The sequence below is a fragment of the Lycium ferocissimum genome, chromosome 8, assembly GCF_029784015.1.
Source record: "Lycium ferocissimum isolate CSIRO_LF1 chromosome 8, AGI_CSIRO_Lferr_CH_V1, whole genome shotgun sequence".
Classification (NCBI taxonomy): Eukaryota; Viridiplantae; Streptophyta; class Magnoliopsida; order Solanales; family Solanaceae; genus Lycium; species Lycium ferocissimum.
The window spans coordinates 20,862,258-20,931,700 of record NC_081349.1 but is presented as its reverse complement, the minus strand read 5'-3'; the positions used below and the strand labels follow the sequence as shown (position 1 = coordinate 20,931,700).

Here is a 69,443-nt window from a genome sequence, read left to right as displayed (position 1 = left end):
TATTAGTACCAAATTAATTGTTTAGATGTTGGAATTTTGACTAATTAAACTTGATTGAAATGCCCTTTTTGTCTAATTGATTTACGAAGGGGATTGCTTGTGCTTTCTTTTGAATATTTTTACATGTGTAAGGTGTTAGTACGATATTATTGAGACGCTTCTTGAATAGCCGAAGTCATAATTCTCTATGATATGAGTATATAAAAGTCGAAGTCGAACAAATTATGGTTACCGATTTACCGTACCGTAAAATACCAAAACTGAACTTCAAAATACTGAATTAATTTGGTATGGTAATGGTATAGCATTTTTAAAAACTGAAAACCGAAATTACCGTACCGAAGTTTCTAATACCGTACCATGCTCACCCATGTAAAGGGCTTACAATAGAGGTATTGTAAGGGGTAGGGATTAAGAATTTAACCCTTACTTTCTTTTCCAAGCAAAGTAAGAATATAATTGAAATATAAAAACCTAATCACATAACAAACACATTTGGTCCCACAACCTTAGCTAAATGGTTTAGCTACTCATGTTCATTAAATTAAAGACAAGAATAGAAAAGTATTCATCATGCTTACAAAGTTTGATGGAAGATAATGACAAAAAGAGGAAGATTCTCCTTCAAAGCCTTCAACCACCACTATTCAATGCTCTAAATGCTAAAAGACGACAATAAAGTTTGTGTAGAGAATATTCAATGATGTCAACGAAAACCTAGGCACTAGTTTTTATAGAGGGAGAACAAAAAGTACAAAAATGGCCTAAATGACGACATGCGACACCAAGTATGCGGTTACAACAGGAGTATGCGATCGCATCTTCAGCATTGGACGAACTTCGAGATGCGACCGCATATGGAGTTTGCGGTGTCGCATGTGCTCCACAAACTGGTGCACTTTGTCTGATTCACTGGTTGCTCGGAGCTGGCATATGCGATCGTATATCGGAGTTTGCGGTGCCTCATATTACTTCGCATCTTGCTATATTTTGGCAACCTCTCTCTTAATTGTGTACAAACAACTTGCGACCATAACTCTAACTTGCGGTGCCGCATCTTCGCAATATTCTAATCGTTTTTGCTCTTTTTTTCTGCCATTTTGTTCCCTTTATGCCCTCAGACTCACAAAACCTAAAAACACACGAAAACATAATATGAACAGAGAAAAATACTTGAAATTACTCCTAAAAAGCATAAGTAGTGGATGTAGCAAGCCTGAAAATCCACGACTTATCACTGATGGCGTTGAAGTTGCAAAGGAATGGGAAAATGTTGGTGACAAAGAAAATGTTGAGGAAAACCAGGCAATATCAGGTAACCCCACTCAAGCTGATAATAATACAGCTGTAGACGAGTCTTTAAGAAATTTTGGGGGAAATGTCACTATTAGTGAAGTTGAAACTATGGTGGAGTTTGTTGAAACATTAAATGCTGAGGGTAGTGGTAAAGGGAGTCAGGGGGAACAGAATGAAGAAGCTAATCCTTCTCAAGAAAAAGTGGTGAATGTAGTAGAAATGGAGAAATAAAATGAGGGACCTGGTCCCTCAGCCCTAGGAGAATCTGAGTCTTATGGACCCAAGACTATTCCTACCTTGGACGAGACACCAGGTTCCTCAAGGACCACTAAAAATTTATCTAAGTCTCCTATTGCTATACCTCTATAGATCTTTCTTCTGAGGAGGAATCTGATCCCTTCTACTTCCCTAAGGAACTTGATTCTGATGATGATATTGTTTTGAAAACAATAGTCAAACGACCCGTGTTAAAAAATTAGATGAAAGCAAGAGAAAACATATCTCTGTCAGGGCCCCTGTAACCGAGGGAAAGAAAAAGGCAGAAAAAACATCCGCCTTAAAAGCAAATAAAGAAAAATCCTTAAAGAAAAGGAGGAGGTATATGAAAAAAATATTGGTTGATGAGGAAGATGAGCACCTACTGATGTGGTGACTATCAATGATGATGAAGACGAGGTGGAGGAATCCCTTCTTGAGAGGAAAAACTCCAAGAAAGGAGAAACCAAGAAAAGAAAAGCTGATGAGAAGGATGAAACAAATGATGAGGCCATAATATCAGAAAAGTAGAAGGTGGAGTCTTGAAAAAGAAAGGAAAAAGAAAGTGAGGAACCCGGTTCCTCCAAGAAATCAAAAGTTGAGTTGTCAGAATTTGAAAGAAAATAAAATTTGAAGTCTCAAAAGGTCTTTGTGAGGGAGAGTGTTTGACCCAAATATTGCTGAAAAGAATGGCATGAAGGAACTTTTGGAATTTGTTGAGTTCCAAAAATGGACTCACCTTTTTGTGCCCCCAGTGTGTTTAAGGGGAAGTGTCTCAGTTCTATGCCAATTTGTTGTGTATGGATGATGATACCCTGATCCTACAAGTGAATGAGACTGCGTGTGAATTGAATGAAGAAAGTTTGGGTGAGATTCTAAATGTTCCAATTGAGGGGCTGAGGACTGTAAGTGGAAAAGCTTTATCGGGATTCATGGAATTAATTGTGAAGAAAGGAGCGATTGTAACTGGAGCAAGGCTCTTCAAGAAGCAGCTTCAGCCCATGTATCAACTCCTGTTTGAGCTTGTAAATAAAGTGTTGCTTCCAAGAGCTAAGAGAATGTCTATGGATTCTGTCACTGACTTGGTCCTTCTTGAGGCACTAGTGAGCTTTGAACCAATCAATCTGCTTGCTCTCATGATAGAACATATGGAAAAGGTTGCTAATGCGAGAGAGGGCAAGCATGGTCTTCCTTATGGGTTCTTTCTCACAAGAGTTTTTGAGCATTTTTAGGTCAAAATTAGGAGGACAACTATGGGAAACAACAAAAGATGTTCACCATAGGAACTTTGGAGGAATGTGATTGTGTATCAAAAGGGGTGGGGTGTTAGCAATAATTCCACCATCTCGAGTCTAATTGATGCTCAGGAGGAGCTTACTGATGAGATACAAAGACTCAAGGCGAAAAATGCTATCCTGAAGGCTAAACTTATGGGGAAAGCACAGGAACCTGGTCCTAGTAGTGCTACAGAGCAAGCTAATCTTTGCGGTAAGGGTTGAGAATGAGCAATTGAAAAAAAAGCTTGAGGTGCGTCGCGAGCAAATATCCCAGGATCAAAGTTCTGCAAATGAACGCATAGACAAGCTCCTCAAAGCCTTCTCCCCTTAGTATCTGCCTACCCTGTCCCTTATTTCCTTCTCATATCCTCCTCATTCCCTCATAATCATGTTTTATCCCTTTTAATGACATTGGTACTTATGGCTGTTTAAATGTTATATGTTTGTCTTTGTTGAAACTATTTTTTTCTAATTGATCAAATATGGGAAATTGCTCTGTTTTGTATGCCATGATGTTCATGCGTTGTTCCTATTTTTCTTTATGTCGTGTTGCCTCAGTGGCAATGAGTTAATACTTCTGAACTTCTTTTTGCTTGTATTTTTTATTTTTATTTTTTTGTTCTTTTCAATGATGCCAAAAGTGGGAAGTTCAAAGGGAACAAGGGTAAAAAGGTGAATTTGAATTGTGTTCCAGGGGTAATATTGGTCTATGCATAATGACAACATGTTGTTATATTATTGAGAGATTGGTCTAATTCGCAGGGTGAACTAGTGGGAATCTGATTTCTGGGGGAACATCAATTTAGTGCATGTTATGATTGAGAAATAAGTCTGATTCTCAGGAGAAACTAGTGGGAATCTGGTTCTCAGAGGGATTATCAATTTAGGGTTTGTCATCATCAAAAAGAGGGAAATTGATAAGATATGCTATCTTGTGTTTTGATGATTTGTCAAACTCTTGAGAAACCGGATAGGGACAGTGCACTGATCAGGTCCCATTTGTCGTACAAAAACTATACGGTATAAAAGGCTATTGCTTCTTATCTTGGCCGGCAAAGACACGGTACGGATGACCAAAAAGATGTGTTGTCCCTATCCCCTATCACATGATACTCACATGATCTCCAACATATATGCAACATGTTACAAGGTTTCAACCTAACACTTTGAGAATCAAAACAGAAATATTGTGCTCTCAAGAGGTAGCCGCCACTACTCCCAAAGTGCTTATTTAAAGATCAAGCTGCAACAACTAAACGAACCAGTTTCGTATTCAATGACTATATCTTAGGTTCTTTTAGTTGTTAGATCTTTGTCTTTTGTTCTTTATTTGTATTCCTACACGGCTTTTAAGAAGTGTAAAGTAGGACAGATCTACAACCATTGTTAGTCTATGTTCTTGGATAGAGTTAGTCAAGGTTGTTTGGATGCTTCATGCTTGGCTAGAGTTAGTCAAGAGTTGTCTTTAGAATAGAGTCATTGTAAAGGGTTTACAATAGAGGTACTGTAAGGGGTTGGGATTAAGAATTTAATTCCTAGGTTACAATAGGTTGTAATATGAAATTACTTTGTTTTAGTGTAGTTGGAAATCCTCTTTGGTGTAGGTCGTGATTTTTAATCCCTTGAGCAAAGAATTTTCCACGTAAATATCTTGTGCCATTTGCTTTATGTATTGCATCTGAGGGAACAGATAAAGAACTTGGTTCTCTATCCTGTTTGCTGGACTCATAGTTTACATCAAAGTTACAGTGCCTCAGGTATTTTGCAAAATCTTTTGAAATATTATTTTTGTGGCATTTATCTTGAGCCTCTGATGTAGATTTCTTTACCTACAAAACTATGAGTCTACCAACACAGGTAATATTTCTTGAATTACTTTAATGGTAGTCTTTACGTCCTTTTATTGGTTCCTTCTGAATTGCATTAATTTATCCTAACAAAATCATTTTAATTAAAATATTGAAATTTGGTTATCCATCATGTACGAGGATCGCTAGCTAAGTCCATGATTGAATGGTTAAAGCGCATAACTTATTATTGGCGATTCATATGGAACCTCCAATAAGTCTATTGGAATTGGTTCTGTACATCAATTGAATCTCATTATTCATGCATAACAAATTGATGTGTTATATTCATATCATAATGTATATTTATTGGCAAGAAGTCATTTTTGTTGAGGCGAAAAATCAATATACTTCTAGTGCCGAATCAAATCAATTAGAACATAAATAAAATGTTGGGTCGAACTCTTCTTTGATAAAAGTAATAGTTATGAGTAGTCACAAAATCGAATGAAATTAACTTGAAAGAAAACAGAAACGTGAAAATCAATAGTCACTGCATTGATATGGGTTTCAAGTTATAGATTAGGAGAAGACTGGAAGTAACCAACTCATATGCTTAGCGAAAAATTACAATAAACAAAAACGAGGCACGCACTAAATCTTGTGCCTTACAAAGTGAAGGAAGAAAAGAAAAAGCAGTAAAGTTGTACGAATCCCAAACTGCTATGTTACCCACTCCACTTTTCTCTTTTAGAGATAGGGCAAACGAGAAAAACAAATTACTATTTAAAAAGGCAAAGATTAAATCTGCCTCTAAACTATGTGAAATGGTATTTTCGCGTGAAATTACTTCTTTTGCACTTACTTTTAAGTATAATTGGAAAAAGTTTAAATTTGTTCTTGTGGTTAAAAGTCAGTTCAACCGTGTTCCCATTGTTAGTGTCCAAGGGTAATCTAAAGTCAAATAGTAAGGAAAAGTAATGGATGACCAAACTTTTAAATTTTAATGGCGGATAAAATTAGACCATTCGTATAGTTTAGAGGTAAATTTAGCCCATTACCCCAAAAAAATGATTGTAAGAATGATTATATGAAAAATGAAAAAAGAATTAAAATTCGTGGCAAGGAAAGACGAATAAGATGAGAAATCAAATAAGCGAGTAAATGTATCACTTCTTTGCTCACCATTTTTTTTCGTTTAAAGAAAAATACTTGTTCATTTATTCTAGCTTGTTTAATTGCTAAGTTAAGAGAAGTTCAAGAGCTTAAATTATTACATTCATTGCAAATTTAAAAGATTAACACAACATCAATGTTTGAGATGAGATGAATAAGATCTCTCCGTCCTTAATTAGAAGTTTCAGGTTCGAGTTTCGAGAATGAAAAAATTCTTTGTAGGACATTTTATCCTTTAATAGACTTTACGCGAAACAAATTCACATTAATTAATTAAGCTCCAACAATGAATATCAGTCACAGATAAAAAAAATCAAAAAATTTAACACAACAGTGTAAAGATCCAAAGTGGAGTTTGCCTTTTCTTTTTTCACCTTTTTCTTTGGTTCTCACGTGCATGATCATTTATGTTAAGGGTTTGTGTTTACCACAGAGTAATTTTTTATTACCTAGATGTTTGCTAGCTAAAATTCAACTACCTAAGTTTAAGCTGGCCTTTCATTTAATTATATTTAATCAAGGACCGCACGGGTCAATTTCCTTCGATTTTCTGACTTTATTGAAAACCAAGCCATGGATTTCCTCAACTTTCTTGCTTCTTGAAAAACAATTATGTAACTCTACCTACAATAATAATGGGACCATTTGAAAGTTTGAACTTTCTTGCAAAATTTAACCTTTTTAATTAGCAAATTTCAACTTCAACTAATTATTATTTTATCTTAATTCCAGTTTCTCCTACTTGAGTTGCCAACCATGTCTAAGTAGATAGTACGAGGAAATGGTTCAACATAACCCCATGTATTTTGTAACCCCTAATAGCTTGAATTGAAGAAAAGGTTATATTATCTTTTATGTGTAAAGATAAAGATCTATTTACAAATGTGACATAAATTTTTATATAAAAAGTTAATGGGCCACAAACCCAATTAACGGAATAGATAAAAATAAGTATTGCTTTAGCAAAAAAAATTTGTCCCAAAATAAGTGTCGTTTTAGAAATTTAATACAAAAAATAGTAACTGTTTTCAACTATACCCTTATATTAAAAAACTACTTCTTCTTAATATTGATCAATTCTCAAGAAACAACTACTAATAAATAGGAGTACCTTATTAAACTATACCTTGTATTTATTGTTTTTGTTAATAAACATGATATAATATAAGTTTCAAATATTTGTGTGGCTATAAATTATCTCAATATAACATGAGAATTCTAAGATTAAATTGTTTTCAAATATATAAACGTGGCATTCTTCTTAAAATTAACAGACTACAAATAAAAATTATTACGTAAATTAAGACAGATAAAGTATCACAAAAGTATTTACTTAAAAGTATACTATAATCTATTTATATAATAAAAGGTGGAAGTTTCACTGAGTCAAATGGCATACTTTGGGGTCTTCAAATTTAGTGAAAATCCAGAAATCTAACCCCTCGTTTAAAACCCATCTTGTCTGTTCTTTGACCTTGGGCTTCTCTTGCCAAACGTGCATTCAAATTTTAAATTTTTTGTTTGTATAATTCAAAGTATCCAAGCCCCCTCTATCTATGTGAATTCTTAACCTCTTCACATTAATACTTGAGACCTTTTTTTTTTTTTTTTTTTTTTATAAAAATATTTATTAAAAAAAATCTTTTTGTGTGTACTTTTTGAGCAATTAATGAGTCTGCATTGGATATATGAAGTGTATTAGGTGGACTTTAGTTCTACTCTCATTTGTTTAGTGCTGCTTTAGATGTATGAAGTGTATTTAAATATGTTTTATATAATATATGCATGTCCAAACTGAAGCTAATTTACTCGTTTTCACCTTATCGTTTTGGAGGCTAAACACTTTAATACATCAAATTAAAGGAAACAGTACGCCCAAGAGTGAACTTTAACAGATGACATAAAAAGCAGAAAGTTTCTCAAACTAAAAGTTTTGGCATAAAATATTAGCGTAAAAATTTATCCGCACATCGTGTTTTCATCAACCCAATGAATAATATATGATACGTGTCTTCATACACTTGTATTACTAATATTCTCGTTGTAATTATACTTTAATCATGGTAATAAATTAATACTATGATTTAATGTAAATACCACGTAGATAAGTTTTTACTCGATATTAGGGCCTGTACCAACTAAAATTGCCCAACCTACTATGATCAATTTGGGGCAATTCGAGGAATGCCCTCGAAGTGCTACTAAAGTATGAAGTGTATTATATAAAACATTTTTTTTTACTCGACTGGAATTTTGTAAACTTTTACCTTAAGGCTTAACTTTTGCTTAAATAGGCCTACTTTTGCTACGAAAATCTGTCATGCGATTTTTATTTTTTGGGACTGAGTCGGAGTTTGAAAAAACCTCGGGGTATTTTAAGCGAAGGACAAAAATTAAATTAAAGACCAGCAATTTGAGGGACAAAAATTAAAGACCAGCGCCTTTGAAGGTCAAAAAAATGATCAATTTGTCCAGACTTGAATATAGACCAATGGACTTCAGCTGGACCAGCAAATTGGACATATTTGGGCTTGAAAGGGTTGCTCTTTTCTAACATATGCATGGGAACCAAAACGTTTCCTATGATGGTCTAACCCATACATGGACCTGTTCTTTCTCTCTGTCTTTTACATTTCTTCATTTTACCTGTTAAATAATTCGATGATCCCTGAATTAGTTTGCTTGTCTCTATTCTCGATTCTTACCTTTAAGTTTCGGTGTACTTCCATAACTTTTAGACTAAATGGTTGTTGTAGTGCTATATTTAGGACACCGTAGTTTAGTACAAAACGTGTTGTAGTGGCTTTCTTGCATTGTTTTCTTCTGTTCACCTATTGTTTTTCTATTTCCTGACTTATCTTTATTCTCGATTAGTGCCTTTGAAGGTTAATTTTCATTCAGTATTTATTCTCTATCTCTTGAAGAAAGATGTGAACTTTATTTTGGAGAATCAAGAGGAATTAAAAATTTTCTTGAAATCCTAGGTTTTGGTGTTGTGGTAAGCTTCTTGCTCTTTCTACATGTGAATTAGTTTAGCTTTTGCATGGTGAATTTAAGTCATTGAAATTAAAAAAATAATTTCATTTTTGTTGCACAGCTGTTAGTAATTTGATCATAATTTTTTACTTAGAACTTGAAATTAGGTTATTCAAAAGGACATAGAAAGATAAGAAAATTAACCACAACTTTATTGTTTTATAAAAATCTTAATTCTTCTATTTACTATGTCAAAAATGGGGAGCAATGCAGGACAGAGTTCTTTGCTAGGAATAATGGTGAACCATTTAGCCCACTGTATTTTATTCACCATGATTTAGCTTCTATATCTTTAAACTCACCTTAAGTGAGTATGCCACTTGAACAAGCTCAGGAGATTGACATAATTGTTTGATAGTTGCTTTGAGGATTTATAACTTCTTGATGTTTGTTGAGCTTTAGAAGCACTGAAGCTCCAAGTTTTTGCAGATATTTTTGAATTTCACATTTAATTTTGTTGGAATATTTTGAATATCTTAAGCTTTGGTACAACTTGTCTTTACTTTAATTTGTTATACTATTTAGTTGTTGCTATTTAATATCTTATTTCACTACGTTTTATTGAGTATGAATATTTTGAGTCGCTTGAAAAATTTGAATACCATTTGGTATCATGTGAAATACTTTTGTAAGATAAACTAACTCGCACACATATACAGAATTGCTTGAGCATTATTGCATTCTTGTCGGGACTTTGTCCTTCTTGTGAGAGTGACTTTGTCACTTATATTGACATACTTCATGGTATAGTTCAAATCTTGCCCATCTTGACTTTGAATTTACATTTCATCTTGACGATGGACTTTTGTCCATTTTTGAGTATGAGTGGAAAGCCTCTTTCAACATGATTCTTGATTATTGAGTGACAATCCTTCTTGATTTAGGACTTCGGTCCTTCGTGTTATTCGATTATGCTTGATGTGATTGCATGACATTTGTGTTGGGCAAAATTAACTAATTGGTGGAATTTCTTGAATTAGCTTGGGAAGCTTTCTTGAGATATGAATTGTTGGTACTTGATTCTCTTGAAATATTGTACATAGGTTACTTTGACAAGCTTATTTCTTGCACTCATTTTTGATATATAGCGTACTATTAATTTAACTAATTGAATGACTTTCTTGAATTAGCTTTGAAAACTTTCTTGGCACTAGAAATATAAATATTGTTATTTGGAACTACTTCTTGATTTGATATTTGATTCTCTTGAATCATCATACATAGCTTACTTTGACAAGCCTATTTCTTGAATTTACTTTTTGTACTCATTTTTGATACATAGCTTACTTTTAAATTAACTAATTGCATGGCTTTCTTGCACTAGCTTTGGAAGCTTTCTTGAAATGTGAATATTGTTAGTTGGAACTACTTATTCTTGGTTAGATATTTGATTCTCTTGAAACATTGTACATAGCTTACTTTGACATGCTTATTTCTTGAATTTACTTCTTGTACTCATTTTTTATACATAGCTTACTATTAAATTAATTATTTGTGGACTTTCTTGGATTAGTTTTCGAAAGTTTCTTGACACTCACAATTTCAAATATTGGTATCTTGAACTACGTTATGGTTTGATAATTGATTCTCTTATCAATTAAACACTTGATGGTGATTTTGATAAGCTCATTTCTAAAACGTATTTCTTGTACTCCTTACGTAACTTACTTTTTTTTTTAAATATGAAATGTTAGCTAAGTTTACGTGCCACTAAGCTTTATGCTTAGCGATAATTTCTTACTACCATAGGTGATGTATCGGGAGAGACTTGAGGATAGCCATTGAAAGTAGACTCTTGGAAGCATAGATGAAGATCACATTTGCATAAGCATGTATATTTTGTAGACTTTTGGGAATTTGTACATGATCTATGGGATACACTTAGATATGCACTTCTGAATGAAACTTGGGTCACGAAAAGTGTGGATTTTCAAGAACGAGAATCATATGATGTGTTGAGAATCTCTTATCTAATCATCCACGCGTACTTTTCAGCTTCTCCAGGGCTGCGACGATTTTTCGAAACCTATCCTGTTGAATTTTACTGAAGAAGTGCTATCTTCTTCTAGTTGCGGGACAAAATCCGACAGCCAATTGCTGGCGAAAGTTGCCAAGTAGACTCCCTCCTTATGATCCAATGGATACTCAAAACTAAAAATCACAAAAACCTCTTCTTAACTACCCAAACCAACCACTCAAATCGGATAAAACCATAATACCGTAGCCGAACAAAAGAAATCTCATGCTAACCCCGTTTAGCTAGGGATTAATGACCAATTATAAAAAAATCAATTAGCTACAAAACTATTTAGCGACGGATTAGCTGCTAAGCTACACTATGAAAGTTTGGGAGAGGGTGCTATAGATGAGGGTGAGGAGGGGTAGCATCTATTATGCGAGAACCAAATTGGATTCATGTGGAGCATTCAACTACAAAAGCCATTCATCTCGTAAGGAGATTGATGGAGCAGTATAGGAAAGGAAGAGAGACTTACATACGGTGTTCATGATCTAGAAAAAACGTATGACAAAATCCCTGAAGGGGGAGGGGGGGGGGGGTTCTATAAAGATGTTTGGAGGTTAGAAGTGTACATGTATCTTACATTAGAGCGGTTAAGAACATGTACGATGAAGTCAAGACCCGGGTGAGGACAGCAGGAAAAGATCAGAGCACTTCCAGTCATGATGAGGTTGCACCAGGGATCATCCCTTAGCCCATTTTTATTTGCCTTGGTGATGGATGAACTCATACGACATATTCAAGAAGAGATGACATGGTGTATGTTAATTACAGATGAAATAGTATTGATTGAAGAGACACACGAAGGAGTTAACAATAGGCTAGAGGTTTGGAGACAAACCATGAAGTCTAAAGAATTTAGGTTGAGCAGGACTAAGACCAAGTACTCGGAGTGTTAGTTCAGTGACGTAACTCATGAGGTAGATGTGGAAGTGAGGATTGATACACAACTCATCTCTAAAAGAGGAAGTTCCAAATATCTTGGGTTAGTAATCCAACAAAATGGGGAAATTGACAATGATGTTTCACATCGTATTGGAGCCGGATGGATGAAACAGAGGCTTGCATCCAATGTCTTTTGTGATAAGAATGTGCCACCAAGAATTCGCACATCCAGAGATGAAATTAAAGTAGCAGAAATGAAGATATTAAGATGTATGTGTGGGCATACTTAGAGAGATTGCATTAGGAACGAAGATATTCGGGATAAGGTGGGAATGACCGCCGTGGTGGATAAGATGAAGGAGGCGAGGTTGAGATGGTTCATGCAAGTAAATAGGTGATGAACAAATGCCCTAGTGAAGACGTTTAGAGGTTGTCTATGGTAGATCTTAGGAGGGTAGAAGCAAGCCGAAGAAGTATTGGGGAGAGGTGATTAGACAGGACACGACACACCTGTAGCTTACCGAGGACATAACACTAGATAGGAGGGTATGAAGGCCGAGGATTAGGGTAGAAGGTTTGTAGATAGCCTAGTTTGTCTAATTTCTCCTATCCGTAGCATTATTAGCTATCCTACTACTTATGCTTTATTTATTTTTTTATTGCCCGCTGTTTTCTTTACTTCGGGTTTCGTACTATTTATTGTTGCTACTGTTTCTTTTCTCCATGATTTCCTATATGGTTTCTTTCCTTTACTGCTTTTGATATGCTTTACTTGAGCCGAAGGTCTATCAGAAACAACTTTTCTACCTTCACAAGGTAGGGATAAGTATACACTTTCCTCTCGAGACTGCACTTGTAGGATTATACTGGATTTGTTGTTGTTGACATGTGATATCGAGAAAATGCTAAATAGTTGGAAGCCGAAACCATATTGAGTCCTACTTGGAGAGGGATTAAAATGTTCAAATATTGATTTTTTTTTAATTCTGAGCACGTAAAGTCAAACAGAGATTGCATAAAAAGAAAAAAAACACTTCTACTTGGCAATTCTGAGTTGGAAGATACAAAACATTGGAAGCAAAAGGAAATAGGTTGGTGATCAGCCCAAAGACCTCACACCTGGCAATTCTCGTAGTTACTTCTTTATATTTTGAATTTTCTTAGTAAAAATTCTGGCCCCGTACTAATATTTTAAATCCCTTTACTAAAAGTCCTGGCTCAACTGGCAAGAGTGCCAGTCCAAGGACTATTAAGAATGTTGTGCGTGCAGGGTCCTTTCCTTTTTTATTCTGTTTGTTTTGTCTTGAAAATGATATACACTGATGCGGTCAAATACGAACTATCTCTCAGCTGTCCAAGCTCCCCCAAATCCAAGTTTGACCAAACCGAGCTCCAATGTCTTCGCTAAACAAACCACACACAATGGAACCCCGGCAGTAATATTTAAAGCAGAAGACAGCTATGGGGTTATGACCAACGATTGCAAGCTCACCCTGGTCGGAAAATGTACTTACGAGAGACAAAGGAATGAAGAAATTAGGGCAAAATTCTTGAAAAAAACTCCGCTAAAAGGCAAAGTAAAGATTGGGGTCTACGGTTCCAGGCATGTGTTTATCGATTCCTCTCAAGAATGTGACTTTAATTCTATATACTTTCAAAGATTTATTGGCATATCAAATTGCATGATGCGCATGTCTAAATGATCCCCCGATTTTGATCTGAATGAAGAAACCTCTTTGGCGCCCATCTGGATTCTTCTCCCTGAACTCAAATATCATCTTTGCAACTGGACTATTTAAAACAAATTCTGGCCCAAGTAGGAACTCCAATAAAAGAGGACCTCGTTACCAAAGTTAAATCCAGGCCAAATATGGCAAAGGTCAAAGTAGAGGTTGACTTAACCAAGCCCCTCCCTAGTTCAGTATTCATTGGCCAAAACATGCGTTGGGAGAAAAGGATACGACCAAGGACTCTAGTATGAAGGTGTCCTGGCATATTGCGCTACCTGTAAATTTCAAGGGCATGACAATAGTAAATGCAAGGTTAAGCCTAGAAAAGCCAACACATAAAACTTCACTCATGAGGAGACAAAAACAAATTGTGAGAAGCAAGAAACACAATGACACTAGCCATGTGGAGAAAGGAAAAAAAAATCATGATAATCAAGGAAAAAAAAAAGAAAAGGAAAAGGAAGTAGTACATATAGAAAGGACCATCTTATGAAAATCAAATACACGTTATGGACAAAACAGAGACCAAAACAGACCACTGAAACCATTAACCAGGACTCAGAAACATGAATAATCAACAATAAGAAGAACTTGGGAAAGCTGTGGCCAACAACAATGAGGGAAATAACACAAATGAACAATACTAGACATATCTCAGCAACCTTTGACAAAGAAGCCAGCAACTCCAACAATTACAAGTAAGCAAAGAAAAGGAAGTACCTGAACATGTTATCAATGTTCCCGAACATGGAGGGCCTAAAAGGCAATCTGATAATAGTATTGGGTTCCCTTGATGTCATAGATGAAATTGAACCTCACAATAAATATGGATCTGATATTCAAAGTGGGCAGCTAGAGGAAAAAGAAGACCACACTAGTGCTACTAAGGACCAAGAACACTAGTTGGCGAGCCTATTAAACATCTTCTCCCCAACTTTGTCATTTAGTTCTTATTCTTAAATTATATGTATGGTTAAAATTCAACATTTTGTGTTTAAATTTTTTTTATTAATTATGAAATGAGATAAAGTGCAACGCACGTTAAGAGAGACTAGTAACTGTTGGGTGTGCAAACAAAGTCTGCACATTGGTAGCTGGAAAGAAAAAGGATCTACTTATAAGGAGTTTGATACTTTTAATGATGTGAGACCTTTTGGGGAAAACTGTGCGGGCTTGGCCAAATCGGACAATATCACATCATGTTAAGAGTATCTTTGGGCCATTTTAGCCCAACAACTGGTATCAGAGCCAATGGTTTGGCGGGACGAGTATGAAGATGGCGGAGTGTGGCGTGGGGCTCGGTTTAGTGCCTTTGCCTGTCTATGGGCCGGTTTACAACCTTTACTCGTAGCTCTTGGCCCAAAGCGGACAATATCACATCATGTTGAGAGTGTCTTTGGGCCGTTTTAGCCCAACAGTAACAAATATATGGACAAAGATATTGAAAAAAATTACGAGAAGGAAAATATTAAATATTGTTTAGTGTTGCCTCTTTAGGATTATGCTCACTGGCAATGAAAAGTATGTTTTAGAGCATTGATGACGACACTGAAGCTTCTGCTAAGCCAGGTGAAGCACTCAACATGCTTTGTGCCTCACTTCATGGCTTAAGTGGCCTTTGACAACACTGCTAAGAACATACTTTGACAAATGAAATAATCTATCCTTCTTCATGTATGACTAAGGGGAGAATAAATACTAAGTAACAGGTACCTACCGTTTGTGTTTTCTCTATGCCAGACACTACTATGTCAAGCAGAGTCTGATTTTCTTTGTTAAATAACATCTTCTTTGCTCAGGGATGTCCTCTTAATTTTATAGGCACGCGTAACAAATTAGAGGCAGCGAACATGGAAAGGAGTGTTGCTATCATCATCCGCCCCGTAAATAAGGTTATGAGACTCTTTAGAATTCAATAAGATCTGGCTACTCTTCTTTTATTGTTCGATATAGCAACATGCAGAGCATTTTGACCACTGCTGTTAGGCATTTCCTAGCAATCTGGACAATGCTCTGATATCTCATTTATCATGTTTACATAACCTTCACTGGCTGCAATGTGAATTGTTGTTGTCCAGTCATTTCTACTGCCAACTGGAGTGTAGGATAAGGATTTCTTCCACCCCAACATATGGTAAACTACCTCGTCCTTCTTGTTTAACAACATAGTGCAGTGAATTCCAATCCCATTTGTCTGGTTCCTCGTTTAACGATTTATTCGGTTGCCATAGTAATATTATGCAATCTGGATGTGTAAAATGTTATGAATGAGATAAAAATTGGGTAGGACAGGGGAACAGTTAACGGGGCAGAGGCGCAGAGCTAATGAAATAGTAAAACTCTTACCAGTATGTTTCTGAATTATTGCGGCATGCAGAGACGCCAACCTAGATGGACCTGCATCACAATAATTTGGTTTCTTGCAGGAATCAAAGAATTGACGCAACATATCAATAAAACCAGACTCCACAACCAGACACAATGGTGCCTCCCCTGCCTTGTTTGCCGGAAATCGAATTCAGGATCTTTTTTTCACCAAGATCTTGACAACATCCGCTAGTAGAAAGTCTCCATTGAAAGTGCAGGAGGGGGGGGGGGGGGGGGGGTGAATTGTAACTTTTTCGTCCAGATAGTCGACTAACTGATAACACTAGTCGACTATATCGTAATGCAGTAATAAAAATGCAGAAATAAAATTGACACAGATATTTTATACTGGTTCAGATTCAATGTGAATCCTAGTCCAGTCCCCTTGGGTTGCGAGGGTGTTCTCTGCAGCTCTTTGTAAATGTTTTGGTACAATGGTTTGTTTGAATGGAGCTCCTACGTCTACACTCAAACACTCGAATTCTTTTTGATACAATGTCTCACAAACTATTCTATATCTCTCCTTTCTTTTTTTGTTTACACTATATCACTCAAGAATATAATGTTTGTGAAAAGTAAAGCTGAGAACTTGAGAGTATGAGACGACTGTATGATTTTCTTTGTCTTTGGAGCCTCGAATAAATAGTCTTCATATGTTTAGCCGTTAGACTCTTATTTTGCAGAGATATCAACCCAAGAGATTTGATCCTTGAGAATTAGAAATATTTGAGGATCCTAATTTCCAAGAATAAAGCAAGAGCTTATTAAGACTTGTAATGATCCTTTCCTTCTGTGGTATCAGCCTGGTTGGCAGATGCTTGTTTCCTTGTACGGTGTTGATGTGAAATAAAGGTTGTACAGCTGCTTTCCTTATGCGCCATTTGCCTTGTTGGAGTGGTACTTGTTTCCTTGTATAGCAGATCTGATTTGATGCTTGATTCACCCTGATTGTGCTGATTTAAATGCTTGAGTAAAACTGATTTTGTTCCAAAAATACGCAGCCTATCTTGAATTCCTTTCCTTATGCAGCCGACTTGGGCTTGCCCTTCTATTGATTGGTCGAACAAGCTTGTTGTCCATTGGGCTTATTTGTCTGATCCATTTAGTTGATCCTTTGAGTATTAGTACCTACACAACAATTTGTCATCATTAAAATATAACACTAACAGCCATCTCCGGTATTGCCTTTCATTCCAGCATTGTACAAGGTGGGTTTTGTTATTCTTTTTGATTTAGGAAATTATCCAGAAATCCATAGACGATCTTGTATTCCTTTTGCTTTCTTTGGATGAAACATTATATAGGGAATTAAAACTCTTCATGAAGTCTTTGCTGAGTGTTTCTTTTAGTTGTTGGCTTGCAACTCATGTCACGTCGATTTTGACAGAGTTGTCATCAACACCAAACCACTCCATATTATAAGATCTGTTTTCTTACAAGGTATATTCTTTAAACATGTAAAAAGAAAAATTAGTTTCTCACTATTAGACTCCAGATTATAGGAGATCTGTTTTATAACCGAGAAATCCTCGAGCACATTTGGCCATGGCAGGGTTCGAACCCGTCATGCGCGTTCGCTCTTAGCCTCTTACCATTAGACTGACCCTGGGTAAGGCAACAATGTTGCATCAATTTTTCATTTATCTGGACGTACCCAAGAGTTGATAGACTCCATCTTTATCAATCATTAATTTCACAACTAATTCAATCATAGCCAATATCCTTAAAACTATCGTCGTTGAATCGTGGGTGTCTACTATCAAAACTTAATAAATGACTTGTTAATTATTGTGCCGGTCTTAGGTCAAAGGAAACTCTTATATTGCACTTATTCAAATTCACTTATCCTTCAAATCACTTATTTATGCCATGCAGTTTGTTAAGTTATTACAATGGTGTGTGCGAGCAGAGGCGGACCCAGGATTTTAAGACGGCGGGGAACTATTATCTTAACATAAACGCCAACAAATTTTTTAATGACGACCGTGGGATAATACTGTGTCGGACCGGTCGCTAATAGCATAGCAGTGACGAAAATATAAGTACATAGGTTAAATATGTGTAATAAATAAAATTTTAACATAGTGAAGCAAATGAAAGAGATAACTCAGTGACTAAGGCTGTGCAACATGTGGTGACAGTGCAGGTTCGAATCTGGGCGAACTCATTTAGCGCTTGTTGTTTTCCTAAAAATAGGCTCAAAAAAATAATTAAAAGTGACATTTCGGTTCGATCCAGGGTGACATGTAATGGAAGCAGCATTGCAACCAACGTGCCTCAAAGACACTTTCGTTTGTTAGAGTGCACAATTAAATATATACTAATCTCTCAAGGTATATATACACACACATATATATATATAATTTTTTTAGAAGGGTGTGAGTGCACTTCTATCTAGGTCCGCCTCTGTGTGCGAGCACGCTCAACAATAAGCACAAATCAGATCATCACATGATACAAATGGAAAGAGATGTAAAGAGAAAATGATCTGGTTTATTCGTCCAACAAGGGGAAAGTACATGCACAACACCATCAAATACAACTAAATTAGAGCACATAAATTACAGAATATACAACAACTATACTCCTCTAGGCCTTGTCTTACATAAGCTTTTAAATATGATTAACCAGTACAGAAGTAAACAGATGCAACAGATGACACAGACAGTAACAGCGAGACAAACTAAATGTGCTAAAGTAGCATACATACCAGTTATAAATGCAATAACAACTGCGGAGATGGCCAAAAGCTGCAAATAACCTGCGGCAAAATACAGATTCTGCGGGTATGCGAGAATGCAAGCTAAAGCAAATGCGAGGCTGAACATGAAGAATTTGTAAAACAAATGCTGATGAATGCAGTAATATTTCATGCTAACTAAGTTTTTGTGATCGGATACTTTGTAAATGAGCTCATCTCGATGCTCTGAATTTACTATAGATAAAACTTACAGAAATAATCTCTTCATTTAGCTTGTTGAGACTCCCATTTCACCATTCGATTGGCAGCCGCTGCTTCTATTCCCCTACCCATCAAATAATCCTCATAGACAATGACAGAGCTCAGAGGCGAAGCCGGGATTTTTAGTTTATGCATTTTGGACAAATTATTTATACATATTAAATATTCCTAAAACTTTTAACACAAATATAAGGTTTGAGCCTATACAACCGAACCGTGTTCTGCCAAACTCACACTATTAGAAAAAGAGGTTTTTCCCACCGACATTCAGTGGGAAATTTGTGCTACAAAACATGATTTTCCCTCTTTATTCCACCGAAATAGGTACCTGGGAAAACACATGATGGGAAACACGTTCCCATTGAAATGCTGGAAAACTTCTTAATTTTTTTGTTATGAAAATACTATTATTTAGATTTTTTCTACTAACATTCAATGGAAAATAGCCACTGAACATTTTTCAGTGGAAAATCACTTGGAAAATAGAGAACTTTTAGTAGTATTAGTAGCTTTAGTTCAAATTTAATTCGAACCTTGTATTTGTATTAACAAATTCACTAAATATATAAAAACAACAACAACAACTACCTAGTGTAATCCCACAAGTGGGAAAATTCACTAAATATATATATATAAATTAAATTCAAAACAAGTTACTATCCCCTGATCGCTATCCTAGAATTCAGAGCTCAAATCCTCTACAAAATTCAAACCAAAAAACAACAGCAAATTCCAAAAACTTCAGATAGAATTTAAGAACAGAAAACAAAAAAAGAGAGGAATAGAATTCACAGCAAAATGCTCTGAAAAGAGTTCTTCTCTTCTGTTTCTTCAAAACAATTTTTTTTTTTTTTTTGGTTGCTGTCATGGCTTTATCAGTCAGCCATGGTGTTTCTCACCGGAATCTTGTAGAAGGGTCTTCTGATGAGCAGTGTATCAGTATTTATCTCAGGGGCGGATTTATGTTGGTCCGAGGGTGTCACGTGACACTGCTTCGTTGAACTTTTTTACTAAATATACATATACTAGTGTCATTTGAAGCTACATTAAAATTTAAATTTGCAATTCCTTTTTTTTTTTTAATGTTTTTTTCCTACTCTTACTTTTTGTGTTGTTTTTATATCATCATATCAATTCTAAAGGTAGGTTGACAATTTTTCAATATTTCTAAGATATTTAATTATATAAAAAAAAATTGTAAGTTAAGAAACAACATTTTTAAGAATATATTTAGACTTTCTTTTTATTTTCATACAAATTAATGCATGCATCAAAGCTTTTCTCCCTTTTATTTTACTACATTTTTTGAGAAATCTTTATTGATCCAAATTGAGTTTTACCTTACGTTAGATTTCAACTTAATGTTTTTCATTAAACTTATATTGACTAACCCATTTTTTGGAAGAAAAAAATAACTACGATATTCAAGTAATATAAAAAAATATTTAATGGTACAAATTGTTGTATAATGACATCAATGAAGTTAACTTATAAATAAAGAAAGCATTTAAAATTAAATAATTAAAAGTCTTGATACAACGAATTACTTTAGATGTTTCTTCAGATTAAACCTTACAAAAAGGAACTGGAAAGTTAATGAAATTATTTGTTTTTCTTACTTTAATCTTTCCTTTTCTTTAAAAATATTGTAGTTTGTTTTTCTTAATGAACTGTTATAATTTCTTAAACATGTATGTAGTTTTAGTGTTTCATGTTTATCTAGCTATTTGTCCTTAATTATATAAAACATTGATTATCTCATATTTTGTAAAACATTTCAATATTAAAAAATGTGAAAATGATTACTCTCGTTTTCAATTATTCTTTATTATAATAATAATAATAATAATAATAATAATAATAATAATAATAATAATTTGGAGAGCTACAATATTTCTTTAAATGCTTTTTTCAATTTTTTTTAGCTATATATGAAAAATAATTTTAAATTGATAATTAAGCATGTATTAAGGTTTATAACTTTTTTATTACTTGTCCGTAATAAATTTTATAGAAAAAAAAATTGAAACAAATTTAATCATTTCCACATAAAAGAAAGACAATAAACTTTTGGATCAATTTTTAATTTGGTTGAATTAATAATATTTTGTGGTGTCACTATGACCCTTCCACATCATCCCTCCTAGAATTTAATTAGCCCACATAATTATTCAAATTTACCAAAATAGGTGAGAGCTTACAAGGTAATTAAACCTTCAATTAAGGGGAAAATGGATAAAAATTTTTATGTGAGGACTACAAAATTTTGAGATTCTCCCTTATATATAATACTAATAAAATACCGTTCTCGGTCAGTCTACCCATTTTCATTTTCAGTCAGAGCCGAGTATGCCAAATTGAAAAGAAAAGCCACGTAGGCGACACATAGCAATATCAAGGTGGGATATAGGATTTAACCGAGTAGGGATAAATATAATTTTTTTGAGTATATGGTCCTATAGTTAGGTGATAAGGGCAAATATGTTGAAAAAATATAACGAAAGGCAAATATAACTTATTTGTGCAAGTACAAGGGCAAATCTGACCCTTTCCGTATTTATTACACTTTAAAATAGTTTGGAGGAGTGGGGGAGGGTGTGGGAAGGGGTAACAGGACTACCGAAAAGAAAAGGTGTGTACCTCTGACTTCAGCATTAGCGTAGCGGTACTTATGCCTTTTCCTTTAAAAAGACAATATTTTTGTTGGAAAGTCCCTGTTGCTCTAAGTTAAATAGAACTGAAAATACCGTTTATATAGTTATAAACAAGGTAGCATACCAAAAATGTCGCCAATCAATTTAATCATAGAACATTCAAAAAGCCTCATCAAATAAAAAGATTATTACTACTCCTTCTATCCCAATTTATGTGATACACTTTTCTTTGTAGTCTGTCTAAAAAAGAATGATATATTTCTATATTTACAAATAATTTAACTTAAAACTTCTCTGTTTACCCTTAATGAAATTATTTAAAACTACACAGATATCTATGACTTTTTTTAAACCACAAGTTTCAAAAGTCTTCGTTTGTTTCCTAAACTCCGTGTCTAGTCAAATTATATTACATAAATTGGAGCAGAGGGAATAGTATTTTAAAAAAAAAATATCCTAGAACTAATAAGTGAAACAGACGAAATAACGGACCCAAATCCTTGTTGGACACACACTTGACTTAACCTGATACTTGGATTGCGGTCCCCATATTGAGAAAAGAATATTCATTTGGTGTCTGCTCTCTTACAACAATTTCAGAGACATCGGAACTGAAGTCACTTCGGATATTCCTAGGATGTTTACCTTTAGTTCTTTTAGGGATTGGGTTAGTCACTGTATTAACATCATTCTCTCCTACTGTTGTAAATTAAGAATAGTGATGGTAGAAATTTTCTATGTATTGCTTTGATCATCAATGATCATATTTATACAAATATTTTGTATAAGGAATTAAATCTAAATACAAAAATGTAAAAATACTCAGCTGTACACTTGTATTGATCCTATTCATTCTATGCAAAAATATCCTATCTGTGTAACTGAATTTATTCCTTTCTATGTTGAGCATGTGACTTTCACATGCTCTCTTCACAGCTGTCAACTTGCGTCTATCGGACGGTCCACGTTGTATCCATCATAGAATTTGATGGATGGCTTGATCGATGCCACCTGTCTTATTGAATTAAATCTTACATATGTGGAAAACATGGAAGATATAGAAGTACTTCCACTTTCCCTTTCTTTTGTCTGAGAAACCCTAAAATTCAAATTCCTTTTCTTCAATTCTTGCTTCTTCCTTGAGCTGATAGAAGCAGCCATTGTTGATGAAGAAGAAGCTATGACATGCTTCTAATCTATTCAACACCTACACAATCCTTTCATGCTATCACAAGATTTTCACTACAACAAGTGATTCGATAGTCTTTGTTCTTCCCAGTGAAATCATCGCAAAAATCCTATTAAAGCTTCCCCCAAGTCATTGTTGAAATTCATGTGTGTTTCAAAATCATGGCTTCAACTAATCTCTAGCCCTGAATTTGTGAAAACCCATCTGAAATTAAACGAAGGATGCGACCATCATAAAGTTCTATTGCGAGGCCTCGAAAGAAATTTCAAGCTTTGTAGTCTACCTTGTTTTACAAAGAATAAAGCACCGAGCTACTTGACATGAATTCTCCCATTGAAAACCCCTCTTTTTATAATTGTATTGTTGGTTCCGCTAATGGATTGATTTGTCTGGTAAATAAGAAATATGAGACATTTTTATGGAACCCAACATATAGAAAGTTAAAGGAATTACCTAAGTTAGAGTTAAGTTGACATGGGATTCCTCTTCTTTATGTTGCAGATATGGTTTTGGATATGATGAATCATGTGACAATTATAAACTAGTAGTTATTGATTATAAAGGTAAAATTTTCAGTCAAAGGACTATGGTCAACATTTACAGTTTGAGGACTGATTCTTGGAGAACAGTAGATGAGCTTCAGGGCATCTTTCTAGCAAATTATTCGGGTAAATTTATCAATGGGAAGCTTTATTGGGTTTCGTCTATTGATATTGGTAACTACATTGTGTGCAACGTCATTTCTTTTGATTTAGCAGACGAGACATGGGAAAAGTTGGAGCTTCCCAGTTGTGGAGAAGTCGATTCTCATTTCAAACTGGGAGTTGTGGAAAGTGATCTATCTCTGCTTTATACTTGTCGTCTAGGTGCTACTACTTCTAATCTGTGGATTCTGAAAGGATTGTAAAGTAGATGTATCTTGGACAAAATTGTTCAACATTGAATAGCCTCTAAATGTTGCGCTATATGTGTGTTCTCCACCCCTTCAGACATTCTATATACATTTTCGAGAGTCAAATATGGGTGAAATTTTATTTTTGCTTCCCCAAGTTATCATGATATGTGATGGTTCAGCCAGACAACTAGCGGTTGCGGATCGATTTGAGGAATGCACTGCTGTAGAAATCTATGTAGAAAGCCTAGTTGATCCTCTATTGATAGCTGACCAGAGTCGTCGTAACCACGGAACTTCACAATCACTTCGCTGATAGCTTGTAAGAGTTTTGCTTATTTTAGTTGGTACGCTCTTTTTGCACTTCTTTTATTTTTCATCAAATATAGGACAAGAGATTGACTATAATTTAACATAACCTTTAGAGGATATTCAATGGAGAACATCTTTGTCAAATATAGGACTTCGATGGATTATGAAGGATCGTGGAGTGGATTGTGAACATCTTTGTCCAAGATACATTAACTCCACAATCCTTCATAATCCATCGAAGTCTGTTACGGCTATGCAATATGGATCTTGTCACAGGGCGATTCACTGAAAAGTCTGCGCTTAACAGATCCTTTCCCTTGTTTTTATTCCGTGAACGACCTATTTTTCTAAAGGAAACAAATAAGCTCGTTAGAAGGGAGCCTATAACCTTAGGACTCATTAGAGAGAGTCCCAGACCTCTTATTTTTTGATAGAAATTTTCCTCCCTTCTTGTATTCCATCTGCGCCTTTAAATAGAGAACCTTATTACAAGATATTAAGAAATCTAGGAATCTACTAACATAGAGAATCTATTCAGATACAAATTCTAGTAAAACTAAACTACTGCCTATTTATGAGAATTCTAGTAAAACTAAACTACTGCCTATTTTAATGCAAATAAAATCTGCCAGTTGTATCAGATCTCCTTATCCTCTTTGACGTTACTATCTTTCTCAACTTGAGGGCCCCGCCTTGCATAAACCTTACCCACGAATGAGTCTATAACAAAGTACTATATCTGACAAAGGTGTCACTACAAGAAAAATATATCTGGCAACAATTTTTTTTTTGTTGTCATAGATTGATTATTGTTGCAAAAAGTACTTTTGGCAACAAAAAAAAAAATATTTTGTTGCATGAACTTTTCCCAACGGCTGTTATTGCAACAACGTGCAATAACTTTTTTTTTTTTGTTGGTAAAAGTACATTTTGCAACAATAATCAATACTATGGAAACAAAAATAAATTCTTTGGCAACAAAAAAATCATTTGCCAACAATAAAATTAAGTTGTTGCCAAATGTAAAATTTTTTGTTGCGATTTCTATACTTTCTTGTAGTGTGTTTTCCATTGAATATCCTCTAAAGGCTGCGTTAAATTAATATCAATGTCTTGTCCTATATTTGACAAACAATAAAAGAAGTGCAAAAAGAGCATACCAGCTAAAATAAGCAAAACTCTTACAAGTTATCAGCAAAGTGATTGTGAAGTTCCGTGGTTACGACGGCCCTGGTCAGCTATCAATAGAGGATCAACTAGGCTTTCTACATAGATTCTACAGCAGTGCATTCCTCAAATCGATCCGCAACCGCTAGTTGTCTGGTTGAACCATTACATATCATGATAACTTGGGGAAGCAAAAGTAAAATTTCACCCTTATTTGACTCGAGAAAATGTATAAAGAATGTCTGAAGGGGTGGAGGACATAAATATAGCGCAAAATTTAGAGGATATTTAATGGTGAACAATTTTGTCCAAGCTACATTAACTCCACAATCCTTCAGAATCCACACATCAGAAGTAGTAACACCTAGACGACAAGTATAAAGCAGAGAAAAATCACTTCCCACAACTCCCAGTTTGAAATGAGAATCGACTTCTCCACAACTAGGAAGCTCCAACTTTCCCCATGTCTCATATGCTAAATATAAAAAATGACGTTGCACACAATTTTGTTACCAATATCAATAGACAAAACCCAATAAAGCTTCCCATTGATATATTTACCTGAATAATTTGCTAGAAAGATGCCCTGAAGCTCATCTATTGTTCTCCAAGAATTAGTCCTCAAACTATAAATGTTGACCACGATCCTCAGACTGAAAATTTTACCTTTATAATCGATAACTACTAGTCCTCAAACTATAAATGTTGACCACGGTCCTCAGACTGAAAATTTTACCTTTATAATCGATAGCTACTAGTTTGTAATCGTCACATGACTCATCATATCCAAAACCATATCTGCTACAGAAAGAAGAGGAATCCCAAAATTCTAACTTAGGTAATTCCTTTAACTTTCTATATGTTGGGTTCCATAAAAATGTCTCCAATTTCTGATTACCAGACAAATCAATCCATTGGCGGAACCAACAATACAATTATAAAAAGAGAGGTTTTCAATGGGAGAATCCATGTCAAGTAACTCAGTGCTTTGTTCTTTGTAAAACAAGGAAGGTAGACTACAAAGCTTGAAATTAATTTATTTCGAGGCCTTGAAATAGAACTTTATGATGGCTGCATCCTTCGTTTAATTTCAGATGGGTTTTCACAAATTCAGGGCTAGAGATTAGTTGAAGCCATGATTTTGAAACCTACATGAATTTCAACAATGACTTGGGGGGAAGCTTTAAGAGGATTTCTGTGATGATTTCACTGGGAAGAACAGGGATTATCAAATCACTTGTTGTAGTGAGAATCTTGTGATAGCATGAAAGGAGTGTGTAGGAGAGAATGATGATGAACCCAATCCCCAAAAGAACTAAAGGAAAATACCCTCGGAATATCCGAAGTGACTTCAGTTCCGATGTCTCTGATATTGTTGTAAGAAAGCAGACACCGAATAAATATTCTTTCCTCAATATAGGGACCGCAATCCAAGTATTAGGTTAAGTCAAGTGTGTATCCGAGAAGGATTTGGGTCCTTTATTTCGTCTGTTTCACTTATTAATTCTAGGACTAGGATATTGTTTTTAAAATACTACCCCCTCTGTTCCATTTTATGTAATATAGTTTGACTAAGCACGTAGTTTAGGAAAGAAAGGAAGACTTTTGAAACTTGTGGTTTAAAACAAGTCATAGATATTTGTGTGATTTTAAATAATTTCATTAAGGGTAAAAGGAGAAGTTTTAAGTTAGATTATTTTTAAATATAGAAATGTATCATTCTTTTTGGGATAGACTAAATAGAAAAGTGTATCACATAAATTGGGACAGAGGGAGTAGTAATAATTTTTTCATTTGATGAGGCTTTTTGAATGTTCTATGATTAAATTTATTGGCAACATTTTTGGTATGCCACCTTGTTTATAACTATATAAACGGTATTTTCAGTTCTATTTAACTTGGAGCATTGAGGACTTTCCAACAGAAATATCGTCTTTTTAAAGGAAAAGGCATAAGTACTGCTACACTATAGCTGAAGTCAGAGGTACACACCTGATAATCTTGTTCTGTTCGACTATCTGACGGTCCTTCTCACTCACCAAAGTAAGAGTCTCTTCAAGAGCTTTAGCTTACTTTTGGTTCTTAGCTGCTTTGTTCTTGAACCACACGAGGTGTTGCTTATCCTCCGACATCTACATTGCCTGATTCCAAGCAGTTTCATTATACGACTTCGACCTTGATTTCCCATGTGAAAGCCAGTTGAAGTTGTCCATGTCTCATTTGTTTGCCATGTAACCATAAAGCTTACCTATTCCCCCAGGATAAAAGCGAGCTAGATTGCGTCACCACACGTCTCTATCTCTTCCTTTTTCAGAAAAATGCTCACTGAGAAGCAGAGCCTCCATGTATCCCACGACAGTGGCCTCAAAAACCAGTACACTGATGCTATGATGGCCTTGTGGACCATATGAATGTCGAACAGCCTTGACAGCAGCATAATAGCTGAAATAGTCGTGCAACTCCTGATTTCCCATTCCAATCAACTTGTCATTAACATTTTTCTCTTTGTATGTAACCCTTGATCCACCTTTCGTTTTTGTGTGGGACACCAATGAATGCAACCCTGTAAACCACAGAATTGCACCCGGACCACCTTTGCAGGCAGGGCAGTGCCACTGTCTTTCAGGATCATTAATCTCAGTAACAGTCAAATTGTCGAGACATTCAAAAAGTCTCTTGAACCAACAACTTTTCTCTCGCGCCTCGATAACTCATTTCATGTCACATCTGAGTGATCATCAAAGTCGTCATCACTCTGATATTCATCTTCATCACTGTCATCATCAGGCAAATCCAATTCATCAGACTCACATGCGTTAACATCATCATCTGTGACAGGGGAATTAGATGAGCATTGTTGCTCAATCCCAGTTTCCGAACAATATCTTCTAAAATACCCAAGTTACAACACTATTCTTGTTCCAACACCAATTTATCTCATCAAAATGGATTTTCAGAGAATCTTTCTGCTTTGTTGAGCACTGCTGCTTCTATCCCTTTATTGCTGGAACTCATATTTGGATGAAATCAAATTAATCCCCTCAACTACTTCAATTTTAGTTCACAAGACCACAAATAGTAACGGATTAATTATGTAGAATTAAGAAAAGGAAGGTTATAAGATTTTGTAAGTCTAAAAGCCAATGTTCTATGCGAGAGGCAAAAAAAAGAAAACAATGTGTATAATACATTAGAAAGGTTTCCCATAAAAAAATAGCCTTTTAATTGATTTTTTCCTTTCATGATGCACAAATTATGTAAACTTTTTTAAAAATTCTTTTAATTTTTTCACGTATTTGACTCCTATAAAAGTAACCTGTTTTCACCTAATAAAAATTGATATTTTTGTTCAACAACCATATCTGTTAAGAAATATTGTATTATCATATATTCACTTTCCTATTTAGTGTAAATCTATGTGAATTCCATTATCTTTCTTTAGAGTTTTATCTGATGTATTAGTTCACATCTTCCTAATTGATTTACTTCAAGAGACATTAGTGATTACAGTGCCGTGAATACATCAGTGACAATAACAACTTTGATTCAGCTTCAATCTTAAACAATGGTAATTGAAACAAGAAAATTTATACAAAAACAACATATCTAGTGTAATTCCACAAGTGGGATCTGGGAAGGGTAGAATGTATGAAGACCTTACTCCTACCTTTGTGGGGTAGAGAGGTTGTTTTCGATAGACCATCGGCTCAAAAGAAGTGTAGTCAAACAAGATTGAAAGGAAAATAACGATAGCAAAATAGCAAAATAAACACAACAAAAGAAGCAACAAGAGTAGTAAGAATTGAAGAACAAGATAATACACGAATACTAAATAATACTACCAAACACGGGGAAAATGAGAAGAGGAGACTAGCCCCCGCCTCTCCCACTAAAAGTAGGGTAACACTGAAATACCTACTACCCTTCTGCCCTAATCGACCTCCATATTTTCCTATCTAGGGTCATGTCCTCAATAAGCTGAAGATGAGTCATGTCCCGTCTATCTGCTTTTGTCTAGATAGTTGGGCTGATTTGATTGTGACAGTGGTGGAGCCATACCTTTGGTGAATTATTCATGATATACTTTTAACGTATACCCAATTAAAAAGAACAAAATTGTATTTGTATATATGGAAATGTCGGTGAGTTAAGAGTTGATACAGCTAGAGTTTACTCGCCTTATTATGAAAATTCCCCAGATCTAATTATTGAGCAAGAAAAGGAAAGTAACAGAGAGGAAAAACGAATGTAGAGAGATGTTATAAGCAGAATGTTCGAGAGAGAAAATTCTAGGGCAAAACACTTGAGTGGACTTGGCCCACAAATTTAATTTCCTTTTTAAGTCCATCAAATGTATTTGTTGTTGTTCCTTCACTTGCCGGTTATGAAAATCAGACTTAACACTTAGGTGTAAGCCCTTGTTTTGCATTTCATTTGGTTGCTGAATTTTGCATTTCATTCGGGGAATTGAAGATCTGGGAACTTGTTTGAGAAAGTTCCAAATCTTTGTGACTTGATAAAATCCAACTTATTTTATTAATAATGTCAACTCTCTTATATAGAATTACAGTAGCAAGTCCTAACAAATTAGAAATAGCAAAAATCCTATAAAACTGAAATAACAAGAATCCTAATCCACTCAGGGAAGTTTTATTCGACTAACAAAATAATATAGAAAATATTAATCATTATCTATCCTATAAATTCTCACGTCTGGAATATTGTTTCCCATCAAACGCATCAATAACACAACCTATTTATCTATCTTTCTTATATATTTCTATTTTTGATGTTTATTATGATATGTTACTGATCTTTCTTGTTTGCCGAAGTTGAACAATGATCTGTCTTGCTTTCTCCATCGTGTTAGTATCATACTAGTAGTTCTACCGGGTTACTAGATTTTCTATTATCTGCTATAAACTCGACTCCTGATAACAATTGCGCTAAGAACTTGGTTTGGTATAAGCCTTTTTTTGTATAATTAGATATTTGAAAGTCTCTGGAATGTGAAGAGAACCCGATAATGTTGAGTATCCGAATGAACCAGGTCCAAATGAAGCAAAATGGACATCAAGGATTCATTATTCATATAATGATTCCGGCTAACTTTTATATAGAAAGAATGTTAGAGGAAACATTTGCACTCAAGACCAACAAATAGTACATTTGATTCTTCAGAAATGAAGCAGAGGCTTCCTTGTGGATTCTTCCGCTGCTTTTCAGGGGGAAAGAGCATTATTAACAGTAAGCCAAGCAATTTGGCATTGGGAAAAAACAGAAGATAATAACTTCTTACATTCCATACAAGCTCCAACAAGTATTTGTCATAAATTACACAAAATATAAATCAGATTTGTATTGCTACCTCCCAAGGTAGGGGCAAGGTCTACGTACACTCCACCCTCGCCGGACCCCACTTGTTTACACTGGGTATGGTGCTGTTGTTGTATAAATCAGATTTATTGGTAAATTCAGCAACTGCAAACAAGCTAATGAAGACGATAGAGAATTGGTAACTGGCCTTGTCCAGAGAATTACGGCGTGAGATGTTCAAACAGTCTATTGCAAATATGATCATATTCCATCTATTGTTCACCAATGGTACTACCATAGGTTAGACAACTTCAGTACATATTGAATAATAGTTTGGCTTTAAACTATGTCAGCGTGATTTAATATACACAACTTAAATCTTAATTGGTGCAGCACATCCATACATATTTTGAAATTGATGTGTTAAATTGTTTTTGATCAAGAGAAATTTTGCACATGTATTGGTTTACTCTACAACTATGACTTAGACAGATGAGAAGAGATTGCCAAATTTTTTTAATGGATTTGAACTTTCATCTCACTTCGTTAAATATCCTCACTCCTTTGTTTGCATGTTGTAATTTTGTTTTAGCAGGGTTACTATTTATATTGGCTAAATTGTTTTTTTTTTAAACTGGTACCATATATATTGGCTAAATTGTTGGTAACGGGTATAGGATGTGCTTTCAGACGGATGTGGTGTGAGCGGACTACCTTGAAATATTTAGAGTTCTGTTTCCATTATTTTTTTCTTATCTGGAAAAGTTTCCTTTCTTCTATGCCTTTTGTGTAAAAGGAGAATCTTCTTTTCTGTAGATAATTAGGCTAAATTTGATAGTGACAGTGGTTGAGCCATAAGCCCAACCATGCATACTCTTCACAACATCTTGATGAAATATTCATGATATATTCTTATTTTTTTTTTCAAAGGCATCTGGAGGATGAAAACCTGTACACTATTCGAGATATACTTTTGACTTATACCCCAAAAAAAATAAACGGAAAAGGCTGAAATATGTCATTAAACTATCAGAAATAGCTCATTTATGCCTCATCAATATTTTGGCCGTTTATGCTATCGAACTATCAGAAATGGATCATTTATGCCACTCATCAATAGTTTGGCTCATTTATGCCATCGCCCGTTACGAAAATGACTCATCCATGCCATTTTTCATTAACGCCGGTTTTATAATATCAGATATGACACATGGCCTCTCATTAGAGGTCTACGTCGTTTAATTAAACCAGCCCAATTTTAAATCTCAAATTAATAAAAAAATCCGACCCATACACCCTACCCACCCACAATCATAATCTAGTTGGAGGCCACGTGTCATATCTAGTATTGTAAAACCGGTGTTAATGAAAAATGACATGGATGAGTCATTTTGGTAACGGGTGATGGCATAAATGAGCAAACTATTGATGAGTGGCATAAATGAGTCATTTCCGATAGTTCGATGGCATAAATGGGCCAAACTACTGACGAGTGGCATAAATGAGCTACTTCCGATAGTTCGATGGCATATTTGAGCCTTTTCCGAAAAATAAAAAAAGAAGATGGAACTGATGTTTATATATGGTGAGTTAGAGTTGTAGTAGGTCTGAAGTTTCAACATAGTGCTGCTTAGATGTCAGTTAAGGTCTTTAGCTGAATGTATCTGTTCATTTTCATTGCTAACCAGTTGATTGAAATATCCTTTTACATTGAGAAATGATTCGCTTGCGGGTATATTGTTGCTTTTGCTTAAACTAGATGGCTATTTTTTACTAGTCATGTGAAAATTTCTCCGATGCAACCTTAACTTGCTTTGTACTATTGAATTTCAGGAAGTGGAAGCTAGTGTTGAACACTAATCCGTACTTGCAGACTGGATGGATCGAAACGATGAAGCCTTGACATTTCTGTTTTTGATGTTTGTTATGATACATTACTGATCTTTCTTGTTTGCCGAAGTTGAACAATTATCTATTTTGCTTTCTCCATCGTGTCTGTTATATTTAGTATCAGACTTGTAGTTCTATGTTGTTACCAGATTTACAATCATCTGCATAAACCTGAATCCTGATAACAATTGCGTTAAGAACTTGGTTTGGTATAAGTCTTTTTATGTATAATTAGATATGAATATGTCTAGAATGTGAAGACAACTTGATATTGCTGAGTATCAGAATGAAACAGGTCCAGATGAAGTAAAATGTATATCAAGGATTCATATAACTGATTCTGACTAACTTGTACACAAACATCCGCACTCAAGACCAACAAAGAGTATAACCTGATTATTAAGAAATGTTGTTGTTGTTGTTGAATGTCTCTAGAATGGGAAAGAGTATTATTAGCTCTTGTTGAATATAAGCAATTGCATTGGGGAAAAAAAAAAAAATGAATATCTAACATTCCATACAAGCTGTATTGTTTCCCTGATATCATAACTTGTACACAAACATGTGCTATCAGGACCAACAGATAATGATATTTGATTATTGACAATGAATGGAGCTTCCTTTGTCAATTCTTCATGATATACTTTAACGGGGGAAAAGTATTTGTATATATTAGCTATTCGGTGAGTTAAACTGAACAATTTGGGATTGGAAAAAAAACAAATTTGGTATATATATATATATTTGGAACTTGAAAGAGTATGTTTGCACACTTAAATTAGATCTAGAATTTGATACACGAGTTTTTCGTCTAATATGAGATATTGAATGTTTCTAGGTACGGAGATCGAAGTTTCATATAACCAAAGCTAAATAGATATCGAGGATTCATATAACTAATTTCGACTAATGTGTATACGTTAGAAAAAATTTGTGTACTCAAAAACGTATATTAGATTTTTAAGAAATGAGCAAATTTTGATGGCTTCTTTTTACCTTTTTTTTTTTTTTTTGTTTATTTGGTCTATTTAGCAAAACAAAGTTACATTTTAGATATAAGTTTTATTTGCAATTAAAAAGGAACCCAAAAATCAATAAACATAGATATCTTTTCCATAGATAAATATATCAAAAATATAAACAGTCCCATCAAAAGACAAAATCAAAACATAAAAAGAAAAAAAATAACAAAATGACAAAAAATAAATTAAATGAACATAGCTGTTAATTAACAAAGAAAACGGTGAAAGGGGATAATATAAGGAAATAAGATTAGATGGATCATCAATTTGAAAGGGGCATTCGGGTGATTAGTTATTGTCGTGAAAACACTTTTGTTATTATATATGTATAGGGTTAAATTTGAAAATGTAATATTTTAATTTTTGATGGGTATTTTTATCAAAAACTCAAAATACCACAACATATTATTTAATTAGTGCGATACTCCCCATTATACTTCTTTTTTTTTGGAATTATTTTCTTATCTCACAAAAAGTAATGTCTAGAAGGCCCTTTTAAAAATGATATAGAACATATATATTTAACAAGAATGTTAATTTTGGTATTTAATTTGAATTTTAAAATATTTGTTTCTTCATTCTTTATCAAGTCAAACTATGAATTAATGCTTTACAGCTTGTTTGGATAACAAAGTTTACCTATTGTATTGATATTGTGTTGTTAGCTTAAATATAATCTCTTTTAAATCAACATTTTTCATAAATAGTAGGACATTGAAGAAGAACTTATCGACCACAAAAAAAAAAAAAAAAAAAAAAAAAAAGCCGATATATCTATTGAAAGGTCCCTACACTCCAAATTAAATATAATTGGAAATATTGTTTATATAGTTATAAACATAAGGAGGCATACCTAAAATGCCACTAATCAATTTACTTATGGAACATAAATAATCATATTTAAACCTTATTATTCCATTTTAAAATAGTGCTCCGAATCAAAAAAAATTAATCTTATTTTTCCAAATTTACCCTTATTAAGTGTTAAGTGATCAATCACAATACCTATTTAATTAAGGGTAGCTTCATCAAATTATTTATTTTTATTTAGGAGTTAATATTTTTAAATGCAAATAAGCGATATTTATAATAAATATCATTATAAGAAAAGAAGTCCTCGAATTAAGTGAAACAGATGGAGTGCCAAAAATATGATAAAAAGACCCAAATCCTTGTTGGACTTAAGTCCTAGAATCAGTACATTTTTTTGCATGGATCGCCTTCAAAAATTAAAAGCCTCTCAAAAACTTTGGTATTTAATTTAGTTTCGCTTAAAAAAGTCAGAAAATTTTATCCAACTCTAATTGTGTTGTTAAATTTAGTTGTTACTTTCTTCAACTCCAGAAATTAATGGAAGAAAATTCATAATTAATAAGGAAGATGATGAACTTCATTTAAAAAAAAAAATTAAAAAAAAAAAAAAACACTAGCATCCCGGTAGAAAAAAACATCAACATATATTAATGGCTGCTAGCTTGAAAATTGTTGCACTTTGCATTTTTTTTTTTTTTCATAACTTCTTTCTTTGAACCTAGAACTTCGGGGTATTTTAGGTGAAAGGAAAAGATTAAAGGCCAGCAATTTCAGAGGCAAAAATTAAAGACCACCCCCGAATAAGGGCAACCCTGCAAATTACTCACTTTTCGGACATCCTATGATGTTTTGCTTTCATTGTTTTCTGGATTTACATGCTTTTAACATCATTCTCTCCTACACAATTCTTTCATGGTATCACAAGATTTTAAAAAAAATCTTTCTTGATTGAATTTTGTATCAAGTCAAACTATAAACTGAAAAGAGTGCTAGCTTGAAAATTGCCGCATAACGAAGCTTAGCTGTCAATTGAAGCCTGACTGCGCTTTCATAAATTCTCTCTTAAATCAGCATTTCGTATAAATAGTAGGACATTGAAGAAGAACTTATCGACCATAAACAAACGATATTCCCGTTGGAAGGTCCTTGACGCTCCAAATTAAATAGAATTGAAAATACCGTTTATATAGTTATAAACAAGGCGGAATACCAAAAATGCCGCTAATCAATTTAGTCATGGTAGTTCATCAAATATAAATATCACTATTATTTTTTCTAAAATAATGTCCTAGAATTAAGTGAAACAGATGGACTGGTGGAGTAGCAAGAAGTTTGAGAAAAAGACCCAAATCCACTGCGTGTCTGCTATCATTGAGAGTGTCAGCTATCTCTTACAACATATCACAGACATCGGAACTGAACTCAGTTCTGATATTCCTATCTCTCACAACATATCAGGCTTTTAACATCATTCACTCCTACACAATTCTTTCATGCTATCACAAGATTTGCACTCCAAAGTCCTTTACTACATTAATGGCTGATTCGATTTCGATAATCCCTGTTCTTCCCAATGAAATCATCAAAGAGATTCTTTTAAAGCTGCCCCCGAATTCGTTGTTGAAATGCATGTGTGTTTCAAAATCTTGGCTTCAACTAATCTCTAGCCCTCATTTTGTAAAGACCCATCTGAAATTAACAGCTAATGACAAAGGATGCAGCCATCATAGAGTTCTATTTCGAGGCCTCGAAAGAAATTTTAAGTTTTGTTGTCTCCCTCCCTTGTTTTACAAAGAACAAAGCTTTGAGCTACTTGACATGGATTCTCCCGTGGAAAACCCTACTTTTTCTGCTTACATTGTCGGTTCTACTAATGGATTGATTTGTCTGTTCAAGCGGAAGAGGGAGACATTTCTATGGAACCCCACCATTAGAAAGTCAAAGGAATTACCTAAGTTACAAGTTGATTTGACGTTGGGTTGCTCTTACTATTGCAAATATGGTTTTGGATATGATGAGTTACATGACGATTATAAAGTAGTATATATCGATTATTATGGTAATTCTTCCTATATCAACATTTACAGTTTGAGGACTGATTCTTGGAGAACAGTCAATGAGCTTCAAGACATCTTTCTAGTAAATTCTTCGGGTAAATTTGTCAATGGGAAGCTTTATTGGGTTTCATCTACTGGTATTGGTATTAACAATGTGTGCAACATCATTTCTTTTGATTTAGCAGACGAGACATGGGGAAAGTTGGAGCTTCCCAGTTGTGGAGAAGTCGATTCTCATTTCATACTGGGAGTTGTGGGAAGTGATCTTTCTCTGATTTATACTTGTCGTCTAGGTACTACTACTTCTGATGTGTGGATTATGAAGGATTGTGGAGTTAATGTATCTTGGACAAAATTGTTCACCATCAAATATCCTCAAAATGATGGGCTATATATGTGTTCACCCATTTTCACATTTTCTATACATTTTCACGAGTCAAATAAGGGTGAATTTTTACTTTTTCTCCCCCCATTGATCATGATATATGATGGTTCAACCAGACAACTAGAGCACGCTGATGATGTTAAGGGATGCCCTGCAAAAATCTATGTAGAAAGCCTTGTTAATCCCCTAACGATATCTGGCCGGGGACGTCGTAGCCTTGAAACCTCACAATCACTTAGCTGATAACTTGTAAGAGTTCTGCTTAGTTTAGCTGGTATGCTCTTTTTGCACTTCTTTTTTTGTCAACATAGGACAAGACATTGAATATATTTTTTCCTGATAAGATGACAAAACATTGAATATATATGAAAATCCATTCATCATAGTTGCTTGTATAGCTTGTAGTTCTTGTAAGTGTTTCTCCTTTTTATTATATCATAGTTCATGAAACAAAAATTTATTAGAATATAAAAGTTTAACAAAATGAGCATCATCCATGCCATTTTTCAACTTCAAAGCTATACTCATCGCCATCTAAGCTGTTGCAGTTCGTGTATCGAGGTCATTATTTCTCTAAGTGACATTGCACACAGAGCTGATTTTTGTACCTTTTATCCCATGCCTTATCTGTGTCAAATCAATGGCTAAATCCCTTTTTACACAATAAATATTTTAAGTCTCAAAAAATAAAAAGATTTGTGGAGCATCACAACTTTAGCAGAAACTTAAAGCTGTGATGGTGCTGAAATTTGTCCTCCTCAACAGCCTGAACATTGTAAATATTATCCTGAAGGATCCTTGAAAAACTTTGATACTTTCGTTCTGTTCCCTGTGCCTTTATTATATCAGTCCATGATAATCTTGAGTAACATTTGCAAATGCTGTTTGAAACATCTCACTAGAATAAAAGTCTCTTAAAGAGCTTTAGCTTTAATTGGCTCGTATCTTCTTCAATATTGTCCTCCGCCAAATCAACAGTCTCCAAACAGTTAAATTAAATCATTTTGAACTATCCTTGATTTGTGGAGCATCCAAAAATTGCTGTGATTGATACTCCATCTCTTCCTTGTTTGTTGAGATGGACCCTTGTTCTCTTCCGGTGCAGTTTGTTTTCGGCCTGATAATCTTGTTCTCTTCCACTGTCTGATTGTGCTTTTCACTCACCAGAGTAAGAGTCTCTTCAAGAGCTTTAGCTTTCTTTTGGTTCTTAGCTGCTTGGTTCTTGAACCATATGAGCTGTCAATTATCCTCCGACATCTGCATCGCCGGATTCCAAACAGTTTCATTATACGACTTCATCTCGAATTTCAACCTTGATTTCCCATGTAAATGCTGGTTGAAGTTGTCCAGAATTTTCTCTGCCATGTAAGGGCATAAAGCTCAGGATCATGTAATTCAGTAACAGTCCCAGACATAAAAGTTTCTTGAACTGGATTTTTCTTCACGTCTCTATCTCTTATTCATCTTTTCACTGTCAATTCATCAGACTCACAGAATTGCACATCATCCATGCATCCCATTACAGAGCTGTTGCTCAATCAAAAACCAATAACTGATACCACAATTGGCGAGACATTCTCCAAGATTCTGTATGAAAGGAACATTGCCTTTTCCCAGCAGCATGCTGCTTGTCCTGAAATAAAAACATCTGGATTTCAGTCCATTCCAATCCACTTGTCATTAACATATGTCTCAAGCGCCGTGATATTTCATGATCTCCAAATACATTTATCTCATCAACAGTACTGGTTTCAGAGATAGCTTTTTGCTTTGTTGATTTATTGCAAAACTTTCCAATCCCTTTATTGCTGGAACTCATATTTGGATGAAATCAAAATGACTGTACAAATCCTCCTTGCTGGTCTCCACTTTCATAAAGGCAAGAGCTCTTTCAAATTAATTAATCTCCTCAACTACTTCTGTAAACCATTCACAAGACCACGGATTAATTATGTAGAATTAAGAAAAGGAAGGTTATAAGATTTTGTAAGTCTAAAGCCAGCGTTTAGTCTACGCTACATTTTCATAATGGTAATATACAGATTAGAGGTGAAAAAGAAAATAATATTATGTATAATAGAATAGAAAGGATTCCCATAAAACATTAGTCTTTTAATTGATTTTTTCTTTTCATGACGCACAAATTATGTAAACTTTTAAAATTTCCTTTTTATTTTCTCACTTCTTTGACTCCTATAAAAGTAACCTATTTTCACCTAATTAAAATTTATATTTTTGTTCAACAACCATATCTGTTAAGAAATATTGTATTATCATATATTCACTTTCCTATTTAGTGTAAATCTATGTGAATTTCATTATCTTTTCTTTATAGTTTTACCTGATGTATTAGTTCACATTTTCCTAATTGATTTACTTCAAGAGACATTAGTGATTACATGAATACAACAGAGACAATAACAACTTTGACTCAGCTTCATCTTAAACAATGGTAATTCAAATAAGAGACACAACACATAACAACTTTGGAGAGTTCTTGAGTTATTTGCCAACACTCCGCAAAATTAAAATACTGCAAAATAAAAACAAACCAAGGTGTTGATATAATCTTCTCACCTTTAGGGAAAACCTATCCAAGCAGAGGTGTTTAATCCTTTTAAATATTGGGTTCACATTAAAACGCTGAAATGTTACTGTATAGCTGCTAAGGATAGTCAAGTTCTCAATCTCGGAGAAATCATATTAACATACTCAACACCAATACAAATCCCTAACTCCAAAGTCTCAAGCATAGGCAGAATTTGACCCGTACATGGATTGGATCCTTGTTTGAAAGGGTTCATTACTATAAACTAGATAAACAATAACAAGCTCTCATTATAATTTCGAACAAGATGCAAATCTACTTCTCTAGTTATTTTATACTTCTTTCAATAGTGAGACTTGTTAAATTGAGAATATGAGGATAGAAAGATAAGAGGATAAATTACTTAATTTTACATGTGATGTAACGATGGACACAAGAAACAAGAAGAGAGTTTGATTGGATGGAGTATCTTTCAGAGCATTAGTTTGCTTAAATAAGTGCATTTGGAGACTTTTTAGAAACAAGGCACACGGACTTGATTGTTTCACCAGTACGAAATTATGAGTGAAGGGGTGATGAAATGCCTAAAATCATTTTTATCACATTGACTTCTTCATGAAGAGTTTTGTCTTTTGTTTGATTGTGCTTATCTCAAAGAAAGTAAAGTTAGTTTATTAAGGAGTTTAGTCATATTAGCCTAGAGTCGAGGACTTTGAGGTATGTGTTTTATGGTTTGGTTGTATTATGTTTTACTTTGTAGATTCTTCAAGGAAGGAGAGTAATAACATTTATTGGTATGTCCTCACATACATTAAACATTAAACACCGTAACGAGGCAATGGAGGGTTCTTTAGTAGTAGTTTCCTTTTTAAAGAGAGAGCTGAATTAGGTAATTTCAAAAATTATCAGAACTCAAAATTTTCTATTGAAAACAAAGGAGGCGGACACCCCGCATCTTGGAACTATGTCTAAGCTCATATCATTAGAGTTCTAGTGGAAACATTTAAGGTTTGACGTTTTGCGAAAATGGTTCATGGGCCTATTTCGGGCAGCGATAACTCCTTGATCGGTTTGGAATTTGGGAAGGTACTATCAATGAAGTTGTAGTATGCAGAAATACCTTTCTAACGATATAAGGACCAAGCCAATCAGAGATCGGAGCAAGGAGATATGATCGTCTCAATATGGCTAATAGTAAGGCACTTGAAATCCTATAGAATCGGCTAAGTTTTCGATACGTCTGCCTTCCAGTCAACTTTAGTGAAAATCCGTTGGGAATTTGAGAAAACTTCCTCAATGAAAGTTGTAGCCCTTTGAAATAGCTTTCCAACGGTATCTTACGGGGGTCAAACGGACATCTGTGCAAAAAGTTATGCCCATTTTACTGAAGCCTATTCGCTGGAAATTTTGCCCGGCGTAACGGTGACGTTACGGGCCGTAACATGAGTTACGGGACCGTAACAGTGGGCCGTAACACGTCAAAAATTTCCAGAACCTCACTGGAAATTTTCACCAAGATACGGTACCAAGATACGGTCCGTATCTCGTGTTACGGGACCGTAACAGTGACCGTATCTTGGTCCGTATATACGTTTCGGGTCACCGACTTCGGGAGGCCATAACCCTATCATAAATTGGGAATTTGGGAAAACTCAAAGAACGAAAGTTTTAGATAATTGAAAAACCTTTCCAACCATAGGTCGTGGGTTCATAGGCGACGTCGGGATAGGGAGATATAGACGTTTTAAGACAGATAGGTCTCAACCCATTTTCAAGTTGGGTCAACCCATTTTCCCCTTAGTATTTAAGGGAAATGAAAACCCTAGCAGCCTCCATTTCCCTCAAATTTCAGATTTTTAGAGAGAGGAAGTGAGAGAGAGGAGAGCTAGAGAGAGAAAGTAGGAAATCAACCAAGTTTAAGGCCCCAAATCCCGAAGCTCGTGAAGGATAAAGTGTAGTACAAGTTGTTGCCGTCATTTTAAGCTAAAGATCGGACTTGGGGGTGTTGATTTCGTGGTGACTACCCAAAAAGGTAATGTTTCTACTCCCTAATCAATTGTAGTTGTGAATTGATGAACTCTTGGGAGAATAATAATTGGTTTGTTGAAAAGAATCATATGAACTATGCTAGAGTTGTTGGATTGTTGACTTGGAATTGTTATATTCATATGGGTGATGAAGAATGATGTTAATTACATCTAATTGAGATTTTAGAATTTGCTAGAAGTAATAGAATGGGGATTTGGTGAAGAAAACACCATTAATGAGGGTTGTGGAGTTTCATGTCCACCAAGTGTTTGATAAAATGCTTAGATGAACAAAGCATGGATATTGTTGCTAACATAGAATCCCTATGACATGTACTGCTATAGGTTAAAGTTGAAGGGATTGGAGGACATTGTGATACGCTCAAAAGCAGGAAGTTAAGGTATGTAGAACTTCCATCCACATGTGGGAACCTCTACGTTCTTCCCCATGATCCGTTTCGTAAAATCCATGAAGTTCAAATCCTAGGGCATTAAACCTAACATATTGGTAGCCCGTATTTACGTATTTATGTACATGAATTTTGTATCTATATTGGTTATTGTATTCCTAATCTTCCATTTCGGTTATTAGGAATCCTAGCTTAATCCATGAATCATGAATTCTTCCTCATGTATTCTTATTATGTTTATATGAAACTATATTTACAAGTTATAATTCATGAAAGCCATGTACAAGCAAGTTATGATTCATGATATACCATGGGCAGCAAGTGCCACTATGTTACATATTCATGTGTTTGGGAGTTGCTTTAATTACCGAGAGGGCTTCGGATAGCTTTGAAACTACGTAGCCACCGTAGGATGAGGATCGCTCCACCCATGTCCCGACGATCTCTCGTAATGATTGGATCCTTTCATATTTTATTAAATCTCATGTTCCCCGGCAAGGACCGAGTGTTCGCGCGGGGCGGGACGCAAGCACCGCACCATGGATCGGTTATAAGTTATTGCTCTCCCTACTTTTTGATATTTTTATCAAGCTTTTATTATATATGTGTATGTATGTATTCATGCTCATGACCGGGTTTAGGTCTTATCATGCTTTTTCATGTCCCATATTATTTATTTCAGTTGCTTTACATACCAGTACATTCAATGTGCTGACGTCCCCTTTTATTGCCCGGGGGCCTGCATTTCACGATGCAGGTACGGATTTACAGGACGACGCTTCTGCTCATTAGGATTTGCACGTATCAGCTTATCGGTGAGCCCCATCTCATTCGGGGTTTAGACATTGTATTTCTTTATTTAGCTTTTCATCTAAAGGTATGCTGGGGGCCTTGTCCCAGTAAGTATATTTTTCAGTCAGACTCATGATAGAGGTTTCATAGACTAGACAAGTCAGTTATGTCATGTCAGACATTTGGAGTCTTATAGCCATTTTGGCTCACTCATGTTTAAACAAGTATTTATTTAAGTATTATGACTTACTAAGTTTCATAAAGGCTCATCATGCATTCACGTTATATTTCCGCTTATGTTATGTATCATGATGATTCAGAAGCCATGTGGTTCGCTCGGTCACATGCGGTCGAGCACCGAGTGCCGTGTTACGTCCAGGCCCTGGTTCGGGGCGTGACAAAGCTTGGTATCGAGCCTAGGTTCAAGAGTCTTTAGGGAGTCTATGAAACCGTGTCCGGTGGGGTCTCTTTTATATGTGTGAGGGCCCCACACATATAAACAGTTGACCACCAAGACATTTAGGATTGTCTCATTTCTTTCATATTCTAGATCGTGCAGTTAGAGCATTATTTGTAGGATGACTTCCTAATTCGTGCGTGTACGTGTTTTCAGAAAATGCCTTACAAAAGAACTTACAAGAAGAGAAACACAGCCACCAGCCAAAGGGCTGCCGCTGAAGTAGCTCACGAAGATACTGTTCCGACTCAGGCAACAGCTCCAGCCGCCCCTACCGTTACACCTCCTGGTGCTTCAGATGGAGATGTTAGGAGTGCTATCAACATGCTCACACAACTGGTAGCAGCTCAGGCCCAACGTCAGGAATCTGGGTCGAGTTCAGGAGGTAATGGGGAGTCTTCTAAGACTAAGGATTTTCTCAGAATGAATCCCCCAGTATTCACGGGGACGAAGAAGGATGAAGACCCTCAGGACTACATCGATGCTCTCCAAAAGATCTTCAGGATTATGGCAGTTACAGAAATCGAAGCGGCTACTTTTGGAGCTCATCAGCTACAGGGCATTGCTAACACTTGGTATGAATCTTGGGAATTATCCCGAGGTGAGGATGCACCTGATGCTACATGGGATGAATTTGCTAGTGCATTCCTAGACCACTTTATGCCAGTAGAGGTCAGAGAGGCTAAGGCTGAACAATTCCTGAAACTCAAACAAAATGGCAAGTCAGTTCAAGATTACTATTTGGAGTTCGTTAGTCTGGCTAAACATGCTCCACACATGTTACCCGATATGAGGGCAAGAGTGAGAAGATTCGTTGGAGGTCTTGATTCCCATTTGTATGACGGAGCCAATATTGTTGCACAGAATGGGACAACGACTATTTCCAAGATGGTTGCTTTTGTACAGGGCAGTGAGACAAAGCTAAAGGAGGAAGAAGCCTTACAAAAAGAGAAAGACAAGGAGTTCAACAAGAGGGTCAAGTCTACCGGGCAATTCAGCGGGAACAGAAACAGGAGATTCTTTAAGAACAGGTCAGCAGGACCCGCTCCATCTACAGCTGGTGCCCCAGTCCCTAATTTCAGAAATGACAAAAAGCAGAACTTTAGACCATCGAATTCTTATTCTCAGGCTAGTGTGGGTCAGTCAGCTTATACCATTCCAGCTTGTAGGAAGTGTAGCAAGAGACACTTAGGTGATTGTCGTGTGGGTACAAATGCGTGCTATGGTTGCGGTCAGAAGGGCCATTTTCAGAAAGAGAGCGTCCATCGGCCGGACGAGTGCGGAGGTAATGTGACGCAATCCACAAATTCAGCAGTCCCTCGTAACAATCAGGCCCAGCAGGGGAACAGTGCAGCTAGGTCTGGAAACACAAGCGGGGGAAGAAACCGTTTGTATGCATTGACAGGCCGTCAGGATACAGAAGCTCGTGCAGATGTTGTTACAGGTACTCTAACAGTTTTCACTTTCGACGTATATGCCCTTATTGACCCAGGATCCACTTTATCTTATGTGACCCCATTTGTTGCTAAGAAATTTGGGTTTGAACCTGAAAAATTGTATGAACCCTTTGAGGTGTCCACCCCAGTTGGGGAATCAGTCATAGTTAGACGTATGTATAGGGGTTGCCCAATCCTAATCTATCACCGCAACACAACGGTACCGATTTAGCGGAATTAGAAATGGTAGACTTCGATGTGATCATGGGTATGGATTGGTTGGCTTCATGTTATGCCACAGTATGTTGTAGAACTAAGGTGGTAAGATTCGAGTTTCCTAACGAGCCAGTCATAGAATGGAAGGGTAATTCAGTAGTACCCAGGGGTAGATTCATTTCTTACCTAAAAGCCAGAAAAATGATTTCCAAGGGTTATATCTATCACCTAGTTCGAGTTAAGGATTCAAATGCCCAGACTCAAACTCTCCAGTCCGTACCAGTCGTAAATGAATTTCCAGAGGTCTTTCCCGAAGATCTTCCAGGAGTCCCTCCTGACAGGGAGATTGAGTTTGGAATTGATTTACTTCCCGATACTCAGCCGATATCTATTCCGCCATACAGAATGGCTCCAGCAGAGTTAAAAGAGTTAAAGGCCCAGTTGAAAGATCTACTTGATAAGGGGTTTATTAGGCCTAGTGTTTCGCCATGGGGTGCACCAGTCTTATTTGTCCGAAAGAAGGATGGTTCCTTACGTATGTGTATAGACTACCGTCAGCTGAACAAGGTCACCATTAAGAACAGGTACCCTCTTCCTAGAATTGATGATTTATTTGACCAGCTGCAGGGTGCCCAATGTTATTCCAAGATTGACCTCAGAACAGGCTATCATCAGTTGAAGGTTAAGGAAGTTGATATTCCGAAAACAGCTTTCAGGACTCGCTATGGCCATTTTGAATTTCTTGTTATGTCATTTGGGTTGACAAATGCACCAGCTGCTTTCATGGATCTTATGAATAGGGTCTTCAAGCCTTATCTCGATTTATTCGTCATTGTCTTCATTGATGATATTTTGGTGTATTCTCGTAATGAGGTCGATCATGCAGAACATCTCAGAATAGTGTTGCGCGACTCTTAGAGATCGTGAGCTTTTTGCAAAATTCTCAAAGTGTGAGTTTTGGCTTAAATCAGTGGCATTCTTAGGCCATGTGATCTCGGGTGAAGGTGTTAAAGTTGATTCTCAAAAGATTGACGCCGTAAAGAGTTGGCCCAGACCCACCTCAGTTTCTGATATAAGAAGTTTCTTGGGTCTGGCAGGCTATTATCGACGCTTTGTAGAAGGATTTTCTTCTATCTCTGCTCCGTTGACTAAGCTGACTCGGAAGAAAGTTAAGTTCCAATGGTCAGATGCTTGTGAGCGAAGCTTTGAGGAATTGAAAAAGAGATTGACTTCTGCTCCAGTTTTGACTTTACCAGAAGGAACCGAAGGATTTATGGTTTATTGTGATGCTTCGGGAGTCGGTCTCGGATGTGTTTTAATGCAGCATGGTAAGGTTGTAGCTTATGCATCTCGTCAGCTCAAGGTTCACGAAAAGAATTATCCGACTCATGACTTAGAGTTGGCAGCTGTAGTTTTTGCACTTAAGATATGGCGTCATTATTTGTATGGAGTGCATGTTGATATTTTTACAGATCATAAAAGCCTGCAGTATATCTTCAAACAGAGGGAGCTGAATCTTAGGCAAAGAAGATGGCTTGAATTGCTTAAAGATTATGATGTGGATATTCTTTATCATCCAGGGAAAGCGAATGTTGTAGCTGATGCTCTTAGTCGGCATTCCATGGGAAGTTTAGGCCACGTGAACGTGAATAAGAGAGTTATGACAAAGGAACTTCACCGTTTGGCCAATCTTGGAGTTCGACTTTTGGACTCGAAGATGGTGGTGTGGTTGTTCGAATAGTGCTCTTTCCTCTTTAGTCGTTGAAGTCAAGGAGAAACAATTTAGCGATCCCTATTTATTACGAACTGAAGGAGGGGATTCACAAGCATAAGACAACGACTTTTGAACGAGGGGGAGATGATGGTACCTTGAGGTACCAAGGCGGATTATGTGTTCCGGATGTAGATGGACTCGAAGAGCGAATCATGTCGAAGCTCACAACTCCGGGTATTCTATTCACCCGAGGTTCCACTAAGATGTATCATGATCTCAAGGAGATTTGCGGTGGAACGATATGAAGAGGAATGTGGCGATTTTGTAGCTAAGTGCTTGAGCGTCGGCGGTGAAAGCCGAACACCGAGGCTTTGGTGGCTTGGCTCAGAATATTGATATTCCTGTCTGGAAATGGGAAATGATCAATATGGATTTTGTATCAGGTTTACCTCGTTCAGCTAGGAGACATGACTCTATTTGGGTGATCGTTGACCGGCTTACTAAGTCAGCACACTTTTTGCCCGTCAAAACTACGATTCGAGCGAGAAGATTATGCCAAGTTTGTACGTTAATGAGATCGTCGGATTGCATGGGACACCGGTGTCCATTATTTCGGACCGTGGTGCTCGGTTCACGGCGAACTTCCGGAAATCCTTTCGAAAGGATTAGGTACCAAGGTGAACCTCGGCACGGCTTTTCATCCACAAACGAGATGGCCGGGCGGAGCGTACTATTCGGACTCGGAGGATATGTTGAGAGCATGTGCCTTGGATTTCAAAGGTAATTGGGATGATCACTTGCCTCTTATCGAGTTCTCCTATAATAACAGTTATCATGCTAGCATTGGGATGGCACCATTTGAAGCTCTGTATGGGCGAAGGTGCGGATCACCAATTGGTTGGTTCGAGGTAGGTGAAGCGAGTTGTTAGGACCCGATTTGGTTTATCGGGCTATGGAGAAAGTCAAGTTAATACGGGAGCGTTTAAAAACGGCTCAAAGTCGCCATAAGTCTTATACGGATGTGAGACGAAGGGATTTAGAATTTTCGGTTGATGATTGGGTGTTCCTTAAAGTCTCACCTATGAAAGGTGTTATGAGATTTGGAAAGAAAGGGAAGCTAAGTCCTAGATATATTGGACCTTACGAATTCTACGAAAGGTCGGTCTAGTGGCTTATGAACTTGAGTTGCCACAAGACTTGTTCTCTTTGTACATCCCGTATTTCATGTGTCCATGTTGAGGAAATGTGTAGGAGACCCATCGTTGGTTGTTCTGTTGATACTATAACGTTAAGGATGGTTTGACTTATGAAGAGATCCCCGTAGCCATTCTTGACCGTCAAGTTCGCAAGTTGAGAACTAAGGAAGTAGCCTCGGTAAAAGTCTTATGGAGGAGCCGAGAAGGTTGAAGAGGCTACATGGGAAGCGAAGAAGACATGAAATCCGGATATCCCTACTTGTTTGAAGAAGCGAGGCAAATAAACTTCAAGGTAAATACTTTTAGTATTCATGTCATGTCCCTTATGTATTCATGCCTCTCGTTTCACGTTCAAGTTCATGTTCATGTCTTCGCTATTCATGTCTCATGTTCGGCACAATCGATGTTTTCATGAAACTATGTCATATCGTTTTCATGCCCCATGTCATATTATGTCTCATGTTCCACGCTCATGTCATCTATCCAAAGTGCCCATGTTCATGCCTCGGTATTCATGTTTTCATATAACCATGTTATGTTAGTTCGATCTCCATGTTTCATGTTATGTTTCCTTCATGTTTATGTAGTCAAGCCATGTCCAACCATATTCTTAACCATGACCCATCATTCGAGGACGAATGATCCCAAGGGGGGGATATTGTAACACCCCGCATCTTGGAACTATGTCTAAGCTCATATCATTAGAGTTCTAGTGGAAACATTTAAGGTTTGACGTTTTGCGAAAATGGTTCATGGGCCTATTTCGGGCAGCGATAACTCCTTGATCGGTTTGGAATTTGGGAAGGTACTATCAATGAAGTTGTAGTATGCAGAAATACCTTTCTAACGATATAAGGACCAAGCCAATCGAGAGATCGGAGCAAGGAGATATGATCGTCTCAATATGGCTAATAGTAAGGCACTTGAAATCCTATAGAATCGGCTAAGTTTTCGATACGTCTGCCTTCCAGTCAACTTTAGTGAAAATCCGTTGGGAATTTGAGAAAACTTCCTCAATGAAAGTTGTAGCCCTTTGAAATAGCTTTCCAACGGTATCTTACGGGGTCAAACGGACATCTGTGCAAAAAGTTATGCCCATTTTACTGAAGCCTATTCGCTGGAAATTTTGCCCGGCGTAACGGTGACGTTACGGGCCGTAACATGAGTTACGGGACCGTAACAGTGGGCCGTAACACGTCAAAAATTTCCAGAACCTCACTGGAAATTTTCACCAAGATACGGTACCAAGATACGGTCCGTATCTCGTGTTACGGGACCGTAACGGTGACCGTATCTTGGTCCGTATATACGTTTCGGGTCACCTGACTTCGGGAGGCCATAACCCTATCATAAATTGGGAATTTGGGAAAACTCAAAGAACGAAAGTTTTAGATAATTGAAAAACCTTTCCAACCATAGGTCGTGGGTTCATAGGCGACGTCGGGATAGGGAGATATAGACGTTTTAAGACAGATAGGTCTCAACCCGTTTTCAAGTTGGGTCAACCCATTTTCCCCTTAGTATTTAAGGGAAATGAAAACCCTAGCAGCCTCCATTTCCCTCAAATTTCAGATTTTTAGAGAGAGGAAGTGAGAGAGAGGAGAGCTAGAGAGAGAAAGTAGGAAATCAACCAAGTTTAAGGCCCCAAATCCCGAAGCTCGTGAAGGATAAAGTGTAGTACAAGTTGTTGCCGTCATTTTAAGCTAAAGATCGGACTTGGGGGTGTTGATTTCGTGGTGACTACCCAAAAAGGTAATGTTTCTACTCCCTAATCAATTGTAGTTGTGAATTGATGAACTCTTGGGAGAATAATAATTGGTTTGTTGAAAAGAATCATATGAACTATGCTAGAGTTGTTGGATTGTTGACTTGGAATTGTTATATTCATATGGGTGATGAAGAATGATGTTAATTACATCTAATTGAGATTTTAGAATTTGCTAGAAGTAATAGAATGGGGATTTGGTGAAGAAAACACCATTAATGAGGGTTGTGGAGTTTCATGTCCACCAAGTGTTTGATAAAATGCTTAGATGAACAAAGCATGGATATTGTTGCTAACATAGAATCCCTATGACATGTCTGCTATAGGTTAAAGTTGAAGGGATTGGAGGACATTGTGATACGCTCAAAAGCAGGAAGTTAAGGTATGTAGAACTTCCATCCACATGTGGGAACCTCTACGTTCTTCCCCATGATCCGTTTCGTAAAATCCATGAAGTTCAAATCCTAGGGCATTAAACCTAACATATTGGTAGCCGTATTTACGTATTTATGTACATGAATTTTGTATCTATATTGGTTATTGTATTCCTAATCTTCCATTTCGGTTATTAGGAATCCTAGCTTAATCCATGAATCATGAATTCTTCCTCATGTATTCTTATTATGTTTATATGAAACTATATTTACAAGTTATAATTCATGAAAGCCATGTACAAGCAAGTTATGATTCATGATATACCATGGGCGGCAAGTGCCACTATGTTACATATTCATGTGTTTGGGAGTTGCTTTAATTACGAGGAGGGCTTCAGATAGCCTGAAACTACGTAGCCACCGTAGGATGAGGATCGCTCCACCCATGTCCCGGACGATCTCTCGTAATGATTGGATCCTTTCATATTTTATTAAATCTCATGTTCCCTGGCAAGGCGGGAGTGTCCCGTTGGCGGGGGACGCAAGCACCGGACCATGGATCGGTTATAAGTTATTGCTCTCCCTACTTTTTGATATTTTTATCAAGCTTTTATTATATATGTGTATGTATGTATTCATGCTCATGGCCAGGTTTCGTGTCTTATCATGCTTTTTCATGTCCCATATTATTTATTTCGGTTGCTTTACATACCGGTACATTCAATGTGCGACGTCCCCTTTTATTGCCGGGGCTGCATTTCACGATGCGGTACGGATTTACGGGGACGACGCTTCTGCTCATTAGGATTTGCACGTATCAGCTTATCGGTGAGCCCCATCTCATTCGGGGTTTAGACATTGTATTTCTTTATTTAGCTTTTCATCTAAAGGTATGCTGGGGGCCTTGTCCCAGTAAGTATATTTTTCAGTCAGACTCATGATAGAGGTTTCATAGACTAGACAAGTCAGTTATGTCATGTCAGACATTTGGAGTCTTATAGCCATTTTGGCTCACTCATGTTTAAACAAGTATTTATTTAAGTATTATGACTTACTAAGTTTCATAAAGGCTCATCATGCATTCACGTTATATTTCCGCTTATGTTATGTATCATGATGATTCAGCAAGCCATGTGGTTCGCTCGGTCACATGCAGTCAGGCACCGAGTGCCGTGTTACGTCCAGGCCATGGTTCGGGGCGTGACATAGGACTCTCTCTAATGAGTCCTAAGGTTATAGGCTCCCTGCCAATGAGCTTATTTGTTTCCTTTAGCAAAATAGGTCGCTCACGGAATAAAAACAAGGGAAAGGATCTGTTAAGCACAGACTTTTCAGTGAATCGCCCTGTGACAAGATCCATATCGCATAGTCGTAACAACTTCGTACCGAGCCAAACACGATGGGCGATCCAAGCAAACTTGAAGAGTTACAAACTCTCCTTCGAAGAGGCGCAGTCGCCAATGAAGCGCAAATCGCGAGCGTGGCACAATCTGAATCAAGAACGGTTACTAAATTGCAACAATTAACGTTAAAACTGCAGAAGTTCATGGTCGGGTTTAGCAAAAATCAAGGAAGAGATTCTGATGCGGGAGTGAGCAACAATATAGGTAACCAGCCCTACAGAGCAGAACAGACCAGAAAATCGATCCAATCAATTGACGGGAAATAGTGGGGTACCAAGATACACAAAGCTGGATTTTCCTACTTTTGACGGATCCGATGACCCATTGATTTGGCTACACCACTGTGACAAATTCTTCTCCAATCAGAGAACAGTTGAAGCGGATAAGGTGGGATTGGCTGCATTCCATCTTCTAGATGAGGCACAGTTATGGTATCATCAAGTAGGACAAGAGTATCACGCAGTTGACTGGTCGGAATTCAAAGAATATTGTACTCTCGGGTTTGGGCCTCGGGAAGTAATCCATAAGGTGATCCGGTTAACTTGAAGCAAACAAGCTCAATTGAAGAATATCGGCGACAATTCCAAGAACGGTTAGTTAGCCGACAAATATGTTCGCGTAGACCGACGGGTTAGTCTCTTTCTTTTGCCCGGCACCGATCGATTCCATTCGTCTTGATGTTGAGATACAGAGTCCGCGCATTTGGTTCATGCCATGAATATAGCTCGAGCATTTGAGAAGAAACAGAAGGTAATGCGGGCAACATCTTCTCTGAAGGAGACCTGGCAAAGGACTAAAGGATATTTCAATACTACTGCAACTTCAACAATTCCAACTCCTAAGTCAGCAATGCACTAAGTGGGATTATTAAACCAAAATCTGTAAGTTCATCTGCTCCTTTTATAAAAAAAATTGACAAGGGCTGAAATGAAGGAGAGAAGGACAAAGGGATTGTGTTATAATTGTGATGTAAGAAGTTGTTTTGGTTGGAACTAGCTGAGCGAGATGATGAAAATACTGACCATAAAGATGTGCAAGAACCTGAAATTTCCTTGCATGCCATCATGGGACAGATACTATTCCATTAGGTGGCTTTGACACTGTTCTGGGGGTAATCTGGTTACAAACGCTGGGCCCCATTCTCTGGTACTTTGCTTTACTCACAATGAGTTTTACTTCAGATGGAAAGCAAGTTGTCTTTCATTGGCAGCAAACCAATTCGAAATTGCAGCTTCATTTATTGCATGATGCAGGTGAGAACCCCACTTAATTGGAGCAAATCTTGGCTGAATTCATTGACTTATTTCAAGAACCTACAGGGCTGCCTCCTATGAGAAATTGTGACCATCGCATCTGTTTGTTACCTGGTTCCGAACCAGTAGTGGTTGGACCATACCGCTATCTTCATTCACAGAAAGACGAGATAGAAAAACAATGTGAAGATACGTTACAACAAGGGATCATTCGGCTTAGTAAATCACCATTCTCATTCCCAGTTCTATTGGTCCGTAAACATGATGAAACTTGGCGTTTTTGTGTTGATTATCACGAACTGAATGCCAAGACAGTGAAAGATAAATTCCCAATTCCAGTGGTGGATGAATTATTAGATGAATTGTATGGGACTAGATTCTTCACGAAGCTGGATTTGAAGTCTGGCTATCATCAAGTACGCATGGATCCTGTGGATATTGAGTAGACAGCACTACAAGAAAAATGGCCTTTAGGGAAGGGAAATCTAGTCCTAAAAGTCCAAATCTGGTCCCAAAAGGTCAATTACGACGGGAAAATTCTGGTCGCCACCCGTCGTAATAGCCTCCGCCGCTAAAGGCCAATAGCGACTGGTTTAAAAATCTGGTCGTTAAAAGTTTTTGGGGATGGTGTATATATCTCGTCGTTAATGCCTTTTAGAGACTACATGTCTCGTCCCTAATGGATGATAAATATTTTTTGGTCGTTAAACCTTTTTAGCGACCAGCCGTCTTGGTCCTAGATTATCTTTAGAGACGAGCATTTCTGGTCTTTATTTGAAATTATTGTACTAATTTTAACGAGCATATTTCTGGTCTTTTATTCACCACGAGTGGTCCCTAAAGCTCGATATCCAAAAAAGTTATTTTTATCAATAAGTATCAAATGGATATTGAAAAAAGTACATATAAAAAGCTTATATATAGAGAGAGAGGAAAAGAGCTAGTTATTAATTACAATAAAATGGTTAACATCCCATGATGTTAGTTTCAATATTTTCTTGACACCTTAACAAAAAGACATTGCTAACACCCCGAGCTAGACTATTATATTGAGTTCTACATAATATTCCTAGCAAAATAATAATGAGCTTGTGCATCTTGACTTGTAACTTTAATCTTCAAAACCTGTAAGTACAAAATTTGAAAAGACTGAATAACTATTAGTAAGATAATTAATATATGTAAATGTTACACTAATAGTGGTTATACTGCTTACCCCAAAGCAATCTAACTTCATTAGGTGTTATCCAGCAAAATCATTGAGCCTGCAGGAGTATTAAAAAAAAAATTAGAAAAATTTCGGGACGCATTAACCAAAACGCAACTAAAATAATAACTGTGTCAAGCATAATGGAAGTGTTTGAACTTAAGGAGTCGCTTCCCATTTAAAGAGAAACATGCTACTACTAGAATATGTTCCCAACTAAATTTTTTACATAAACTGTAGATGTTAAGTCTCTTGTACAACAAGACACTCTTCTTACAGCCATATATGTTTCTTTTAAACATCCAGTAAACTCTCTTATACAACAAGGAGAATACCAAATCAAGAATTTGCATGAGAATAGGAAACCGTGTAAGTTAAGGTTGGAGACAAGAATTGTATGGTTAATATATAGACATATGACAATAGGGTTGGAATATTGGAAGTTTAGCAGTCGATGGTGAAGTAGAATATTATGCAGCAAGCTCTTCAAAGCACTTGTTTGAAATTTTGGTTAGAAGTACAGCTAGCCTTTGTTACTGTACTACCGCAAAAATTTCAAAAAATGAAAGTTGAGATAATATATGTAAATGTTACACTAGTAGTGGTTATACCGCTTACCCCAAAAGCAATCTAAATTCATTAGGTGTTATCCAACAAAATCATCGAGCCCACTTCCTTGGGAGTATAAAAAAAAAAAATTAATTAGAAAAACTTTGGGACGCATTAATCAAAACGCAACTAGAGAGAATAATAATTGTGTCAAGAGATAATGGAGGTGTTTGAACTTAAGGCGTCGTTTCCCATTTAAAGAGAAACATGCTAATGCTAGAATATGTTCAACTAATATATTTCCCAACTAAATTTTTTACATAAACTATAGATGTTAAGTCTCTTGTATGAATAAGCTCGGGAAAGACTCTTCTTACGTAAATATATGTTCCTTTTAAACTTTGGCATGAACTCTCTTATATGAAGCAAGGAGAATACCAAACCAAGAATTTTCAGAGAATATTTGGAGTGGAGACAAGAATTGTATGGTTATATAAATAGAAGAGGGTTGGAATATTGGAAGTTGCTAGCACTGGTGGTGAAGTAGAATATACTTACAAGTTCTCTTCAAAGCACTTGTTTGAAATTTTGGTTAGAAACTCTAGCCTTGTTCTCAAAATCTTCAGGGGAGTTGTATGGAGAAAAGGAGGATTATTTATCATCATGTTCGAGTCCTATGGGAGGAGAACATCGTGGTAATTTTTACTAACTATGTGTTCTTTTTTTGCAGGTGTTGTATATGCAAGGTAGATCATTTTCACTAGACCTGTAGGATGTCTAAAAACTGTAGGTTGCACCTTCATGTTGGCGAAGACTGGAACTGGCATCATAAAGGAATACAAGGAAACCAGCAATTCAGACATATATTCAACAAGTTGTATGCATGGAATTTTGTGCAGAAACTAGGAAATTGGAAACATGGATCCGTACTATTGGCTTGGTGCGTGATTGCTTTAATTTTGAATATACAACTGCTACCGTTGATTCTAATTATCTAGGAAATGATGTGGTGCAGGTGTGCTCCATATTTGAAGCTGGTTCTCTTCTCATAGATCCTACAGTTAGAGGAAGTGATATGGGAATTTCTGGTTTTTCATCAAAAAGAGAAACACAGGCTGAAAGGGTGCAGACTAGCAGCTGGGCTTTAGGATGGTTAATATACTATATTTATGCAGAAATTATCCTAAAACACAAAATATTTAGTTTTTGGCAGGAAACAGGTGCTGCACTTCAGGCAGCAAAGGTGTTTTTTTGTGATGTTATTGGTTTTTTGATGTGCAAGTGCAAAACACACATGATCCAATTGCTGAATCTTTCTCAATAGATGGTATTAGCACCTAGTGCTCATTCCCTTAAGGGAATGACAACATATGGAAAATGTAGTGGTCAAACATGGCTTACAAATACAGCAAAGATTGAGATTAAAAGATGGAAGCAGCATGTAGTTTATATGCCATACTATGTAGTTTGGTTACTTAACTAGTTTTTATGAATGATCATCAAAGGAACAAATGAATTCTTAACAATAGGAAGGACATCAAAATTAAAGGTGCAATAAAGTTGGAGAATGAGGGGAAAAATGGAAGAAATATGATTTTTTTCATGGTGGCAAAAGAAATATGGTTTTTTGGCACTTAAAAAAGTTGATGATGCATAATGATTGTTACAATCATTTACAAATGTATTGTGTGAAGCACCTAACTGTCAAGGCTGATTTTTTCATGATCAGGGGCAAAATAGGAAATATGGTTTTTAGGTGGGAAAAGCTTGGTAGGAACATGCATATTGATGGAAACAATCATTTGCAACTATTTTGGGTGGAAAACCTGGTGATTGGTAATAATGGGCTGATCTGGATGGTTTGGTGGTATAAGAGTTGGTACAAAACTGCTTCGATTTCTACAACCATCAGGAACTTAATTTATAGAGCATGGTATGGAATTATGTTTGAACTTTGTGCATCATTTGCAGTGAGAACCTGGTGTGCTTGGTTGCTACTGTATGGCTTAAAAGGATATTGGTTGGTTGGTGTATTGATGATCCTATACTCATGGGAAACCTGGTGAAAATAGAGCTATTGGTTATTGACATCAGGAGACTCTATCACTTGGTTCACTGATCCCTTCACAGGAAATGAGGTAGAATCAGTTAGAGACATACGATGGCTTGAAGCTAAATACCTAGTGGACTTTATTTAAAAAAAAAAAAAACTCTTTTACGGTACCAAACAAGGAAACACAAAAAAATCGGTGGAAACACATTTAGACAACACATTTATGCTAATATGGGATAAGACTTTTGCCATTTGGTGGAAAGAAAGTTTTTTTTCATCATCTTCAATAAAACTTTGGGAGGAGAACATGGTGGTACTTTTTTATTAACATGGTTCTTTTTTTGCAGTGTCATATTTGAAATGTTTACAATTTTGCAACATAATTTGCAAAAACCCATAGGTGTCTGAAAGATTGTGCCATGACTTGATACAGGAAATTTTAAAAAAAATTGCTTTTGATCCTACTATAGGAAATGATATTGCTATCTCAGTCTCTTCAAGGATGATGGAACCAAAGAGGGTTTAAAAAAAAATGATAGAAGAATACACAAGATACTTATGCCTTAATTTTGAACTTGGAAGTGGCAAGTGTGCTCAATCTCATAAGGGATTGACAATTATCCTTCACAAAGTTGTGCACTCTAAAGTGGACTGTTTTAGCATTGCAACTAGAGCAAGTTTGGGACTGATATCACGCAAATGCATAACTTTGTGAAGGAATTTTCAATTGGTTCTTTTAGCTACATTTAAGAGAATATATACAACACTGGCATAAGTATGCCGGAGATCACAAGAACAACTTCATTCATTCAATAGAGGAAGCTGTCTAGGTGCAAAACTAGTGGACTTTCAAAAAATAATCTTTCTCTTTTGGTACCAAACAAGGAAACACAAAATTATGAAACAAAATGCATTAAAAACTATAATGCAATTAAGACTTTTGCCATTTGGTAGAAATTCTTTTTTCATCTATCTTCAATAAAACTTTTTCCATCATCAAACTAGTAGCCCTTGCATTTCTCTATGATGACAAAGTCCTTGATAAAAGGAGTAATAAATGTCATGGTTTTCCGAGAGATCTTTATAAAGTTGGCATATGAAAATAAAATAACTACTATGTTCATGTGAAACAAACACAAATGTAATGATGTTTTTGAACCGAGATTGCCATCAAATATATAGGAACTGTGAAAAGCAAAACAGTATGGAAAGCATCTATATATAAAAGAATAAAGATGCTTTGAACTTGGAATATCTAGCAAATTAATGCAAACCATGTAAATACATTTGAATAAATAAATTGACAATACGCAAATCAACACATGAAGATTTTAAAAGCCTCTTGTTTTCATTCCTAACACATAACAAAAACAGTGGTCATTCGGATGAAACATAAACTTTTTAGGCGGGACATGGAGTTGAACATGTAAAGAAAATTATTTCAAATTTCTTAATTTCTTTCATTTCATCTTCTAATGAGGCATGGTATCATTCAAGGACTTGTTTTTCTCATTCAAGGATTTGTTTTCATGGTATTGAGTTGGGGAGCATAGCGAAATTTAAACTTTGACGAAGTGCCACCTTTTTTTTAAAAGGATATTTTGGTTGGTGTATTGAAGCCAAACACATGGCCATGGGTTTTAGAAAAGGAGGGCAAAATTTAAAGACTCTTTTCAAATAGAGGGAAACAAAAATTTAAAGCCTACAAACCATATAAAAGAACATTTTTATCGCGCAACTAAACTTTTTTCATTTGTAAAACTTTTATTCAATTTATCAAACATAATGTTTTTCAATTGCACTTTCTCTAACTTGTTATCTTTCCTTAGAGCTAGAAAAGTGCACACAGCTGTGGATTGCCATTTTCTATCTTTACATCGAAGTTTGAACAATAAAATAACTACTATGTTCATGTGAAACAAACACAAATGTTATAGATCTTTGAACCGAGATTGCCACAAATATATAGGCATCTTGAAATGGATAACAGTAGCACCATCTATATATAAAAGAATAAAGATGCTTTGAACTTAAAAATGTAGAAAAATTAATGCAAACCATGCAAAGAAGGCTATGAATCAGTGTAAGATAGAAATTGACAATACGCAAATCAACACACAGATTTAAAAGTCGGGTATGATATACTAACTTAGTCGAGTAAAAACGGTGGTCATTCGGATGAAACTTGATGTCATAGGCGGGACATGTGACTGTTGAGCAGTAAAGAATTCTTTCATTTTCTTCATTTCTTTCATTTCATCTTCTAAGGCAGACAAGCGATCATTCAAGGACTTGTTTTTGTCATTCAAGGATTTGTTTTCCTCTTGAGTTGATCGTAGCACAGACAATAATTCAGCCTTTGAAGAAGTGCCACCTTTCAAGTCTTTCGCCTTTACTCCACCCCCAAAGCCAAACACATGGCTACGAGTTTGAGGGCCACAACATTTTTCTACAATCTCTATGCTAGATAGAGATGGCTCTGATTGAACCATTTCTTTGATCTGAGCCTACAAACCATATAAAAGAATATTTTCTATCAGAACTATAATAATTTCAAGTAATTTACATATTCAATTTACCAAACATACATGTTTTTCAATTGCTTCAGGTTCAATAAGCTTGTTATCTTTCTTACGAGTCTCAAAGAAAACAGTCCCCAAATCTGGTGGATTGCCATATTTCCCGCCCTTTACATCAAAAGAAAACATGTCAAATAACACCTCATAAATATTTCCTTTAGGAGAATATAGATTTTATGATAATACCTTTTGATAAATAATCTCTCGAATAGGCTTGCTACCAATATGATGAGGCATCTTCAACTTAGCTCGATTTGCTGCATTCCTGGTGCTTCTCGCCTACATTTGTGATATAATTAAGCTTAAATGTAATAATTATAACAAATAAACTTAAACAGTATACATAGGTTATTTTCCAAGAATAGTGGAAAAAAGATATCTAGTGCAAGGGAGGGGAATCAAGTTACGGATGATATGGCGAAATAGTCGAGTAAATCACTAGGCATACCTGAAAACTTTCTGAAGTAAAATGTTCTTTTACTAACCACTCCCATTCTTTCTTGTCTACTCCCTTTGGAATATTCTTAAGAGCCTGTTGGATTGGTTTATTCTTCACATAGTTTGCATCCAAGTATCCTCTCCATTTGTTCCATAACTCTTTCATCCATTCCAAGATATGATCACGATGATCATTCATGTCCACACTCTCAAACTTATCCTACAACAATCAAAACATGGGTTGAGTTAATGCATTTACAAGATACTATCGACAAACTGATGTTTTCCGTATACTTATATTAAGTTAGTTCTTGTTTGATTCTTTTTAAGTTGATGCTTAAGATCAAGGCCATAAAAGAGCTTGAAAGCTAGAAACAAATATATACTCTTAGTCAACTTTTATTTCATAGACTTTGGACTTATACACATTCATCGAAAAAAATATTTTTTTTTTAAAAAAAAAAATTAAAAATAATAAGAAAAGTACTTTAAAATGCATAGCCCAAAAAAAAAAATGGCAGAAACAAAGACTCTCAAACAAGCAAGGCTCAAACTATTCTTAATAGAACCTTTGCATCTATTTTTTTTTATCAACTCACCAACACATTGTATTTAGAAGTAATCTATAAAACCTTTCTTATTTTGAGACTAATTTCAAAATAAAAGATCTATACACATTCATCGAAAAAAATATCTATGCACATTTTTTCAAACCTGGGCAAAAAAAAAAAATAAAAGTAATATATAAGTTTATATCAAGTTCAAGAGAGGATATATGGTCTTTAAAATCACGGATCGCCTATGTTAGGAGCACATAATACAAAAAAAAAGAAACAAAGACTCTCAAACTACTGCACTGTGCAAACTAATTCTTAATAGAACCTTTGCATCTTGCTTTTTTATCAACTCACCAACACACTGTTTTTAGAAGTAAGTCCTTATAAAACCTTTCTTATTTTGAGACTAATCACAAAATTCACAAGCTAAAAGATCTCATTCATAAAAAAATATCTATGCACATTTTTTTTTTTTTTGAAAAAATTCAGTAATATATAAGTTTATATCAAGTTCATATAGTCTTTAAAAAGCTAGTGGATATCTCAAAAAAATGGCTACATTAGGATTCATATCAACTCACCAACACACTCTTTTTAGAAGTAAGTCCTTATGGCTTATTTTGAGACTAATCACAAAATTAAAAAGTTAAAAGATCTCCATTCGAAAAAAATACCTATGCACATTTTTTTTTTTTTTTTATCAACTCACCATATATAAGTTTATATCAAGTTTAGTCTTTAAAATCACGCATCTTATTAGGAGTGATAATCAAAAAATGGCATTTCGAAACAAAGACTCTACGATTCATTCAAAAATTCTTAATAGAACCTTTATTTTTTTTTGCATGAAGAACCTTTCTTATTTGGTCGAAACATATAAAATAAATATATTTTTAATATTCATGATAGAGTCCTTTAAAATCAACGCGCGACATTAAAATGATATGCCATTTGTGTGTGGGTAGAATGAATGCAAAAGAAAAGGTCCAAATGCACAATCATACTCTTGACTACAATAGTTACCTCAACAGCTGCCCACATGTGATTCAACTTTTCTTGCTTAATGTCATTCCACGATGATACTCCCAATGGACATATATTACGGTCACGAACTATTCTTCCCAAGTGCCTCGAAAACAGATTGCCATTTGTTCCAACCGTTCGATTATTGTAAAAAGTTAATTTTAGCTTTTGTCCAACTTCAAGTGATGCAACTTCTTTGCACTTGTTCCTCCCTCGAACTCTTTTTACTTTCCTAGGATTAGATGAACCTACATTTGCATAATTTGGTAAAAACTACAGCAATAAAATTCAGTCCTACAAATTAATAACACATGGATTCAAAATGTCATACCAATTGTTTCAGCTGTTTGGGAGTGTTGCATAACTTGATCAGTAGATAGAGGCACTGAAATATTTGTTTGCATATGCTCTTTCTCAAGAATCAAGGGGTTTTTATCCATTGCAGAATTTGATCTTGTGCTTTTAGAAGGAGTATGCATACGTTGATTAGCATAAATAGCATTCTTGTGGAAAGATTCCACCTCGTTTTGCATATACTCTTCCTCAAGAACCATGGATTTTTCGTGTATCGTTCCCATTCCTTGACAAGTAGACATGGTAGAGTTTTTAAGCCCTTGTCGTCGTCCTGTCCCTATAGCACCTGGCAAAAAGAAATCATATTAGTAAAAGCTTTGGCAATTAAAATACACAACAGATTTATTGGAAAAACTTACTTGTTTCAACTTTTTGGGTGGATTGCTTAAATTGATCAGTGGATGGAAGCAATGGACTATCAGTTTGCATATACTCTTTCTCAAGAACCATGGAATTTTTATGTATCATTCCCATTCCTTGACTAGAAGACATCGTAGAGTTTTTATGACCCAGTCCTCGTCCCTTCCCTGTAGCACCTGAGGAAGGAAATCATATTACTAATACTTAAGGATTGACATTCAGTTACGCAAATTAAAAACAATAGATTAATTTTCAGTTACGCAAATTAAAAACAGTAGACTAATAAAAATTCTTACTTGTTTCAATTTTTTGGGTGTAGTGATTAACTTGATCAGTAGATGGAGGCAATAGACTATCAATTTGCATATACTCGTCCTCAAGAACCATGGAGTTTTCATGTATCGCTTCCATTCCTTGACAAGCAGACATGGTAGAGCTTTTAAGCCCTTGTCGTTGTCCCCTCCCTGTAGCACCTGGCAAAAAAGAAATTATATGAGTAAAAGCTTTAGCATTTAGTTTCAGTTATATATGCACAGCAGATTTAATTTGGAAAAACTTACTTGTTTCAACTTTTTGGGTGTATTGCTTAACTTGATCAGTGGATGGAGGCAATGGACAATTAGTTTGCATATACTCTTTCTCAAGAACCATGGAATTTTTATGTATCATTCTCATTCCTTGACTAGAAGAAATCGTGGATTTTTTAAGCCCTTCTCCTTGTCCCTTCCCTGTAGCACCTAAGGAAGAGTAACCGTATTACTAGTACTTAAGCATTGAAAGTCAATTACACAAACTAAAAACAACAGATTAATAAATATTCTTACTTGTTTCAATTTCTTGGATGTATTGCTTAACTACATCACTAGATTGAGGAAATAAACTCTTAATTGGCATATGCTCTTTCTCAATCAAAGATCTAAGCCCTCCTCGTCCTCGTCCCTTTCCTATAGCACCTATAGCACCTAGCGCGACGAATGCATATCTGGTAGTAGTCTTCATAGTTGATCCCACTTCATCAGTCTTTAATGGTTTCATATTGAACCTGCAAAGAGCAATAATAAAAAACAATAAGAGAAAATACGTGACAATGTAGTAATAAAAGGAATCATGCCATCAGAATGTGTAACAGTGTACTATTTCATAAAGAGATACTTCACCTCATCAGTTCTTTTTCGTTTCTTTTGAGAAGGATTTCCTAAGTCTACAATAACATCATCCATTTGTTTCACAATCTCATAGGAATCACGAGGTTGAGTCTTCCTCACTACATACCAACCTTTGTTGGAATTGTCATTAGCATAAAACACTTGAGATGCTTGCTCCGCTAAAACAAAAGGCTCATTTGTTTTCAAAAATCTCCTTGGATTAACACTCACAAAGTCGTACTCATCTTTTTTAACTCCTTTTGTTTTATCATACACATCAAACCAATTACATTGAAACAAAATCACTCTTCTATGCATGACAAATTGTAATTCAATCACATCTGTTAAAACTCCATAGTAATCAAGGTTCTCACTATCTTTATCATTCTCACCAACTACAACAACACCACAATTTTGAGTCCTTAAGTTTTTATCATGATCTTCTGCATGAAATCTATATCCATTGACAATGTAACCATTGCAATGTGTCGAATATCCGGTAGGACCACGTGAAAGTGAGAGCAGATCTTCCATGATCCGACTATTATCTCCCTTATGCAATTGTGCAACCTATGAACAAATTAAGTTGAATATTTTAGAAGGAGTAATACAACACTAAAATGTCAAATTTAAATTTAATGTTTTATGTAATACTCACCCTAACTTTAAACCATTCAATAAATTGTCTGTTCCATTCTGCATCAGTCAAGTGTTGCACAGTATCCACATGAGTTTGTGCAAACTCTCTACAAAATTGAAGTGGACCATAAATGTCATATAGAAAAAAATTATCCTAAATGAAATAAGGACAATAAGAAGATATAAAAGAACTCTCCATACTCGAGATATGGTATGACTTCATCACAGTTCTTCAGTATGTATATATGTGCTTGTTCCAATTCATTTTCTTCAAGATCACATGGATCTTTAACTCCCAGAGTACTTCCAGGTTGACAAAACACAGTTAAACCTCCATTAGATTTTTTTAAACCCCCATCATAATTTCGTTCAGGCCGATTGAATTTAGTGTCGATCCTATGCAGATACCTTGAACATAAGGTCATACATTCATTTGCAATGTAGCCCTCTGCAATAGAACCTTCTGGACATGCTCTATTACCAATGAGAGATTTCAAAAAATATAACCATCGTTCCACAGGATACATCCACCGATAATGAATAGGTCCAGCAATCTTAGCTTCACTAGCCAAATGAATAGGCAAGTGCATCATGACATCAAAAAATGAAGGAGGGAAGACCTTTTCTAACTTGCAAAGTGTTATGGGAATTTGCGCTTCAATATGTTCCAGATCATCAATCCTCAACTCCTTTGATCCAAGCACGTTAAAAAATAAAGATAACTCAATAAGAGGTTCACAAACTTCTTTGGACAACATACCACGAAGTGCAAGAGGAAGTATATGTTGCAAAAGAACATGACAATCATGACTCTTCAACCCAGATATCTTGTGATCTTTCAGGTTCACACATTGAGAAATATTAGATGAAAATCCATCAGGGACCTTTAAGTTCTTTAAGAAAAGGCATAATTTGTGCTTATCTTCGGGAGGCAATGTGTAGCATGCAGTTGGAACTTCGACTTTCTCCCCTCTTTGGATGGGATGCAATTCTGGCCTAATGTTCATTTCTTGCAAGTCTAACCGAGTTTTAATTGTGTCCTTGGTCTTTCCTTTGACATTCATGATTGTCCCCATAATATTATCACATATATTTTTTTCAATATGCATAACATCCAAATTATGTCGCAACAAGAGAGATTTCCAGTATGGAAGTTCAAAAAAGATACTTTTTTTGTTCCAATTATCCTTTCGATTTTCATGTGATATCTTCTTCCTTTTCTTTGGATCATTTGTTAATTGTAGCCCTTTAAGATCTTGCACTTGATTAAGTATCTCAATACCGGAATGCATTTTTGGTGGGAGCCTTTTCTCTTTTGTACCATCAAATGACTTTTCGTCATTCCTCCATTTGTGACTAACAGGAAGGTAACGCCGATGACCCATAAAGCACTGCTTCTTACTATTAGTCAATCGAATTGACGAAGTGTCTTTATTGCAACATGGACATGCCAATTTTCCCTTTGTACTCCATCCAGATAAATTTCCATATGCTGGAAAGTCATTGATGGTCCATAACAAAGAAGCATGCAACTTAAAATTCTGTCTAGACGATGCATCAAAGGTCACAATACCAACTTCCCACAACTCCTTTAGTTCCTGTATTAAAGGTTGAAGATATGTATCAATTGCATCTCCTGGACCATTCGGACCAGGAATAAGCATTGACAAAAAAAAAATTTCCTGCTTCATACACAACCAAGGTGGTAAATTATAAGGAATAAGAACCACAGGCCAAATGCTATATGAGGTTTTTGAATTCCGAAATGGCTGAAATCCATCACTAGCAAGTCCAAGTCGAACATTACGAGGCTCGGCCGCAAATGAAGGATGAAGTTCATCAAATGACTTCCATGCCATCGAATCAGCTGGGTGCCTCATTATTCCATCATCAACTCTTTTATCTTTATGCCATGTCATTAGAGTAGATGTCTTTCTAGACATAAACAATCTTTGAAGCCTAGGCTTTAATGGAAAATAGCGCAAAGTCTTTGATGCTATCTTTTTACCTTTTTTATTTCTTGTCTCCCCGCTATGTGTATCTATTTTCCATCTGGATGCACCACAAACTTTGCAAGAATCGAGTAACCTGTCCTCCTTCCAGTATAACATGCAATCATTAGTACAAGCATCAATCTTGATGTAAGATAGCCCAAGGTCTTGAATTATCTTCTTTGCCTCATAATATGAGTTTGGCAAATTGGCGCCATCAGGCAACAACTCCTCTTTTAACATTTTTAATAACATCGTAAATGACTCGTTACTCCAACGGCCCATACTTTTGATATGAAGCAATTTAATCAAAGAGGACAGTTTTGAAGCTTTTGAATTTTGGTACAATGGCTGCTCGAAATCCTTCAATAGGCTGTAAAAATTTTTTGCTTCAACATTTGGTTCCTCCTCAAGTAAATCGTCACAATCAGTGTGCATGGTTTCTCCATCAAGATTAGGATATAAATCTCTCAACAATTCTTGTACTTCATCTTCACTCTCGCATTCTTCTGCTTCATCACCATCTTCATCTTCAGATTCTGATAGGGGCTCACCTAAAGTTTCCCCGTGGTGATACCAAAAAGTATAATTTTGAATTATTCCATAAACTTTCAAATGTGTCTCAACTGTCTCACGGGTTCCCAAAGTTGTATTACAACATTTGACACATGGACATCGTATTTCATATTCTTCTCCTGTTTTCCAAAAAGCATAATCCAAAAACTTTTGCACCCCGATTAAGTAGGCTTCATCGAGCCGATTATCAACAAGTTGCATCCATTGCTTACTAGGTGCCATAACCTTAGAAAGTACATAACAATTAGATTAAGAAAGGAAAAAAGATAAGAAAAAATTAAGATGCACACAACTTGTTACGATCAGATGCACACAACTAGGTTGAACTCTAAGGTCGCAATTTCTAGTGGACCTCGGCTCCTTTATTCGTTAATGCATTGCACTATACAATCAGATGGTGTTAAGATGTATAAAATATTAAAAATTAACTTGTAATTAAAATGTTGGTTCCTAAAACATGAATACGTTCCTTTTTCTTACTAGTTTGAATTGTTTTAATTCTGCTTTAACAATAAGTCTCATTATCGGTGCATTTATTCTTTAGGTTGTAACGTATTTTTTTATTATCCTTGATAAAAGTAAAACAAAAATTGTGGTTTTTCTTGCTTTTTTGTGCACGGGTGTCAAAAACTAAATTGGATAAAGCAAGAAGTGAATTCTAGTAAACAAGACAAGAGTGAGGATTAAAAATTCCGTAAATACCAATTGCAAAAATGATGCGAAGTGTCCAATTTCATATGCTATCCACTAAATTCATTGGCTCTATAGTGACTATCATAGTGTAAAAATGCAACAAAGTGATGCCAAATAAAAAATAAAATAACCATTTTCCAAAAGAAGAGGTCTCTCTCTATTCGAAACGAAGTTCAAGACACCATGCTAAAATAATGTTTTTTAAGTTTTTGAAAGCACAAAAATTGACCAAAAAAAGTAAGAAAGTTAACAGTCATCTCCCTTCCCACTCAACTTCTTAAACAATCCCAAAAAACACATCTAAAATTCCCCCACTCTCTCTTACATAATGCCCCAAGATCGAAGTACTTACACCAAAGAAAAAAGAATAGTTATTTCTTTGGGATATAAAAAAATCAAACTATGTCATACATAAAGTTGCTAAAAAGAATACTGCCCTTTTTTTTTATAAAGTAAAGATTTTACTAAATGGTACCAAGATGGTACAGGAGCAGAAACAAACAACAGCATACAAAACTTTTCTTCCTAGCATATCCAAGAAAACCACATATTGGTTCAAACTATCTATTAAGCTACTTTTACATTAGAAGTACAAATTTTGTAAACATCTATCCTTAATGAGTACTGCTTGTTGGTAGGTAATGTGAGATCTTGAATGCCTGAACTCTTAAAATTCTGTAAATACCAATTAGCAGAAAATGATGGAACTAAATTCTGCTTTATAGTGACTATCATAGTGTAAAAATGCAACAAAGTGATGCCAAATAGAAAAATAAAATAAAGAAGCTCCAAAACATAACAACAACCTAGAGCTCACATGTCAACTAATAATGAAGTTCAAGACACCATGCTAAAATAATGTTTTTGAAAGCATCATCTTTGGCATTTTTATAGAGAAAAAGTAAGAGAGTTAACAGTCATCTCCCTCCGCACTCTACTTCTTAAACAAATCCCAAAAAAACACATCTAAAATTCCCCCACTCTCTCTCACATAATGCCCCAAGATCGAAGTACTTACACCAAAGAAAAAAGCAAATAGTATACTTTACGACCCAAAAAAATCAAAGTATGCCATACATAAAGTTGCTAAAAAGAGTACTGCCTTTTTTTTTTTATAAAGTAAAGATTTTACTAAATGGTACCAAGATGGTACAGGAACAGAAACAAACAACAACATACAACACTTTTCTTCCTAGCATATCCAAGAAAACCACATTTTGGGTCAAACTATCTATTAAGCTACTTTTACATCAGAAGTACAAATTTTGTAAACATCTATCCTTAATGAGTACTGCTTGTTCAAAGAGTACTGCTTGTTGGTAGGTAATGTGAGATCATGAATCCCTGAATTCTTAACATGTATTATGATTCATGTCTCTGCTATTTCTTTTTTCTTGCAGACACACCCATATTTCTCTTGCTAGTTATATGGAAGAAAAATATCTTAGAATACACTGGTAGTTGTATGTTTAACATTACTTGGCTCATAAACTATTCAACTTATAGTTGAAGCCTACTCTCAATCTCAAACTAATAATGATGAAAGAACAAAGAAAACTAAAAACCACTAACATTGATAAACATACACAAATATATTCATCACATTATATAACATCACCCTTGCCTTTAAAAAATGAAGTTGGTTTACATGTTACATCGACTATATGTCCTAAACTAATGTAGCATTGTTGTAAAAAATAATGTTTATTTTAATACTGAAAAATTAGAAATTTCGACCATGTACTCTTAACCTCCTCAAAACATGGGTTCCATAACTTTTTCAATTTTTCCTATCGAGAGTGAAAGAGTTAAACACAACAAAAGGGAATTGCTATCTTCCCATATGCTATTATTTTCCAGGTATGCTAAATGCAAATGACAATAGAGAGTAGACGGGCTATGAGGTATAAATGGATTTAGTCGAAACCTTTTCAGATGTAAAATAGAAAAATTGCAATAGGAGTAACAGGACATGTCCCTATTTGGCTCTGAAAATCTCAACAATAAAAAGGTCTTTCTGATCCTAAGCACATACCCATAAAATAGATAGCACAAATTGTCGAAAACTAAACAAAGAGAAATTCATACAACCAAAATAAGCACACAAATCAAACTCAACTTATACAAAGCTATAAAACGAAATCAAGATTGAGTTTTAAAATATAAATAGAAGGGTTTTTCATATCATAAACACATACCCAAAAGAAAAAGCTCAAAAATTCAACTTGGTGCATATGCAAAACATTGAAACAGAATCAGAAGATTGAGTTTTAAAAGAAATAGAAGGTTTTTCATATCATAAACACACAGACCCAAAAGAATAAGCTCAATAATTCAAAAGATTGAGTTTTTAACCCTCTGATTTTAAAAGAAGAAGTAACAGAACAAATAGCACAAATCACAGAAAATAAAACAAAGAGGGAGAAGAAGCTATAATACCTTGAGAGGTTTTTGATGCACAAGAGAAGAATCTGAGGAGATGAGAAATCAATTGGTTGCACTAAGGAAGAGCAGACGATGGGTTTGATGTGTAGAAACTAGGGCTAGAGTTCAGATCGATCACTTGTGTTTGAGAAGATAGAGAGTTTGATTTAATTTTTAGAAATTTTTATTTTAGTATATACTACTTTATTAGTTTTGGCGCCTTAATTTTTTGTGAAAACTAAAAGTTTTTATTTCACTACAATTGTTTTGGCGCCAGTTTTTTTAGAAATAGTAGCTTTTTTAATATTATATGTGGTGGCATCTATCCTGCTCATGGCCTATCAATTACAATTTGGGACCAGTTACTAAATTCTTTTGGGACTAGATTTAGTGCCTTCACAATAAAATATAGAATTAAGGACTGAAATAAAATCTCGTCCCAAAAAATGTACTTTCAGAGACGGGATTATTAACTCGTCCCTAAATGTTGGTCGCAGATAAGCCTTTTTCTTGTAGTGCAGCCTTTCGTATGCATCATGGCCACTTTGAATTCTTGGTCATGCCATTCGGCTTATCAGCTTCAAGCACTTATGAACGAGGTATTTAAACCATACTTGCGTCGGTTTGTGTTGGATTTCTTCGATGACATTTTAATACTTAGCAAGGCATAGGACCATCATCTCTCATATGTTTGCATAGTTTTTGAGTCGTTGCGTGCTCATAACCTATACCTCAAGAAGTCCAAATGCTCCTTCGGATAGAGACAAGTAGCATAT

At 35.7% G+C, this 69,443-nt stretch overlaps 3 protein-coding genes, 2 long non-coding RNA genes and 2 pseudogenes across 7 annotated transcripts; 3 read left to right on the top strand and 4 right to left on the bottom strand.

Annotated features, from left to right (window-relative positions):
* Positions 1–22,388: 22,388 nt before the first annotated feature.
* LOC132066705 (F-box protein CPR1-like) lies at positions 22,389–24,568 on the top strand (annotated as a pseudogene).
* A 369-nt stretch (positions 24,569–24,937) lies between these two features.
* LOC132066125 (F-box/kelch-repeat protein At3g23880-like) lies at positions 24,938–27,218 on the bottom strand (annotated as a pseudogene).
* Positions 27,219–35,386: 8,168 nt separating this feature from the next.
* LOC132066704 (F-box/kelch-repeat protein At3g23880-like) lies at positions 35,387–36,903 on the top strand. Of its 2 annotated transcripts, XM_059459943.1 has the most exons (2): positions 35,387–36,257; positions 36,294–36,903. In XM_059459943.1, exons 1-2 carry the CDS (start codon positions 35,583–35,585, stop codon positions 36,729–36,731), a joined length of 1,113 nt encoding a protein of 370 aa, XP_059315926.1. In that variant the 5' UTR covers positions 35,387–35,582; the 3' UTR covers positions 36,732–36,903. The 2 variants fall into 2 exon arrangements, with proteins under 2 accessions (XP_059315926.1, XP_059315925.1); XM_059459942.1 differs by having other exon boundaries at positions 35,387–36,903.
* A 3,747-nt stretch (positions 36,904–40,650) lies between these two features.
* On the top strand, positions 40,651–42,532 carry LOC132066703 (uncharacterized). The gene is made up of 2 exons (XR_009416918.1): positions 40,651–41,464; positions 42,231–42,532. It is a non-coding gene; the product is annotated as an uncharacterized LOC132066703 (long non-coding RNA).
* Positions 42,533–53,008: 10,476 nt separating this feature from the next.
* On the bottom strand, positions 53,009–53,957 carry LOC132066702 (uncharacterized). Its single transcript, XR_009416917.1, has 2 exons — positions 53,905–53,957; positions 53,009–53,204 (listed from the first exon to the last, which is right to left on the bottom strand). It is a non-coding gene; the product is annotated as an uncharacterized LOC132066702 (long non-coding RNA).
* Positions 53,958–58,032: 4,075 nt separating this feature from the next.
* Positions 58,033–62,492, bottom strand: LOC132066124 (uncharacterized). Its single transcript, XM_059459503.1, has 11 exons — positions 62,357–62,492; positions 62,024–62,241; positions 61,760–61,936; positions 61,496–61,672; positions 61,199–61,375; positions 60,817–61,125; positions 60,486–60,733; positions 58,916–59,125; positions 58,654–58,746; positions 58,477–58,575; positions 58,033–58,395 (listed from the first exon to the last, which is right to left on the bottom strand). Exons 1-11 carry the CDS (start codon positions 62,359–62,361, stop codon positions 58,033–58,035), a joined length of 2,076 nt encoding a protein of 691 aa, XP_059315486.1. The 5' UTR covers positions 62,362–62,492.
* A 285-nt stretch (positions 62,493–62,777) lies between these two features.
* On the bottom strand, positions 62,778–68,890 carry LOC132067514 (uncharacterized). Of its 2 annotated transcripts, XM_059460778.1 has the most exons (4): positions 68,683–68,885; positions 63,604–65,775; positions 63,003–63,088; positions 62,778–62,914 (listed from the first exon to the last, which is right to left on the bottom strand). In XM_059460778.1, the coding sequence occupies exons 2-3, from the start codon at positions 65,770–65,772 to the stop codon at positions 63,050–63,052; spliced, it is 2,208 nt and encodes a 735-aa protein (XP_059316761.1). In that variant the 5' UTR covers positions 65,773–65,775; positions 68,683–68,885; the 3' UTR covers positions 62,778–62,914; positions 63,003–63,049. The 2 variants fall into 2 exon arrangements, with proteins under 2 accessions (XP_059316761.1, XP_059316760.1); XM_059460777.1 differs by lacking the exons at positions 62,778–62,914; positions 63,003–63,088 and having other exon boundaries at positions 63,102–65,775; positions 68,683–68,890.
* Between the last annotated feature and the right edge of the window lie 553 nt (positions 68,891–69,443).

Excerpts from the sequence above, each read along its gene's own strand:
- LOC132066704 (XM_059459942.1), top strand. The coding sequence starts at position 35,583 with ATGGCTGATTCGATTTCGATAATCCCTGTTCTTCCCAATGAAATCATC.
- LOC132066124 (XM_059459503.1), bottom strand. Across the intron at positions 61,376-61,495 it reads CACCCAAAAAATTGAAACAA|GTGCTACAGGGAAGGGACGA; the intron begins GTAAGAATTTTT and ends TTCCTTCCTCAG. Across the intron at positions 61,126-61,198 it reads CACCCAAAAAGTTGAAACAA|GTGCTATAGGGACAGGACGA; the intron begins GTAAGTTTTTCC and ends TCTTTTTGCCAG.
- LOC132067514 (XM_059460777.1), bottom strand. The coding sequence starts at position 65,772 with ATGGCACCTAGTAAGCAATGGATGCAACTTGTTGATAATCGGCTCGAT.